General features: G+C 38.1%; 4 protein-coding genes and 1 long non-coding RNA gene across 7 annotated transcripts in view; 2 read left to right on the top strand and 3 right to left on the bottom strand.

Moving 5' to 3' along the window:
• LOC133541749 (homeobox protein Nkx-2.5-like) overlaps positions 1–781 on the top strand; it is a 5,704-nt gene extending 4,923 nt beyond the window's left edge. For both annotated transcript variants that reach the window (XM_061885431.1, XM_061885354.1), the window contains one exon: positions 149–781. In XM_061885431.1, coding sequence (XP_061741415.1) covers positions 149–699 — 551 coding nt within the window. In that variant the 3' untranslated portion in view covers positions 700–781. The remainder of the gene's footprint in view (positions 1–148) is intronic.
• Positions 782–6,283: 5,502 nt separating this feature from the next.
• LOC133561560 (uncharacterized) lies at positions 6,284–20,386 on the bottom strand. The gene is made up of 3 exons (XR_009808717.1): positions 19,544–20,386; positions 6,444–6,530; positions 6,284–6,350 (listed from the first exon to the last, which is right to left on the bottom strand). It is a non-coding gene; the product is annotated as an uncharacterized LOC133561560 (long non-coding RNA).
• A 1,406-nt stretch (positions 20,387–21,792) lies between these two features.
• LOC133561549 (mitoferrin-2-like) lies at positions 21,793–42,810 on the bottom strand. The gene is made up of 4 exons (XM_061914910.1): positions 42,346–42,810; positions 33,111–33,339; positions 32,982–33,038; positions 21,793–29,257 (listed from the first exon to the last, which is right to left on the bottom strand). The coding sequence occupies exons 1-4, from the start codon at positions 42,688–42,690 to the stop codon at positions 28,707–28,709; spliced, it is 1,182 nt and encodes a 393-aa protein (XP_061770894.1). The 5' UTR covers positions 42,691–42,810; the 3' UTR covers positions 21,793–28,706.
• Positions 42,811–45,256: 2,446 nt separating this feature from the next.
• LOC133561534 (ectonucleoside triphosphate diphosphohydrolase 7-like) lies at positions 45,257–63,617 on the top strand. The gene is made up of 13 exons (XM_061914876.1): positions 45,257–45,456; positions 47,917–48,012; positions 48,072–48,227; positions 49,848–50,053; positions 52,007–52,157; positions 52,221–52,324; positions 52,394–52,605; positions 58,064–58,215; positions 58,275–58,479; positions 58,544–58,663; positions 58,730–58,815; positions 58,892–59,053; positions 60,398–63,617. Exons 2-13 carry the CDS (start codon positions 48,005–48,007, stop codon positions 60,612–60,614), a joined length of 1,779 nt encoding a protein of 592 aa, XP_061770860.1. The 5' UTR covers positions 45,257–45,456; positions 47,917–48,004; the 3' UTR covers positions 60,615–63,617.
• Positions 63,618–63,970: 353 nt separating this feature from the next.
• The window catches only part of LOC133561541 (CREB3 regulatory factor-like), a 55,302-nt gene continuing 52,360 nt past the window's right edge, over positions 63,971–66,912 (bottom strand). For both annotated transcript variants that reach the window (XM_061914889.1, XM_061914898.1), the window contains exon 9: positions 63,971–66,912. This exon is cut by the window's right edge and continues 5,693 nt beyond it. The gene's annotated coding sequence lies outside the window, so the exon portion shown is untranslated.

Below are 66,912 nucleotides of genomic sequence, written 5' to 3'. Positions count from 1 at the left end.
TTAAAGATGCAAAACTCATAATAATGAGAATATTAGGTGGCAAATGTAGAATATTATATTATATTTTTTAAAGTTAAAGTTACTAAAATTATTTGGGTGAATAAAACGATTGACCCTGACTATAAATACGGTTGTTTCCCCCCCGCAGGCCTGTGCGTGCTGGCGGCGGGAGACTCTGCGCCTCCGCGGGCCGCGCAGACGCCGCGCAGTCGGCGGCGGCCCCGCGTGCTCTTCGCGCAGGCGCAGGTGTCGGAGCTTGAGCGCCGCTTCAAGCAGCAGCGCTACCTGTCCGCGCCCGAGAGGGAACACCTGGCCTCGGTGCTGCAGCTGACGTCCAACCAGGTGAAGATCTGGTTCCAGAACCGCCGCTACAAGTGCAAGCGGCAGCGGCAGGACAGAGGCCTGCAGGAGGCGGCGGGGCCGCGCACCAGCCAGCCGAGGCGCGTGGCCGTGCCGGTGCTGGTCCGGGACGGGAAGCCGTGCGTCGGCGGCGCGGCGGTGGCGGCGGCGCCTTACGCGGGCTACGGCTACGGCGGCTACCCGGCCTACACCTACGCTAGCCCCGCCTACCAGAACAACTACACCTGCGCGTACGGCGGCCTTCCCGCGCTGGGCCCCGCCGCCTCCGCGGACTCCCAGCAGGCCCAGACCCACCAAGGCGGCCCGGTGACGTCATGCCAGGGGATCCGGGCCTGGTGACGTCATCGTTTGGAAACTTTTACCATGCCTGGTTTTGCTTTTGCTTTGGCTTTTATATTCCAATAAAACAAAGTTTGCTTGACTTTGTGGACGTCTTTGTCCCCCTTCGGACGCGCCGCAGGGGGGACGACATAGTCTGCGACACAATGGCGCTTATTGGGGGGGTGTCACACCTTTTGTGGCCCCCCGGGCCACACGTGAGGCATGCCGCTGATTGACCTCCTAATATTCCCACGTGAGCGCGCTTAGTGCCAGTGCGCGCACTTTTGTTCCCCCTCGGCAAGCTTTTTGTTCCCCCCAGAAAGGAGCCGCGTGAGGCGGGCAGGGGGGGAGGGCAGTCGGGGTGGAGGTGGTGGGAATAGGGGGGGTGGCTTTTATTGCTACAAATTGCACCATTCGGCATGAGGGGTGGGGGCGTGTGGAGGGGGGTGTGGGGGGGTTTTGGGGGGGTCCCCTCTGGTCTTTTATGTTTTTATTTAAGAAAGGAAGGGGGGGTGTTGTTCTCACAGGTAACATTTATTTATCATTCAGTGTCCATGAATTAAGTGCCTTAATTACACATTATTACAATTATTTTTTAATAACTCACCAGTTCTTAAAAATATTATTATATATATACATATATATATAAGGATATTTTTATATAGGGATTTTTCTAAACCCCAATTTTTTTTTAATGAATTGTTTTTTTTGATTAAATATATGATACATTTGCATTTTCCCCCCGAGAGAATTGTGTAATGTATATCTTTGAAGGATGTGTTTTTACGGCATTTTAATCATTTCAAATCAAATTAATTTAAATAAAACACAACGAAAATAAACCGACATTGTTAAAAAAAAAAAAAAAAGTATTGTGTATTTTTTACGGCAAAAACTGGCATCTGTAAAAATATATTTTTTTAAATTATCACTTTTATAGCAAGTAAATAACACAAAACTTTATGCAATTGAGCTGCCAGGATGTTGTTCTTTTTTTTGTTTTGTTTTTACCGTAATACCTATACCGATTTTTTTTTCACGGTGCATTTGTTCTCTCAGGCAACATTTATTTATTATTCAGTGTCCCTCTTAATTGACCATGAATTAACTGCCTTAATTACACATTATTACAAGTATTTCTTAATAACTCATCATTGCAACAGTTGTTAAAAATATTCTTATAGGGATTTTTCTACATCAAATTTTTTTTAATGAATTTTTTTTTTTTAATTAAATATATGATACATTTTTTTTTTAATTCCCAGAGAGAATTGTGTAATGTATATCTTTGAAGGACGTGTTTTTACGGCATTTCAATAATTTCAACTCAAATTAATTGAAATAAAACACAACGAAAATAAACAGACACTGTAAAAAAAATTAAATAAAAAGTATTGTGTATTTTTTACGGCAAAAACTGGCAGCTGAAATAATATTTGTAAAAAAATATCACTTTTATAGGAAGTAAATAACACAAAACTTTATGCAATCGAACTGCCAGTTTGTTTTTGTTTTTTACCGTAATACCTACTGATTATTTTTTTGGGTACATTTTTTTCAACCCAACTTTAGTGTTGAATTATGATAACTTAACATTGGGTTTTTCCCAACCAAACTATTGGGCTGAATTATTTAACCCAAAAGTTGACTTATTCTAACTCAATGTCTAATGATTGTGAAAAATGCTAATGAGATTAATCCAAAATAAAAAAAATTCCCTTCAAGAAAAAAGTAACTTTAAAAACCTTAACTGCCTTAATTACACATTATTACAAGTATTTCTTAATAACTCACCATTGCAACAGTTATTAAATATATCCTTTAATTAATCACTTGTAGGTATTTTTCTACATCTATTTTTTTTAAATTAAATATATGATACATTTACATTTTTTCCCCACAGAGAATTGAGTAATGTATATCTTTGAAGGGTGTGTTTTTACGGCATTTTAATCATTTCTCCTCAAATTAATTGAAATAAAACACAACGAAAATAAACCGACACTGTTAAAAAAAAGAAAAAAATTGTATTTTTTGGGGCAAAAACTGGCAGGTATAAAAACATTTTTAAAAAATTTTCACTTTTATAGGAAGTAAATAAGACAACTTTATGCAATCGAGCTGCCAGGTTTTTTGTTTTTTTTTACCGTAATACCTACTGATTATTGTTTTGGGTACATTTTTTTCAACCCAACTTTAGTGTTAAATTATGATGACTTAAAGTTGGGTTTTTCCCAACCAAACTATTGGGCTGAATTATTTAACCCAAAAGTTGAGTTATTCTAACTCAATGTCTGATGATTGTGAAAAATGCTAATGAGATTAAATCAAAATAAAAAAAAACATTAACTGCCTTAATTATACATTAATACATCCATCCATCCATCCATTTTCTACCGCTTATTCCCTTTCGGGGTCACGGGGGGCGCTGGCGCCTATCCCAGCTACAATCGGGCGGAAGGCAGGGTACACCCTGGACAAGTCGCCACCTCATCGCAGTACATTAATACAATTATTTCTTAATAACTCACCATTGGAACAGTTATTAAATATGTACTTTAATTAATCACTTATAGGTATTTTTCTACATCTATTTTTTTAATTAATTGTTGTTGTTTTTTAAATTAAATATATGATACATTTACATTTTTTCCCACATTGAATAATGTAATGTAAATCTTTGAAGGATGTGTTTTTACGGCATTTTCATAATTTCATATTAATTTAAATAAAACACAACGAAAATTAACCGACGCTGTTAAAAAAAAAAGGAATTTTGTATTTTTTACGGCAAAAACTGGCAGCTGTAAAAATATATTTTTTTAATTATCACTTTTATAGGAAGTAAATGACACAAAAATTTATGCAATCAAGCTGCCAGGTTGTTGTTTTATTTATTTATTTATTTTACCGTAATACCTACTGATTATTGTTTTGGGTGTATTTTTTTAGTGTTGAATTAATTAACCAAACAGTTGAGTTATGATAACTTAACCTTGGGTTTTTCCGAACCAAACTATTGGGCTGAATTATTTAACCCAAAAGTTGAGTTATTCTAACTCAATGTCTGATGATTGTGAAAAAATGCTAATGAGATTAATGCAAAATCTAAAAATCCCTTAAAGAAAAAAGTAACTTTAAAAACATTAACTGCCTTAATTACACATTATTACAAGTATTTCTTAATAACTCATCATTGCAGCAGTTGTTAAAAATATCCTTTAATTAATCACTTATAGGGATATTTTTACACCTATCTTTTTAATGAATTGTTGTTTTTTAATTAAAAATATGATACATTAAAAAAAAAATCCAGAGAGAATTGTGTAATGTATATCTTTGAAGGATGTATTTTTACGGCATTTTAATCATTTCAACTCATAGTAATTGAAATAAAACACAACGAAAATAAACAGACACTGTAAAAAAAAAAAAAAAAAAAAAAGGTTGTGCATATTTTACGGCAAAAACTGGCAGCTGTAATAATATATATTTTTAAATATCACTTTTATAGGAAGTAAATAACACAAAACTTGTTCTTGGGCTGCAACTGAGTATTCTTCTTCCTCCAAACACGTCGAGTTGAGTTGATACCAAAATGGATACATGGATGATACAGCAGAGGATTGGGAGAATGTCATGTGGTCAGATGAAACCAAAATAGAACTTTTTGGCATAAACTCAACTCCTCGTGTTTGGAGGAAGAAGAATACTGAGTTGCATCCCAAGAACACCACACCCACTGTGAAGCATGGTGGTGGAAACATCATGCTTTGGAGCTGTTTTTCTGCTAAGGGGACAGGACGATTGATCCGTGTTAAGGAAAGAATGAATGGGGCCATGTATCGTGAGATTTTGAGCCAAAACCTCCTTCCATCAGTGAGAGCTTTGAATGGTTGACCAAATACTTATTTTCCACCATCATTTACAAATAAATTCTTTAAAATTCCTACAATGTGAATTCCTGGATTTTTTTTTCACATTCTGTCTCTCACAGTTGAAGTGTACCTATGATGAAAATTACAGACCTCTGTCATCATTTTAAGTGGGAGAACTTGCACAATCGCTGGCTGATTAAATACTTTTTTGCCCCACTGTTATATACATATATATATATATATATATACATATATATATATATCTTTTTTAAATTAGGCCGTGTGATGAGGTGGCGACTTGTCCAGGGTGTACCCCGACTTCCGCCCGATTGTAGCTGAGATAGGCGCCAGCGCCCTCCGCGACCCCGAAAGGGAATAAGCGGTAGAAAATGGATGGATGGATATATATATGTATATATATATATAATATATATATATATTTTTTTTAATTGGGCCCTGTGATGAGGTGGCGACTTGTCCAGGGTGTACCCCGCCTTCCGCCCGATTGTAGCTGAGATAGGCGCCAGCGCCCCCCGCGACCCCAAAAAGGGAATAAGGGGTAGAAAATGGATGGATGGATGGATTTTTTAATTAAATAAAAACAAGTGTTTTTATGTGATTATTTAATAAAAAAAATATATTATTGATAATTATATGTGTATATACTGTATATATATATATATATATATATATATATATATATACACACACACACATAATAATAATATATATTTTTTAATTAAAAAATATATATTATTATGTATATATATATATATATACACACACACACACATATAATAATAATATATATTTTTTAATTAAAAAATATATATTATTATGTATATATATATATATATACACACACACACACATATAATAATAATATATATTTTTTAATTCAATAATTAAATAAAAACACGTGTTTTTATTTAATTATTATTATATATATATATATATATATATATATATATATATATATATATACACACATATTATAATATATATTTTTTAATTCAATAATTAAATAAAAACACGTGTTTTTATTTAATTAAGAAATATATATTATTGATTATTATATGTGTTATATATATATATATTTTTTAAATTAAATAATTAAATGAAAACACGTGTTTTTATTTAATTATTTAATAATTTAAATTAAAATAAAAATATATATATATATATATGCACACACATATAATTATCAATAATATATATTTTTTAATTAAATAATTCAATAAAAACACAAGTTTTTTTTTCAAATGTAAGAAAATTGGCAAAATTAAAAAAAAATTGTTTTACAGTAATAAAAAACTGTCAGCTTCAGCGCCAACATTTTTTTTATGGTTTTACTGTAACTTTTAAAAAAAATTACAGTTTGCGACTGAGCTTTTTTTCTTTTTATCTCACATGCTACATATTTTTATTTCTAGAACATGACTAAGTCATCAATTATTATTATTACTATTATGTCAACACGCCAGTTATCCAAAAGGTTTTTTTTTAATTTATTTTAACATCAGATGATAAAACAGTGTCATTATTTAAAAAAAAGAAGGCCATAATTAAAAATAGATGCGAGCGGCTAATTGGGTGTTAGCCGTTGAAGTGAGGTTAATTATTAACAACACGGGAGTGATAATTAGCATTAATTATGCATCACTTCTCCTTTTGTTGCTTTCTAATTGGACAACAAACACCCCCCCCCCCCCTCCCTCCCCCTCATCCCCTGCATACCTGTTGTCAGTCTGGCGCCCTTTTTGCTCAGATGGACACCTCGGCCCATGTGACCTGTGGGGGGGGGGACAAGACAGGACGAGTTAAATGGAGGATTAGGGAGGAGCCCATAAGGACGGGGCCCTCAGGTGAGGCCCCCAAACACACCTGATAACGGCCGACATGTTGACGAAGACGTAAACGTTGCGTGTTTACTGGGAATGTCTTTCAGACCCCAAAACCGTTGTGTGAATACTGAAAAAATAAAATAAAAAGAGAATACAATGATTTGCAAATCCTTTTCAACTTATATGACGGAGAAAGCGACGATTTCCCCATTAATTTGAGCGAGGATGAAAGATTCGTGGATGAGGAAAGTTAGAGTGAAGGACTAGATTCAGATTCAGATGTTATTAGACACATTTACAAGGATAATTCTGGAAAATCCCATATCTGCTTATTGTGTTACTAGTGTTTTAGTGAGATTATATAGTTGTACCTGGAAGTCGGAGGGGTGTGGCCACGGGTGTGTACGGTGGAGGCAAGAGAGTCGCAGCTGCCTCTTTGACAGGTGCACGAGGATCGACGCAAGCTCCGCTCATGTTTTTTTTTTGATTGATTGATACTTGTATTAGTAGATTGCACAGTACAGTGCAGCCACGGGGCGGTATAGCTCGGTTGGTGGAGCGGCCGTGCCTGCAACTTGAGGGTCGCCGGTTCGAAACCCGCTTCCGCCATCCTTGTCACTGCCGTTGTGTCCTTGGGCAAGACACTTTGCCCAGCTGCTCCCAGTGCCACCCACACTGGTTTAAATGTAACTTAGATATTGGGTTTCACTACGTAAAGCGCTTTGAGTCACTAGAGAAAAAGCGCTGTATAAATATAATTCACTTCACTACAGTACATATTCCGTACAATTGACCACTAAATGGTAACACCCGAATAAGTTTTTCAACGTGTTTAAGTCGGGGTCCACGTTAATCAATTCTTGTCTACGGTAAGAGCCGACTTATTACCACCATTTTCTCACTGAAACCTGCCGGTTGACATGTGGTCGGAAACCATGTTCGCTTGACCATTCTGTTCCATAGTAAAGATTCATTTTCGTGAATGTAAACAAGGAAACACCGGCTGTGTTTGTGTTGCTAAAGGCAATACACCGCTTCCCACCAACAGCTTTCTTCTTTGACGTCTCCATTATTAATTGAACAAATTGCAAAAGATTCAGCAACACAGATGTCCAGAATACTGTGTAATTATGCGATTAAAGCAGAAGACTTATGCCTGGGATCGGGCTGGAACAAAATGTCCGCTACAATCCGAGACGTCATCATACCGACGTTTTCAACAGGATACTTCGCGCGAAATTTAAAATTGCAATTTAGTAAACTAAAACGGCCGTATTGGCATGTGTTACAATGTTAATATTTCATCATTGATATATAAACTCGTAGTCGGTAGTAATGGCTTTCTGTAGGCCTTTAGCGTTGGAACTGGAAATTTTTCTTATTTTTTGCAAATATTAGCTCATTTGGAATCTGATGCCGGCGACATGTTTCAAAAAAGCTGGCACAAGTGGCCGAAAGACTGAGAAAGTCGAGGCATGCTCATCAAACATAAATGACCAAATTTGCTCCTATTTCTGCATGCTAAATTTAACTACGTAGCTACATGCTAACATTTCACTCACATTTTACCAGAAAAATCAAGCTAAATTAGCTGAATAAAAACAGAAATAATCAAACTCGTTCCTATGTCTAAATGCTACCATTAGCAAAATTAGCTCCATAGCTAAATGTTAACATTTCGCTCACATTTTTCCAGGAAAATCAAGCTAGGTTAGCTGAATAAAAACTGAAATGATCAATCTTGCTCCTACGTCTGCATGCTAACATTAGCTACATGCTAACATTTTGCTCAAATTTCACCCCAAAAAAATCACCCTAGGTTAGCTGAATAAAAACTGAAATTATCAATCTTGCTCGTACGTCTGCATGCTAACATTAGCTACATGCTAACATTTTGCTCAAATTTTACCCCCCAAAAAATCAAGCTTGGTTAGCTGAATAAAAACTGAAATGATCAATCTTGCTCCTACGTCTGCATGCTAACATTAGCTACATGCTAACATTTTGCTCACATTTCACCCAATAAAAATCAAGCTAGGTTAGCTGAATAAAAACTGAAATGATCAATCTTGCTCCTACGTCTGCATGCTAACATTAGCTACATGCTAACATTTTGCTCACATTTTACCCCCCAAAAAATCAAGCTAGGTTAGCTGAATAAAAACAGAATTGATCAAACTCGCTCCTATGTCTGCATGCTAACATTAGCTAAATTAGCTACATGCTAACACTCCGCTCACATTTTACCAGAAACATCATGCTAACATTAGCTCTGTAGCTAACTAGGTTTTACACAAGGATGTGTAGCGCAGCCTGTCCCCTCCCAGTCACTATTTCCTGTGTGTGTTTGGGTAATTATCAGACACCATCAGTGTATCGTCTCCATGGAGTGGATGGTGGCTATTATGGGATGGCGAGCGCCACATTTAGCAGCTCCTGCTCATCGTCCTCAGACTTCCTGACAGCGGCTAACAGACTCCAGCGGCGACGGGAATGTTTGCTTTAGCTCCTCTCCGCCGTTTCCCGTGGTCTCGCCGGGAGTGCGGCAGTGGAGACGCGTCCATCAGCCTTCTGTAAATATTTGCACGCACGTCGGCGGCCTTCCCGCCAGCGCCGCCGCCGCTTTCTGGGGCAGAAGTACGGCGTTCCTGGGAAGATAGCGGCGTCCAAACAAAGATCAATTTGTCCGCATGTTTTGGCTGAGAGCGCCGTGGTTTATCGGCGGCAGCTGTCACGCCGGGAAATCATCAGCGGCCGATAAATAAAAGACGCCAGAGGAGGGCTGTTCGAAAAAAAAATGGTGCGGAAATATTCTTGTGCTTTTAATCGATTGTGTTTTTACTCATTACCTGTTTTTTTTTTACATATTAATAAAATGTTTTTATAAATTTTTTAGATATCAATAGAATATTGTGTTTTTACTTATGTTTTTTATATATATATATCAATAAAATTCAGTTTTTACACAAAATGGTTTTTACATATTAATACAATGTTTTTACTCATTATATTATGTTTTTTACATATTAATAAAATAGTTTTTACTGATTATATTATGTTTTTTACATATTAATAAAATATAGTTTTTACTTATTATATTATGTTTTACATATTAATCACATTGTGTTTTTACACATTTTATTATGTTATACATATTAATAAAATATTGTGTTTTTACACATTATATTGTCTTTTACATATGGATAAAATTGTGTTTTTACTTATGTTTTTATATATTAATAAAATTGTGTTTTTACACAAAATGTTTTTTACATAATAAAATTTTGTTTTTGCTCATTATATTATGTTTTTTTACATAGTAATAAAATATAGTTTTTGCTTATTATATTATGTTTTACTTATATTTTATATTTTTATATTTTTTTACATATTAATAAAATGTTTTTATACATTTTTTAGATATCAATAGAATATTGTGTTTTTACTTATGTTTTTTATATATGAATAACATTGTGTTTTTACACAAAATGTTTTTTACATATTAATAAAATGTTGTTTTTACTTATTATATTATGTTTTACATAATATTCACATTGTGTTTTTACACATTTTATTATGTTATACATATTAATAAAATATTGTGTTTTTACACATTATATTGTTTTTTCCATATGGATAAAATTGTGTTTCTACACATTATATTATGTTTTTTACATAAACCATTGTGTTTTTGCACATTATATAATGTTTTTTACATAATAAAACATTGTGGTTTTACATTTTATTATGCTTTTACATAATAGATTATGTTTTTACACATTATACTATGTTTTTTACATAATAAAATAATGTGTTTCTACACATTATATTAGGTTTTTACATATTAATAAAATATTGTGTTTTTACTCTTTTTTTTTTTTTACATATTAATCAAATGTTTTTATAAATTTTTTGGATATCAGTAGAATATTGTGTTTTTACTTATGTTTTTTATATATTAATAAAATTGTGTTTTTACACAAAATGTATTTACATTTTATTAAAATGTTGTTTTTACTCATTATATTATGTTTTTTACATATTAATAAAATATAGTTTTTACTTATTATATTATGTTTTACATAATAATCACATTGTGTTTTTAGACATTTGATGTTATACATAATAAAATATTTTGTTTTTACACATTATATTATGTTTTTTACATATGGATAAAATTGTGTTTCTACACATTATATTATGTTTTTTACATAATAAAACATTGTGTTTTTACACATTATATAATGTTTTTTACATAATAAAACATTGTGTTTTTACACATTTTATTATGCTTTTACATAATAGATTATGTTTTTACACATCATACTATGTTTTTACACAATACAATAATGTGTTTGTACACATTATATTAGGTTTTTACATATTAATAAAATATTGTGTTTTTACTCATTATATTATGTTTTTACATATTAATAAAATATTGTTTTTACACATTATGTTTTATATATCAACAGAATATTGTGTTTTTACTCATTATATTATGTTTTTACAGATTAATAAAATATTGTTTTTACACATTATATTGTTTTTTCCATATGGATAAAATTGTGTTTCTACACATTATATTATGTTTTTTACATAAACCATTGTGTTTTTGCACATTATATAATGTTTTTTACATAATAAAACATTGTGGTTTTACATTTTATTATGCTTTTACATAATAGATTATGTTTTTACACATTATACTATGTTTTTTACATAATAAAATAATGTGTTTCTACACATTATATTAGGTTTTTACATATTAATAAAATATTGTGTTTTTACTCTTTTTTTTTTTTTACATATTAATCAAATGTTTTTATAAATTTTTTGGATATCAGTAGAATATTGTGTTTTTACTTATGTTTTTTATATATTAATAAAATTGTGTTTTTACACAAAATGTATTTACATTTTATTAAAATGTTGTTTTTACTCATTATATTATGTTTTTTACATATTAATAAAATATAGTTTTTACTTATTATATTATGTTTTACATAATAATCACATTGTGTTTTTAGACATTTGATGTTATACATAATAAAATATTTTGTTTTTACACATTATATTATGTTTTTTACATATGGATAAAATTGTGTTTCTACACATTATATTATGTTTTTTACATAATAAAACATTGTGTTTTTACACATTATATAATGTTTTTTACATAATAAAACATTGTGTTTTTACACATTTTATTATGCTTTTACATAATAGATTATGTTTTTACACATCATACTATGTTTTTACACAATACAATAATGTGTTTGTACACATTATATTAGGTTTTTACATATTAATAAAATATTGTGTTTTTACTCATTATATTATGTTTTTACATATTAATAAAATATTGTTTTTACACATTATGTTTTATATATCAACAGAATATTGTGTTTTTACTCATTATATTATGTTTTTACAGATTAATAAAATATTGTTTTTACACATTATGTTTTATATATTAATAGAATATTGTATTTTTATTCATATTATTTTTTACATATTAATACAATTGTGTTTTTACATGTTTTTTACGTATTAGAATATACATTTTTTACACATTATATAATGTTTTTTACATATTAATAGAATATTGTGTGTTTACTCATATTGTGTTTAAATATGAATAAAATTGTTTTTGCACATAATGCAATGTTTTTTTTGCATAATAACAATATACCATGTTTTTACACATTGTATTATGCTTTTACATAATAGAATATTGTGTTTTTACACATTATATTATGTGTTTTTTACATATTAATAAGATGTGTTTTTACACATTATATTATGTTTTTACGTATTGATAAAGTATTGTGTTCTTACTCATACTATGTTTTTACACATTGATAAAATATTGTGTTTTTACACATTTGTTTACATATTAATAAAATTGTGTGTTTCTACACATATGATTTTATATATTAATGGAAGATTGTTTTTTACACATTATATTGTTTTATAAATATTAATAAAATATTGTGTTTACTTATGTTGTTTTTACATATTAATAAAATATTGTATTTTTACTCATTGAATCCTGTTTTTTACATATTAATAACAAATTTTGTTTTTACACAGTGTTGTTTTTTTTACACATTAATAGAATATTGTGTTTTTACTCATATTGTTTTTTAAATATTAATACAATTGTGTTTTTACACAATATATTATGTTTTTTACGTATTAAAATATTTAGTTTTTACACATTACATTATGTTTTTTACATATTAATAGAATATTGTGTTTTTACTCATATTGTGTTTACATATGAATAAAATAGTTTTTACACATTATACGATGTTTTTTTGCATAATAACAATATACCATGTTTTTACACATTACATAATAATAATATACTGTGTTTTTACACATTGTATTATGTTTTTACATAATAGATTATTGTATTTTTACACATTATATTATGTTTTTTTTTACATATTAAGATATTGTGTTTTTACACATTATATTATTTTTTACGTATTGATAATGTATTGTGTTCTTACTCCTAATATATTTTTTAAACATTAATAAAATATTGTGTTTTCACACATTTGTTTACATATTTATAAAATAGTGTGTTGCTACACACATTATGATTTTATATATTATTAGAAGATTGTGTTTTTACACATTATATTATGTTTTATAAATATTAATACAAATTCGTGTTTACTCATATTATTTTGTTACATATTAATAAAATACTGTATTTTTACTCATTGAATCCTGTTTTTTACATATTAATAAAATATTGTGTTTTTACACATTATTTTGTTTTTTTACACATTAATAGAATATTGTGTTTTTACAAATGATGGTATGTTTCTTACATATTAATAAACTTTAGTTTTTACTTATATTATATTTTAAATATTAATCACATGTGTTTTTACACATTTTTTTATTTTATACATATTAATAAAATATCGTGTTTTTACACATTACATTATGTTTTTACATAAAAACATATTGTGTTTATACTCATTACATTGTTTAACATAAATCCAATATTGTGTTTTTACTCATTGTGTTTTACATATTAATAAAATAGTGTTTTTACACATTATATTATGTTTTTACATAATACCATTTAGTGTTTTTACACATTATATTATGTATTTTACATAATACAATATTGTGTTTTTACATATTTTATTATATCTTTTACACAATAATAAAATATTCTGTTTTTACACATTATTTTTTGACATATCAATAAACTATTGTGTTTCGACAAGTTGTATTAGTAAATTATGTTTTTACACATTGTATCTCTACATTATTGTTTTTAAATATCAATAAACTATTTCGTTTTGACAAGCTGCATTAGTATACTAGGTTTTACATATTGTATTACTATGTTATTGTGTTTTAAATATAATTTTTACGGTGTTTGTGTTTTGACATGGAAATATTTCAATGTGGTTTTATAAAATATATTATACTATAGTATACATAATATAGTATGTTTTTACTCATATTATGTTTTTAAATATTAATAAAATGGTGTGTTTTTACACATTATTTTATGTATTTACATATTGTAACAATATATTATTGTTTTGACATCACATATTGTTATTGAAAACCGTTAAAAGATTATTTTTTACATATTATATTGTGTTTTACATATTGTAACAATGTATTAATTATTGTTTTTACATATATCATGTATTTACATATTGCAAAAATATATTATTGTTTTGACATAATATATTATTGTTTTTAAAATGTGTTAAAAGATTGTTTTACATGATAAATTGTTCATCATATCTGACCCACAAGGGATTAATTTTAGTGTGTATAAAAAAAAAATATATATATATATTTGTCATTCCGGGCAAAAAACAAAAAGTTAGCAGTAGAGTAAAAGGCTTAAAAAGATGAAAAGTGAGAGACAGGAGAAGAGTCCATATTTGACTCCGCCCCATTTCATTCAAGCCCCGCCTCCTTGCCAAGTTTTGAGAAGGTTTCTAAACTTCTGCAGCATTCCAGACTATTGTCGCCACGGCAACGCGCTCACACACGCCTCCTATTCATCAGCTGTCCATCAAAGCCGCGCTGCATTGGTGCCTTCAAATACACCCACATTGGTGCCTTCTAATACACCCACATTGGTGCCTTCAAATACACCCACAGTGGTGCCTTCAAATACACCCACATTGGTGCCTTCAAATACACCCACATTGGTGCCTTCAAATACACCCACATTGGTGCCTTCAAATACACCCACAGTGGTGCCTTCAAATACACCCACATTGGTGCCTTCAAATACACCCACATTGGTGCCTTCAAATACACCCACATTGGTGCCTTCAAATACACCCACATTGGTGCCTTCAAATACACCCACAGTGGTGCCTTCAAATACACCCACATTGGTGCCTTCAAATACACCCACATTGGTGCCTTCAAATACACCCACATTGGTGCCTTCAAATACACCCACAGTGGTGCCTGCAAATACACCCACATTGGTGCCTTCAAATACACCCACATTGGTGCCTTCAAATACACCCACATTGGTGCCTTCAAATACACCCACATTGGTGCCTTCAAATACACCCGCCTTCCTTCACTCTGCACATTGTTAATCTTCTCACGATAACTTCATCACTAGTGCTAACTTTTCATCACCAGTGCTAACATTTCCTCACTAATGCTAACATCTAATAACTAATGATAGCATTTAATAACTAATGCTAACATTTCATCACTAATACTAAATTTAATCACTTATGCTAACTTTCATAACTAATGCCAAAATCTAGGAACCAATGCTAACATTTCATCACCGATGCTAACTTTTCATTACTCATGCTAACATCTAATAACAAATGCTTAAATTTATCACGAATGCTAACTTTCAAAACTAATGCTAACTTTCATAACTAATGCTAACACCTAGTAACTAATGCCTACATTTAATTATAAATGCTAACATTGTATAACTTTTGCTAACATTTAATAACTAATGCTAACATTTCATTACTAATACTAAATTTCATCACTTATGCTAACTTTCATAACTAATGCCAAAATCTAGGAACAAATTCTAACATTTCATCACCGATGCTAACTTTTCATTACTCATGCTAACATCTAATAACAAATGCTTAAATTTATCACGAATGCTAACTTTAAAAACTAATGCTACCTTTCATAACTAATGCTAACACCTAGTAACTAATGCCTACATTTAATTATAAATGCTAACATTGTATAACTTTTGTATAACTTTTGCTAACATTTAATCCCTAACACTAACATTTCATTTCTAATGCTCACATTTCATCACTAATGCTAACATTTAATTTCTAATGCTCATATTTCATCACTAATGCTAACATTTCATTTCTAATGCTCACATTTCAACGCTAATGCTAACTTTTCATTTGTAATGCTCACATTTCATCACTAATGCGAACTTTTCATTACTCAAGCTAACATTTCGTCACTAATGCTAACATTTCATTACACATGCTAAAATGTCATCACTAATGATAATTTTCATAACTAATGCTAACATCTAATAACGAATGATTACATTTCCTCACTAATGCTAACTTTTATAACTAATGCTACCTTTCAAAACTATTGCTAACTTTCAAAACTAATGCTAACATCTAGTAACTTTTGCCTACATTTCATTATAAACGCTAGCATTTTATAACTTTTGCTAACATTTCATTACTAATGCTAACATTTAATCAGTAACACTAACATTTCATCTCTAATGCTCACATTTCAACACTAATGCTAACTTTTCATTTCTAATGCTCACATTTCAACACTAATGCTAACTTTTCATTTCTAATGCTCAAATTTCATCACTAATGCGAACTTTTCATTACTCAAGCTAACATTTCGTCACTAATGCTAACATTTCATTACACATGCTAAAATTTCATCACTAATTGTAATTTTCATAACTAATGCTAACATCTAATAACGAATGCTTACATTTCCTCACTAATGCTAACTTTTATAACTAATGCTAACTTTCAAAACTAATGCTAACTTTCAAAACTAATGCTAACATCTAGTAACTTTTGCCTACATTTCATTATAAACGCTAGCATTTTATAACTTTTGCTAACATTTCATTACTAATGCTAACATTTAATCACTAACACTAACATTTCATTTCTAATGCTCACATTTCAACACTAATGCTAACTTTTAATTTCTAATGCTCACATTTAATCACTAATGCGAACTTTTCATTACTCAAGCTAACATTTCGTCACTAATGCTAACATTTCATTACGCATGCTAAAATTTCATCACTAATGTTAATTTTCATAACTAATGCTAACATCTAATAACAAATGCTTACATTTCATCACTAATGCTAAATTTTATAACTAATGCTAACTTTCAAAACTATTGCTAACTTTCAAAACTAATGCTAACATCTAGTAAATTGTGCCTACATTTAATTAAAAACGCTAGCATTTTATAACTTTTGCTAACATTTCATCCATCCATCTATTTTCTACCGCTTATTCCCTTTTGGGGTCACGGGGGGCGCTGGTGCCTATCTCAGCTACAATCGTTACTAATGCTAACATTTCATCACTATTGCTCACATTCCAACACTCATGCTAACATTTCATCACTAATGCTAACTTTCACAACTAATGCCAACATCTAATAACGAATACTTACATTTCATCACTAATGCTAACATCCAATAACTAATGTTTAAATATCATTACTGATGCTAACATTTGATAATTGATGTGAACATTCTATAATTGATGCTAACATTCCATAACTATTGCTAACCTCTAATAACTAATGCTTACATGTCATAACTGATGCTAACATTATATATGCTTACACTCCATTACTAATGCTAACATTCCATTACTAATGCTATCATTTCAATAATAATGCTAACATTTCATAACTAATGCTAACATTCTATTACTAATGCTAACATTTCATAATTAATGCAAAAATTCCATAACTGATGCTAACATTGCATTACCACAGCTAACAGCTAATATTTATTGCTAACATCCCACCCCTACTGCTAACATTACAGAACTAATGCCAACATCTTATAACTAATGCTAACATCCATTACTAATACTAATATCCCATCACTGATGCTAACATTCCACAATCGATGTTAACATTACATAACTAACGCTAACATTCCCTACTTGATGCTAAAATTCCAAAATTGATGCTAACATATCATTACTAAATCTAACATTTCGTAACTGATGTTGACTTTCTGTAACTGTTGCTAACATTCCGTAATTGGTGCCAACATGTAACTGATGCTAACATTACGTAACTGATGCTAACATTCTGTAACTGATGCTAACATTCTGTAACTGATGCTAGCATTCTGTAACTGATGCAAACATTCCGTATCTGATGCTAACATTACATATCTGATGCTAACAATCTGTAACTGGTGCTAAAATTCTGTAATTGATGCTAAAATTCCTTAACTGATGCTAACAGTCCGTAACTGGTGCTAACAGTCCGTAACTGGTGCCAACAGTCCGTAACTGGTGCCAACAGTCCGTAACTGGTGCCAACAGTCCGTAACTGGTGCCAACAGTCCGTAACTGGTGCCAACAGTCCGTAACTGGTGCCAACAGTCCGTAACTGGTGCCAACAGTCCGTAACTGGTGCCAACAGTCCGTAACTGGTGCCAACAGTCCGTAACTGGTGCCAACAGTCCGTAACTGGTGCCAACAGTCCGTAACTGGTGCCAACAGTCCGTAACTGATGCTAACATTCCGTAACTGATGCCAACATTCCATAACTGGTACCAACATTCCGTAACTGGTGCAAACAATTTATAACTGGTGCTGACATTCCGCATCTGACTCTAACATTCCGTAACTGATGCTAACATTCCGTATCTGATGCCAACATTCCGTAACTATTCCTAGCGTTTCGTAAGTGGTGCTAACATTTTGTAAGTGGTGCTAACATTTTGTAAATGGTGCTAACATTCTGTAATTAGCCCTAACATTTTGTAACTAGTCCTAACATTCCGTAACTAGTCCTAACGTTTCGTAAGTGGTGCTAACATTTTGTAACTGGTGCCAACATTCTGTAACTGGTGTCAACATTCCATTACTAGCCCTAACATTTCGTAACTAGTCCTAACATTCCGTAACTGGCACTAACATTCCGTAACTGGTGCTAACATTCCATAACTGATGCTAACATTCCATAACTGATGCTAACATTCCATAACTGATGCTAAAATTCTGTAACTGGTGCTAACATTCCGTAACTGGTGCTAACATTCCGTAACTGATGCTAACATTCCGTAACTGAGGCCAACATTCCGTAACAGAGGCCAACATTCCGCATCTGATGCTAACATTCCGTAACTGATGCTAACATTCCGTAACTGATGCTTATATTTCGTAACTGGTGCTAACATTCTGTAACTAGTCCTAACGTTTCGTAACTAGTCCTAACATTCCGTAACTGGTGTAAAATTTCGTAACTGGTGCCAACATTCCGGAACTAACCCTAACATTTCGTAACTAGTCCTAACATTCCGTATCTGGCGCTAACATTCCGTAACTGATGCTAACATTCCGTAACTGAGGCCAACATTCCGTAACAGAGGCCAACATTCCGCATCTGATGCTAACATTCCGTAACTGATGCTAACATTCCGTAACTGATGCTAATATTTCGTAACTGGTGCTAACATTCTGTAACTAGTCCTAACGTTTCGTAACTAGTCCTAACATTCCGTAACTGGTGTAAAATTTCGTAACTGGTGCCAACATTCCGGAACTAACCCTAACATTTCGTAACTAGTCCTAACATTCCGTATCTGGCGCTAACATACCGTAACTAGTGCTAACATTCCAAAACTGATGCTAACATTCCGTAACTGAGGCCAACATTCTGCATCTGATGCTAACATTCTGTATCTGATGATAATATTCCGTATCTGATGCCAACATTCCGTAAATGACGCTAACATTCTGGAACTGACGCTAACATTCCGGAACTGGTGCTAACATTCCATAACTAGTCCTAACGTTTTGTAACTAGTCCTAACATTTTTAACTAGTCCTAACATTCCGTAACTGGTGCTAACATTCCATAAGTGATGCCGTCTACCTGCAGGAAGCCACCATGTCCCAACCAGGTCTCACTTGACCTCCTTGAAAGCCGAGCTGATTGTTTGGACAGGAAGTGGTTGAGAGGCCAGGTCAGGCCCTGAAAGGGAAGGCCGCGTGGCAGCAGCCGAGGTCAGCGCCAAGGTCTGCAACAGAAGACAAATGAGGACAGGCAAACGTCTCCCTTCCGTGTTTGGGCCGCCTGAGGACCGCCTCCCTCCTGTGATGGATGTCCCAGGTGGGACCACTTCCCAATCTTTCCATCAACACCCGCAGCTTTTACTTTCAATCATTGCCGGGGAAAAAAACCCCCAACCATTAATCTTCTTTGCCAGCACGGCGGCACGTGCCGGACGCCACCGTCTTTGTTGCTGGAAAACAATCAACTGGAAATTAGAGTTTCACCACTTTAGTCATCATTTTTGCGCTCAAGAAACTTCTATGACTTTAGCTCCAAGACTTCTGTTTGTTTGAAAGTGTCAATACTGCCACAAGTGGTGGGAAAGTGTATTACAACTGAGTCACTACCTGATCGGTCCACGCATGCGCACAGACTCAAAATTGTTTAGCAGCTTGAATATTTTGTATAAAAATAAAATGTTAGTAGTACGTAAAATAGAACAATAATATAAACATGAACAAGGGGTAGATACTTCAAAAAAAAGTGGAGTATTTTAACAATTCCACCCAGTCATTGTAATGAATGACACACTGACTTATTTAAAAAACAAAAACTGTATTTCCTTGAATTGCCACCGGGGCGCTAATTCATTTAAAACCTCTTCTCACTCCTGCGCTTACCAAAGGCATGCGGTAAAAGTAAGCATGCAAAAATTATTTTAAAACCTCGTCTCACTCCGGCACTTACCAAAGGCATGCAGTAAAAATTTGAGTGTGATGTAAGCTTGGACCTTAAATCCTACTGAATCGTTCTTAATCTTCTTCCCTTTATGCGATTTCAAATTACCGGTATTGAAATCAGCCTCCTCCATTTTCAAAATGATAACAGGGGAAGTGTCACTCATGGCCAACGCATAATCTTTTTATGCAAGACGTGGTCTGGTCTAGCATTCTAGTTTTAAACTAAATTAAAGTTGCAAGCAGCGATGGACGGGACCGACTTTTGCTGGTGTTTCCTGCCTTTACCCATTCAACATATCTTTACCTGCACATTACCTACCTTCCCTGCATCCTGGGGTCACACTGGTGCTTCTTTCTGTCACCCATACACGCTGGTGCTTCCTGCAATCACCCAGACAACATATCTTTACCTGCACATTACCTACCTTCTCTGTATCCTGGAGTCAAACTAGTGCCTCCTTCTTTCACCCAGTCAACATATCTTTACCCGCACATTACCTACCTTCTCTGCATTGTGTGGTCACGCTGGCGCTTCCTGCTTTTAAGCGGCCATCTTGATACGGCATCAGCGCAGGAGTTCTTTGAAGGCTCGTAAAATCAAAACCGGAGCAGTTATCAAAACTCTTTTCGCAACTTCTAATCAGAAGGGTTCGCAGTTTGAAGCCGACACAACAAACGCGCTCAGATGAGATAATGTTTGAAAAAAGGTGACAGGTTTTACAAAACTTTTTTTTTTTGAAGGGGTAAATGCCAACTTCCTGTTTATTTTTGCTGAAGGGTGTAAATAAATGAAATGTAGGTCTAAGTGAGACCTACATAGAAGTTTCAGGTCTTTACGACATTCCTACCGGAAGTTACAAGCAGTTTTGTCTGTGTTTTCTTCATAGGAGCAGTTTTGTCTGTTTTATTTAGGGGCAATTTTGAGTTTTTTGTTTTTTTTATTAGATCGCAATTTTTGCCAGTCCTGATGTGTGTCCAGTTTGGTGAGTTTTGAAGCATTTTAAAGGGGGTCAAATTACAGCTCAAAAATGCGGCGGAATAATAATAAAGAATAAAACCTTTGAAATACAATAGGGTCCTCTGTCCCAAAGGGACATTCGGTCCCTAATTATTTACTTGTGATGTGGCGCCACAAAGTACAACACTTAGATAGGACAACAGCACCCTCTGCTGGCCACATGGGAATACTACACCACAACCACCATGACTTCCATTCTGTACGCACAACTTCACCCTGAAATGAGGACAAATTAGACATTTAGAAAACATTAGGGAAACAACAAAGTTCACGTATATAATAACTAGTTTATGGTGATCATTTTGGAAGTCTAACAAACCATAACAGCTGTTATATTTGGTAGAAAAAAGAAAACAAGATGAGGCCCAGAATTGTCTCTTAGGGCACCAAGAGAAGACCCTGCTTCTGCGAGATGCCCCGAGTTTATTTACAAGCAAACAAAGTGTTCAAGCATGTTTGTCCTGGCTTTGTCTTACGTTGCAAACCTTAAAAACGTCTGTGAGCTCAGCAACGTTTCAACTTCCTGGAGCACAGCTCGAGAAAAGATCGACTTCAGACGAGCGACGGTGGCTCGCCAAAGCTCTCGAACCTTTTCATATTTTGTCACGTAACCACAAACAAATATATTTTGTTGGAACTTTATGTGAAAGACCGACATCAAGAGGTTTCCGATCATACATGAAACATGTTTTGCATATAAAAAAGTGAATTCAGCCGTGAAAGAACCTTTCCTACAAATCCAGGTGCAAGTCCTTCGGGGTACATCTCTACCAGCTTTGCCCATGACTGTAATGCCTTTCCAGTTTTTGTTGCCAAACATCTCATGCTCAGTCAGATCAGATCAGATCAGACGGAGTGTTTGCAAACAGCGGTTTTCAAATCTTGTCACAGATTCTCCATTGGGTTTTGGTCTGGACTTTTCGCTTTTGTTTTAAACCATTCCATTGTAGCCCCGGCTTTATATTTAGAGTCGTCGTCCTGCCTGAGGGTGAACCTCCACCCCAGTCTCAAGTCTTTGGCAGACCACTTTTTCAAATTTTCTTTTAATCAGACCATGGAATCTTTACCTGACATCAGGTGAGCCTTTGGAAGAAGACTGCAGATGACAGTCGAAACATGTCAGGTTAAGATTTCGTCTAACATACCGAAAATATGGTCTGAAAATTTGAAAAAGTATATGAATAAGATTGCATGAACACAGTAAACAGATAGGCCTCAGTATAAATACTGGGAAGATCAAGGTCATGAGGCTCAACACCAAATCCTATCACAATCGAGGAGCACCCCCTGGAGGATGTGGTCGAGTTTGTATACCTGGGAAGCAACATCCGCACAGATGGAGGAGTTGATAAAAATGTTGAGCTGCGAATCAGCAAAGCAAGACATGCCTTTGGAACTCTCCGACTTGTATGGCTCTCTTCCCAGCTCTCCAGAGACAACACAATCAGAATCTTCACTACAAATGTAAAATCTGTCTTTTATGGCTGTGAAACCTGGAAAACCACCAAATCAATCACCAATAAACGACAAGTGTTCATTAGCAACTGTCTCAGGTACATACTGAGGATTTGATGGCCCAACAAGATATCAAATGTAGACCTGTGGAGATGCATGAACCAAGAGCAAGTTCAAAAATGAAATTTAAAGACAAGAGGAAGCCAGGGAGACCAAAATTCTACTGGAGGCGGTCCACTCTTGATCAACTGACCAAAATGGTTATCTCGTGGCAAGAAGCGAAGACCATCGCTCAGTAGAGAATGAGGTGGAGATCCATGGTAGACGCCCTATGCTCCCAAGGGGACTAAAGAAGAAAAATATATAAATAAGGAGACATAATGAAACTTCTTGAGCAATCTTTGGCAGACTCCAACAGGTTTTCTTTTGTATTTGGCTTCATCGTTCTTCTTATCAACTTTGACCATCTTCCCAGTCCCGTTTTGGTCTTGTCTGACCAAGTCACCTTCTTCCACATGTTTGCTGTGTCCCTCCCAACATGGATTCTGGCAAACTTATTTTCTTTGAACAATGACTTTCCTCTTGCCAATCTTCTATAAGGGGCACGATTAACGGTTGTCTTGTGGACAAGTCCCCTGGCCTGAGCTGTGGATCTCTGCAGTTGGGCCTCTTGGCCACAGCTCTGATCAGTGGTCTCCTTGTAAGTTTGGATGGCCGACCTTGTCTTGGTAGGTTTACAGGCGTGCCGCATGGACAATGAATTGAACAGTGCTGCGTGGGACGATCGATGGTGTCTTTTTACAGCCTAAGCCTGCTTTTAAGTTAAAGTTAAAGTACCACTGATAGTCACACAAACACACTATCCTCATCCTCTTGTTCCAATTCTTATAGTCTTTGGTATGACTCGGCCACTAGGTTTGAACTCACGACCTAACAATTACAGAGCGGAAACTCTAACCATGAAGAAGTCTCCACAACTTTATCCCTTACTTGTCTGGTGTGTTGCTTGGACTTGATATTCTATGAACCAATCCCTGAGGCTGTTACAGAGCAACTGTATTTGTACTGAGATGAGATTACAGTTAGTCATTAGTAAAAATCACTGAATACATACCAATAATTATTTGGAACTCAACTCTAGTAAACTATTTTTAATCTTTTTCGGACATGTTGAACTGTGACAGAATATGTGCAGTATTTTGATGTGACTTTGTAAGCATGTTCGAAAAAAATACTACAGTTCTAGCTCAATTTAAGAGTACCCTGACTTAGGTTTAACTTGAGCTGCAAGATGTCTCTCGGCTTTTTGGTGCAAGCATGGTCTAACCCTTTGAGCCCTCGCAACCTGATCGACGGTATAGCTCGGTGGGTAGAGTGGCAGTGCCAGCAATTTGAGGGTTCCAGGTTCGATCCTCGCTTCCGCCACCCTAGTCGCTGCCGTTGTGTCCTCGGACAAACAGTTTTACCCACCTGCTCCCAGTTCCACCCACGCTGGTTTGAATGTAACTTAGATATTGGGTTTCACTATGTAAAGCGCTATATAAATATAATTCACTTCACTTCCCATTCTCGACTTCTGTAGGCAAATGGTTACACTCCAAGAAAAGGGGGGAATGAATACTTTTGCACACTGCACTTGCCAGTTTTTGTAAATAATGTTTGGAATCGCGTACAAATTTCTTGGAACTTCACAATTTCGGATGAAAAGAGCACATCTCCCTCCCTACATTCTCACCACATTCTACAGAAGCACTACAGGTGCTGTTCATATCATTAGAATATCATGAAAAAGTTGATTTATTTCAGTAATTATATTCAGAAGGTGAAACTTACATATTATATCAATTCATTACACACATAGTGATATATTTGAAATGTTTATTTCTTAAAATTTTGATGATTAGTACTGACAATTACTCAAAATCCCAAATTCAGTATCTCAGAAAATTAGAATATTAGTTACGACTAGTACCAAAAAATATTTTTAGAAATGTGGGCCAACTGAAAAGTACGAACATGGAAAGTTTCAGCATGTACGGCAATCAATACTTAGTTGCAGCTCCTTTTGCCTGAATTGCTGCAGCAATACAGCGTGGCATAAAGTTGACCAGTCTGTTGCACCCTCAGGTGTTATGAGAGCCCAGGTTGCTTTATTGGGGCCTTCAGCTCTTCAGCATTGTTGGGTCTGGCATCTCGCATCTTCCGCTTCACAATACCCCATAGCTTTTCTATGGGGTTAAGGTCAGGTGAGTTTGCAGGCCAATCAAAAACAGGGATACCATGGTCCTTAAACCAGGTACTGGTAGATTTGGCACTGTGTGCAGGTGCCAAGTCATGTTGGAAAATGAAATCTTCACCTCCATAAAATTGGTCTGCAGCAGGCAGCATAAAGTGTTCTAAAACTTCCTGGTAGACTGCTGCATTGACCCTAGACCTCAGGAAACACTGTGGACCAACACCAGCAGATGACATGGCACCCCAGACCATTACCGATTGTGGAAATTTGACACTGGACTTCAGGCAACGTGGATTCTGTGCCTCTCCTGTCTTCCTCCAGACTCTGGGACCTTGATTACCAAAGGAGATACAAAATTTACTTTCATCTGAAAACATAACTTTGGACCACTCAGCAGCAGTCCAGTCCTTTTTGTCTTGAGCCCAGGCGAGACGCTTTTAACGTTGTCTCTTATTCAAGAGTGGCTTTACACAAGGAATGCGACAGCTGAAGCCCATATCTTGCATAAGTCCGTGCGTGGTGGTTCTTGAAGCACTGACTCCAGCTGCAGTCCACTCTTTGTGGATCTCTCACATTTTTTTGTTTGACAATCCTCTCCAGGGCGCGGTTATCCCTCTTGCTTGTACACTTTTTTCTACCACATCTTTGTCTTCCCTTCACCTCTCTATTAATGTGCTTGGACACAGAGCTCTGGGAACATCCAACCTCTTTGGCAATGACCTTTTGTGTCTTGCCCTCCTTCTTTAAAGTATCAATGATCATCTTTTGGACAGTTGTCAAGTCAGCAGTCTTCCCCATGATTGTGTGTCATACAGAATCAAAACCAGAGACCACTTAAAGGCTTTTCCAGGTGTTTTGAGTTAGTTAGCTAATTAGAGTGTGGCACTAGGTGTCTCCAATATCTGACCTTTTCACCATATTCTAATTTTCTGAGATGTTGAATTTAGGGTTTTCATTGGTTGTCAGCTATAATCATCTCCTTTTTTGGCAAAAAACACTTGAAATGTATCAGTCTGTTTGGAATGAATGTATACATTCTACAAGTTTGACTTTTTAAATGGAATTAATGAAATAAATCAACTTTTTCATGATATTCTAATAATATGACCAGCACCTGTATAGAGAGCCTGCTGACCAACAGCATCTCTGTCTGGACTGGAGTCTGCAATGCCTCAGACTGGAAGTCTTTCCAGAGAGTGGTGAGGACGGCGCAAAATATTATCAGGACTCCTCTTCCTCCTACTCAGTGGCCTAGTGGTTAGAGTGTCCGCCCTGAGATCGGTAGGTCGTGAGATAGAACCCCGGCCGAGTCATACCAAAGACTATAAAAATGGGACCCATGACCTCCCTGCTTGGCACTCAGCATTAAGGGTCGGAATTGGGGGTTAAATCACCATAAATGATTCCCGGGCGCAGCACCGCTGCTGCTCACTGCTCCCCTCACCTCTCAGGGGGGTGATCAAGGGTGATGGGTCAAATGCAGAGAATAATTTCGCCACATCTAGTATGTGTGTGACAGTCATTGGTACTTTAACTTTACTTTAACTATCCAGGAGATCGCAAAAAGCTGCTGCCTGACCAGGGCTCAGAAAATCTGCAAAGACTCCTCCCACCCCCACCAAGGACTGTATTCACTGCTGGACTCTAGGAAGAGGTTCTGCAGCCTCCGAAGCAGAGTTCTGTAACAACTTCTTCCCTCAGGCCATAAGACTCTTGAACGCATCATAATTAAATTATCCCCTCAACTCCCCCCAAAATGGATTAACTTGCTGGAATAAAAAAGAAAATATAACATACATCCATAAACCTGGATAAAAGTGCAATATCTTTATCTGTACAGTAATCTATTTATTTATATCTGCACCTTATTGCTTTTTTTATCCTGCAGTACCAAGAGGTAATGCAACAAAATTTAGCTCTTAATTGTACTGTAAAGTTCAAATTTGAATGACAATAAAAAGGAAGTCTAAGTCTAATTGTTTACCACTTTTTGTTAGTCTTTCAAATCAAATGCCAACAAAATATATTTGTCCGTGGTCGTAATGTGACAAACAATTGACAAAAATACTAGCTAGTTGGAGCCTTTTAGTTTCATTTAAATATATAATTATTATTAACACTGCTTTACAGTTTCCAAAAAAATAAAGAGATTGAATAAGAAGTGAGAGTTGTGCGTGGGTATGTGTGGCGGCTACCTGAAGGCAAGGCGTGACGTCCCGCTCATCCAGAGGTCATTTCCTGTTTAGCGCTCGCTGCGAGCTTAAAGGGGAACATTATCACAATTTCAAAAGGGTTAAAAACAATAAAAATCAGTTCCCAGTGGCTTGTTGTATTTTTTGAAGTTTTTTTCAAAATTTTACCGGTCTCGGAATATCCCTAAATAAAGCTTTAAAGTGCCTTATTTTCGCTCTCTGCGAAGACACTGGCCATTTCCCTGTGACATCACACAGTGCTGCCAATGTAAACAAACAATGGGAATAGCATTAGCTCGGATTCAAACTCGGATTTCAGCGATTTAAGCGATTCAACGGATTATTGAAACAGATGGTTGGAGTATGAAAATATTGAAGAAGAAACTGAAGCTATTGAGCGAATAGCTATTGACGCTATTCATAGCCATAGCATGGCCGAATAGCTGCGTTAGCATCGCCGGTAAAATGTACGGACCAAACAATCAGGACTTTCGCATCTTTTGACACTGGAGCAACTTAAATCTGTCGATTGGTAAGTGTTTGTTTCGCATTAAATGTGGGTGGAAGGAAACGTAATATAGTTGCAAATGCATCTACAGGTTATCCATACATCTCTGTGCCATGTCTGCTTTAGCACCGCCGGTAAATAGCATGTTAGCATCGATTAGCTGGCAGTCTACATCAACAAAACTCACCTTTGTGATTTCGTTGACTATCGTTGCAAATGCATTTGCAGGTTATCCATACATCTCTGTGCCATGTCTGCTTTAGCATCGCTGGTAAAATGTGGAGACGCATTCAATGGGGGTGTGGCGGCAGACACTTTGGCATCTTCGGGCCAGTGGTGCAACTTGAATCCCTCCCTGTTAGTGTTGTTACACCCTCCGACAACACACCGTCGAGGCATGATGTCTCCAAAGTTCCAAAAAATAGTAAAAAAAATGGAAAATAACAGAGCTGAGACCTGGTGTTTGTAATATGTTGAAAATGAAAATGGCGGGTGTGTTACCTCGGCGACGTCACATTCTGACGTCATCGCCTCCAGCGCGATAAACAGAAAGGCGTTTAATTCGCCAAAATTCACCAATTTAGAGTTCGGAAATCGGTTAAAAAAATAGATGGTCTTTTTTCTGCACCATCAAGTTATATATTGACACTTAAATAGTTCTGCTGATAATGTTCCCCTTTAAAGACGAGATGGTTATAAAGATGGCAGCTAAATTCACAAGCTGGACACGTGATAGTTTCTATAGCGCTTATTATCCTCACTAGTGTAATCCGGAGCATGACCCGACCGTACTAAAAAGGCGCGTTGGTCACCACCTGCTGCGAGAGCGCTCCTACTTCTTCAGCGGAGCTTGAGAACTTTGAAATGGAGAGAAGACGCTTCCAGCTTCTGCTTTCATTTGTCGGCGTCCCCGCGCAGTCGCCTTTCGTGCTGCCGCTTGGTGATGGCGTACTTGAAGAACTCGTAGACGGACCAGCTGATTGCCGTGGACGGCATCTGGTAGATGACGCGGGCCTGGACGCCCTTGAAGAAAGCCCCCACGCCGCCCGTCCTGTATACCATCCGAAAGGCCTCGGCCAGGCCGGAGATACTGCGGCCGGCGGTGGTGGTGGTGGCGGCGCCACCCACCTGCACGGCGGCCACTTCCTGCGTGTTGAGCAGCGTCTTGCACACGTCGAGCGGCGTGGTGGCGGCGGCGGCCAGCGCGCCGGCCAGCGCCCCCGACACCACGTGGGAGGAGGGGTGGTAGTGTCTGTGCGGGTTGAGCGCCTCCTGCAGGTACTCGTAGGTCATGAAGTGGAGCGCCTGGAAGGGCACGTTCATGGTCAGCTGGGTGGTGTAGCTGCGGTAGAACGCCGCCGCCCCCTCCTGGCGCAGTGTGGCGCCCACGCAGTCCAGCACGCCGCGGTAAGGGGAGTTGAACATCTGAATGCGCTGCTTGACCACTGGGGGGGGGGGGGGGGGGGGGGGGGGGCAGAGGGACGATCAAGGGGAGGGCAAGAGGACAAAACGCAGAGGTCATTCTGGGAGGTCTTTGGAGGAAGAGACTCGAAAGTTCATTCAAAGCCATTTTTATGTGTATATATTAGGGGTGTAAGGTATGTGTATGTATGTATGTATGTATTGAACCGTTTCCGTATGGGGATTTCGGTTCGGAGGTGTACCGAACGAGTTTCCACACGGACATATTAAGTAGCGTAAACAAGTGGTCCCCAACCACCGGTTCGGTTGGTACTGGGCCGCAGAATAATTAAAAAATTTTTTTTTTTTTTTATTAAATCAACATAAAAAGACAAGATACACTTACAAAAAGTGCACCAACCCAAAAAAAAAACATTTTTTCATGACAAAGAAAAAAAAAATAATAATAATAATTTTTTATTATCTCTAGCAGGGGTGTCAAAAGTGTGCGGCCCACAGCTAATGTTTTAAAGGGGAACATTATCACAATTTCAAAAGGGTTAAAAACAATAAAAATCAGTTCCCAGTGGCTTCTTGTATTTTTTGAATTTTTTTTCCAAATTTCACCAGTCCCGGAATATCCCTAAATAAAGCTTTAAAGTGCCTTATTTTCGCTATCTTCGAAACCACTGTCCATTTCCCTGTGACATCATACAGGGCTGCCAATGCAAACAACATGGCGGTTACCACAGCAAATATAGCGACATTAGCTCGGATTCAGACTCGGATTTCAGCGGCTTAAGCGATTCAACAGATTACGCATGTATCGAAACAGATGGTCGGAGTATGGAGGCAGATAGCGAAAACGAAATTGAAGAAGAAATTGAAGCTATTGAGCGAATAGCTATTTACGCTATTCGGCCATAGCGTGGGTGTACCTAATGAAGTGGCCCATAGCATGGCTGCTTTATTAGCATCGCCGGTAAAATGTGCGGACCAAACGATCAGGACTTTCGCATCTTGTGACACTGGAGCAACTTAAATCCGCCGATTGGTAAGTGTTTGTTTCGCATTAAATATGGGTATCTCGTTTCAAATGTACATACAGCTAGCGTAAATAGCATGTTAGCATCGATTAGCTGGCAGTCATGCCGTGACCAAATATGTCTGATTAGCACATAAGTCAACAACGTCAACAAAACTCACCTTTGTGATTTCGTTGACTATCGTTGCAAATGCATCTGCAGGTTATCCATACATCTCTGTGCCATGTCTGTCTTAGCATCGCTGGTCAAATGTGAAGACACTCTGGTACATTCAATGGGGGTCTGGCGGCAGATTTCTTGCCTGTGGTGCAACTTGAATCCCTCCCTGTTAGTGTTGTTACACCCTCCGACAACACACCGACGAGGCATGATGTCTCCAAGGTTCCAAAAAATAGTCAAAAAAACGGAAGATAACAGAGCTGAGACCCGGTGTTTGTAATGTGAAAATGAAAATGGCGGGTGTGTTACCTCGGTGACGTCACGTTCTGACGTCATCGCTAAAAGACCGATAAACAGAAAGGTGTTTAATTTGCCAATATTCACCAATTTAGAGTTCGGAAATCGGTTAAAAAAATACATGGTCTTTTTTCTGCACCATCAAGGTATATATTGACGCTTGCATAAGTTTGGTGATAATGTTCCCCTTTAAAGGCCCACAGCACATTCTAAAAATACTATTAAAATAAACAAAAACATAACAAAAGTGAAATAAAAAAGCTTGAAGGTTAAATGTAATTTAGAAAAAGTTGCAATGTTGACTAATAAAACAAAGCTGTTTTTTTTTCCTTTCAAACTGTCATTGCTCAAAACATAATATTGAATCAAAATCAATGTTATTATGAATTATTGACCTATCCAAGGTTCCCATTACTTCACATCAAATATTCCACTAAGAAAAATATTTTTGTTGGAAGATTTTGCAAATTTGGTAAATAACCCCAAAAATTATATTTTGTTGTTTTCTTACTGTACCGAAAATTAACCGAACCGTGACCTCTAAATCGAGGTACGGACCGAACCGAAATTTTTGTGTACCGTTAAACTCATGGATGACTTAACCCTTGTGTAATGTTCATATTGTTGTTTCTCAGTCAGCGTTTGTGGGTGTGATGGACCCGTTGCATTTTGTGGCTTTTAATGCCTCACAATCAAACACTTTTATGTTAAAATACTGAACAGATGTTTACCTTATCCCAATAAACATCTGTTTAGTATTTTAACATAAAAGTGTTTGATTGTGAGTAGGGCTGGGCGATGTATCGATTTACTCGCTATATCGCGGGTTAGTCTCTGTGTGATCTAGAAAATGATAGGGGTGTAACGGTACACAAAAATGTCGGGAATCGGGGAAAATAATAAAACAGCTGTTTATTCATTTTGGGAGTGAACGGAGTTGGCAGAACGTTGGTTTGTAATCTTTTAATAAAGTTTGACTGACCTATCTGACTGTTTTGTTGACATTCCCTTTAGCGCAGCTCCATCTAAAGCAGGGGTGTCAAACTCAAATACAGAGCGGGCCAAAATTTTAAAAGGGAACAAAGCCGCGGGCCAAGGTTGAACAAATTAACCTTTTAATAGGGACCCAAACAAGTTTTGCATTAAATATTGAACAAGCAGGGCTTATATAACTTTAGTGACATGCAACATCCAGTTTCAAATAATAATAATTTAAAAAATATCAATGGCATATCAAATAAAATTTAAATACAAATTTTATGCCTTTTTTCTACTTGCAATCTTCTGAGGTAAATATCAATTTTTTTCCACAGGCTAATAATAAATTTGAAAGTAAAATAATGAATGAACCAAACACTCAAGCCTTGAAATAGCAAGAGAAATGCATGAATAAAACGTTAATTATTGGTCAGTTTGGTGGAAGTTTCCCGGAAGAGTTAGTGCTGCAAGGGATTCTGGGTATTTGCTCTGTTGTGTTACAGTGCGGATGTTCACCCGAAATGTGTTTGTCATTCTTGATTGGTGTGTGTTCACAGTGTGGCACATATTTGTAACGGTGCTAAAGTTGTTTATATGGCCACCCTCATCTTGACCTGTATAGCTGTTGACCAAGTATGGGCCTTGTTATCTAATCACCTGTCGCTCTGTTATAAGCAGCAGCCAGGAGGAGAGACGGGGTTGGAGCTGGAGCCAGAGCGTGAGCGAGAGAGAAAAATACAATTGCTGGAAAGCAACTGAGAGACTTATTGAAAAATAAAACAATAATGTAACCCTGAAAAGGGCTCTCATGTCGGTGCTTGGTGGTCTGAAGAACCTCCAGGAGGGCAAGCCCCACACTAACCAATAATAAATAAGTTACTACTTACCATTAACGCAACTTCTTGAACCTAAAAAAAGCATGAGAATGTTTTTTATTTTTAACGTTATTTTTAACACTGTGATTATTCATTACTTATCGTGTTAAGGAAAGTCAGCTCAGATTTATCTGAGAGCCAGATGCGGTCATCAAAAGACCCACATCTGGCTCTAGAGCCATAGGTTCCCTACCCCTGGCTTAACGGGCCTTAATTTGCCCAGGTCTGTTCTACAATCAGACTAGTGACAAAACATTTTCTTCACTGCAGTTTTTATCTTTATCAGGAACGTGCTGCATTGATAGTTTATTTATCATCCATTCCATATTTGCATACTAAAATATGTGGGTCACATAGCTCTACTTTGTCTCCCCCTAGTGTTTCATGGAGAAATGACATGTAGGGTTGTTTACCTTCAGCTGGGTTCATGACGGCGTCATGGAGCACGGTGGCCATGCAGCCCGCCACTCCTGCACAGGGAACACAGCAGACACGCTAAAGCACATCGCCGCCACAGCGGGTCACGTGACGCAAACACCGACCGTTGGCAAAGTGGCTGTTGGCGCCCGGGTGGACGGCGTCGCTGAGCGCGACCTTGATCTTCTCGTAGCAGGCGAAGTAGAGCGCGTGGGCGGGCCCCGCCCCCACCGCCAGCACGTTGACGCCTCGGATGGGCCGCCACACGCCCTCGGTGCGCACGATCTGCCGCAGGGCGTCCATCACGTTGCGATAGCGCGCGCCCGGCTCGGGGTGCAGGCTCTGCATGCGCGTCTGGCAAAAGATAAACATGATTGTTATTGTGTGAATACCCAAACATTCATTTTTAATGTAAAATGTAAATTTGTTTTTTTTACTGTAAATAAAAAAATAAATGCAATTTTACAGTAAAATTTTGGCACCTGAGCTGCCACTTTGTTTTTTGTTTTTTTGCCGCAAATCAGATTTTTTGGTGTATTACTGTAAATGCCAAAACGACACCACCGTTTATTAAAGTAAAAAAAAAAGTACCGCTTTTTTAATTTTGCGAAAAAGGCTGTAAAAAACACAGTAAATTTCACAATTTGACCATGAAATCGATTGCTACTTTTACATTGTGCAATCGGATGGATAACTTGCTTTGAAATATTTATTATTAGTATTGTTTATTTCTATTAAAAAATGGTTTGAATGCTTGATAATAATTGTTTGCATAAATAAACAATATTTAACCTCTTTACATGTTTTTTTTCATCTGTCTTTGCTATTTGGGCTTATTTGACCCTAATTAGAATCAAAACTAAGAATCATCTTTTGATATGATGTACTTAGTCCATAAGTACACAAATGTGTACTTCATATTTAGTGACATGCTAATTCTTATTTTTAAACCTTTTTTTCCAAATTCCAATGTATTTATACTCTTCTGACACCACCAGATGGCAGTATAAGTGTCCACATAAGTGGTCATAAGACCCCAGGTCAGTAGTGTACACAATTTTGGAAATAAGAGCTAAAAGGCGCTGTCCACGCATGTGGCCAACTAAGCCTTTAGAGGTGTTAAGTTAACAAAATTTGCGATTAAATGGAGTACATATATATTTTTTCCTCTCCCAAAATAGAAAGAATACATTTAGTAAGAAAAGTTACAGTACTTTATTGATGCATATTTCCAGGGCCGAATAAAATGAAGTGGTGGGCTAGATCTGGCCCCCGAACCCTGAGTTTGACACCTGTGATATACAGTATATCCATTCATACGACATACTACTTAAATTTGTTCTGATGTAAAAAAATAAATAAAATTTTAATTATTTTAAAAGCGTGGAGGCATTTATCTTGCCGTGGCGGTGCACCACAATCAGTTTCACGTGGGAGAAACCCTACAAATGTATCCTTGCGTCTTCCAAAGGTTACGTACTGTATGTGAAGTTCACAGGTCGTGGAACGGTGGACTTCAGCTCCAGAAGAAGTCAGAGTGTATACAAAGATTGCGCAATGCGCAAACGTTCTAATCGGGAAGTGTGAGCCTGGAAATTCCCGCCGCGAGCTTCTGGGAAGCCAAAACTCAGGAGGAATGTGTGCAGTCATCCTGAGTTTGCAGAGCGTTTGTCTGGGGCGCTGACGTGGTGGCAGGACGAGAGCGCGCGCACACACACACACACATCTATGTGTTGAAGTAAGCCATGACTTCTTCCATTGAGGACACAAGATCAACATGTGCAGAAGCATTAGCAAGACTTCAATGACTTGCTTCTTTAGACGCTACTGCAGTAGTATTGCGGGAAAATGTCAATTGTATCATCAACTTTGTTAGCTTACACCAGAACTGGGCAAATATTTTGACTCGAGGGGGCCAGATTGACAGAAATAATGTGTCTGGGGGTCCAATGTGTATGTGTGTATAAATTAAATATACCGTATTTCCTTGAATTGCCACCAGGGCGCGAATTAATTTAAAACCTCTTCTCACAAAGGCATGCGGTAAATTTAGGCCTGCACTTATAAATTTGAGTGTGATGTAAGGATACCATCATGAAAAGCACATTTAATTAAAAAAACGTTATTATGGGCTTACCTTTACTTATAAATGAAGTCCATGCGCAGTTCCTTCTGATCAAAAGCATCGATAACTTGTTTATAGAAGTCTTCCTTATCTTTCTTCAGTTTTAAAAGTCTCTCTGTCTCGATGAAGATCTTCCTTTATTACCTCCTGCTTCGATTGAAAGTCCAGTTTAGAAAACTGTTTTATTTTAGCTATGTAATCCTCCATGTTAAAAATGCAAGCGAGAGGAAAAAATAAACGATCGCTACTCACTCTTGCTGCTTGTTGTCACTTCTTCTGCAGCCGAGTTGTCGCAACCACCAGGAGGCGGGAGTCATTTAATGACTCATATTTGACACACGCAGCTACGGTATATTAATAAAACTTAGCTGCTTACTGTTCTTTTTAGCATATTGCATAGCTACTGAATAGCTCCTAATCTTCTTCTCTATATGCGATTTCAAATGATTGAAATCAGCCTCCTCCATTTTGAAAATGATGACAGGTGAAGTGTCACTCATGAAGTGACGAGTTAGACCCGGCGGAAATTTTAGGCATATGCTTATTATTTTGCGAAACGAGTTTGACCCGGCGGAAATTCTAGACATGCGCTAATAAATATAATATTTTGCGAAACGATTGTGACCCGACAATCTTGAGCCGGCGGTAATGCTAAGCATGCGCTAATTATTTTGCGAAACGAGTTTGACCCGGCAGTAATTCTAGGCAGGCGCATACTATATACCCGGCAATTCAAGGAAATACGGTACACATTTATCTGTAAAAATATGCTGTTCAAGTATGTGTGTTTGGGTTTAGGTCTGGGGGATATATCGATATACTGGATATATTGCAGGTTTGTCTTTGTGCGATATAAAAAGTGACTATATCGTGATATTCGAGTATACGTTCTCACGCAGTTGCTTTTAGCTGCGGGCATTACACTACAGCCTCTTCTCAATTTTTCCCGTCGCTCCTTCTCACAGACAAGCGCACTTTCTTACACACGTCACGTCATACGCCCCCGCATGAGAGGTAGCAGCATGGGTAACATTAGCTGTGATGCTAGCGGAGTGGTGCGAGTGGAAATAGGAGAGAAATAAGGTGCCAATCTGGTAACAAATGAAGGAAGAAATAATTCCAAAGAAAAACAGCATGGGGACCCATCATCTGGCGTTGGTGGTTGGACTTCAAACGGGAATATGTCGAACAAGTATGCGGCAGAAGCGTTGTTACAAAAAGTAGCACCTACTGCTAATTTGTAGCATCATTTGAAAAGTCCACATGTCAACATTTCCGTGCGGTGCCACACCCACAAAATGCCAGAGCAACCATTTCCAGATCATAAGAAAAAAATAGTCAACAACAGAAGGAGATAACGTCCGCAGGAACCTACCACATAGTGAAGGACATACACTATTTGATTTCCTATTATGCAGCTCATTTTTATTTGACAGTTATTGAAATATCTTGTGTGACATCATGCACAAAAGTGCACTTTACTTGTTTTTAACTACGGTAGTGGTGTTCTGCACAAAAAGTACACTTTAATTTAGTGTTGTTTTGGTATGTCATCTTCAGTGACATCATGCACAAAAGTGCACTTTGTGTTTTAAACTACTGTAGTGGGGTTCTATATAAAAAGTGCACTTTAATTTAGTGTTGTTTGTTATGTCATCTTAGTGACATCATGCACAAAAGTGCACTTTGTGTTTTAAACTACTGTAGTGGCGTTCTGAACAAAAAGGCACTTTAATTTAATGTTGTTTTGGTAAGTCATCTTAGTGACATCATGCACAAAAGTGCACTAATAGCTTGTTTTAAAATGTCTCTGACAGTTTGCACTTTCTGTTTTGAAATGACATGTTTGTGCCACTGCTTAATAACTGTTTAATAAATACACTTTTGCTAAATTTACTTAGTTATGGTTTCTCTCTCTGCATGAAAGCTTAAAATGAGCATATATTAATGCAGTGTGAACAAGAATGTTTTAATGTAGACACGTAGAATCATCATACTGCTGTGATTATATGCACCAATGTTCATTAGAGGCTAAGGCAAAATATCGAGATATACATTGCGTATCGTGATATGGCTTAAAAATATCGAGATATTAATAAAAGGCCATATCGCCCAGCGACTTGTGCAGGGTGTACCCCGCCTTCCACCCGATTGTAGCGGAGATAGGCGCCAGCGCCCCCCGCCACCCCAAAAGGGAATAAGCGGTAGTAAATGGATGGATGGCATATCGCCCAGCCCTAATTGGGTCCCTTTTTTTTCCAGGAACAATAATACAAAAGGTCACAATGTCCGATTAGAGTTTTAAAAACATTATGACAGTCCACCTCAAAAAAACTAAACGGAATTTTACAGTTGTTTTACTGACTCTGACATCCAAAATGTACATGAAAATAAAGAAAGTGGGATTAACAATATTAACTACGAACTTGTGTTGTCGCGATACCAATATGTTGTTACCAGTACCCAAATTTTAGATATTTTTCTAAATAAAGGGGACCACAAAAAGTTGTATTATTGGCTTTATTTTAACAAAAAAATCTTACGATACATTAAACATATGCTTCTTATTGCAAGTTTGTCCGTAAATAAAATACTGAACGTACAAGACAACTTGTCTTATATTAGTAAGTAAACAAAAAAAGGCTCCTAATTAGTCTGCTGACATATGCAGTAACACATAGTCTCATTTATCATTCTATTATTTTTTCTACATTATTAAGGACAAGTGGTAGAAAATGAATTGTTAATCTACTTGTTCATTTACAGTTACTGTTGTCTTTTACCAAGCTATATCTGCACTTCTGTTCATGTGTAATAATCCCTTTTTCTTGTTTGGATACTTTACATTAGTTTTGGATGATACCACAAACTTAGGTATCAATCTGATACCAAGTAGTTACAGGATCATACATTGGTCATATTCAAAGTCCTCATGTGTTCAGGGACATAGTTCCTGAGTTAATAAACCATCTTTTTTTTTTTTTTTAAACTTTATGATGCCAAAACATATCGATGTATCATAGTAGTATCGACGAAATATGCGCCTGTACTTGGTATCATTACAGTAGATGTTATGTGTCAATCCACCCATGGCCTTTGTTTACATTTCGACGCCGTGTAGTACAGAATATGATTAATTACTACCGCGGCACTATACTGATACTGGTATACTGTACGAGTGTTACAAAATTCCGGGAATATTCAAAGTTGGAAACTTTCCATGGGAATTAACAGAAATATATGGGAATAAACATTGAATGCAACATGTTAGATCTTGCAGCATGACTGTTTGCTAAAACAACCTGATTTAATGCAAACTCGGTTGAAAATCAACCCTGCACTGTGCATTCCTCCATCACATTTGCAGTGCATTCTTCCACCACATGCCCAGATAATTCCCAGCATGCCACACACTACAGCAGGGCTATTGTCCAAACTTATTACCATAAAGAACACCATTTTTAAACGAGTCATCCACAAAAAAATCAGTCAGTTATTGACCGACAAATGAACTTAAAGCATGTCCGCTATGAGGAAAGAATGGAGAGAATTCTCTCAAACATTGTTCGGCTCGGAAACTTCAGTAACTCAACTCTTTCCATTCTCCAGCTAAAAATATCTTACTTGACTTCCTTGTACGTAACTGGAACAACGGCTTCCTCTTTTGACACAACTCTTTTTGGAAAGGGATTAAGAATAAATACATCGGTTGAGTGTTAGAAGGAAGCCATGATTGTTTACAATCACACCTACAATATGGTTAAGAGTCACAAAACTTTAGCAAACTTAAAAACTAAAATAGACTAAAAGGAATTTGCAGCAAAAACGAATAGGACAAGTTTGGGATGGATGACATCACCAGTCAGGAAATGTATTTTAACATAAATTAAAAAAACAGAACGTCACAAAGTAAAATGCTGACGGCGTTATTTAATATTTGCTATGATAAAGGGTTCAACTTCGCTCAAGTTTGTAGTTACTAAACGGAACTTCAGACTATTCAAAACTGCATTCACAACCCAGCAGTGGTTAGTGCTGTGTAGTAACACAGCTAAACTCGGTCATAAAAGAATCAAAAGAGTGACAATAAAACAGTAAAAGTTTACAAGAGACGTGCCCGACAATGGATGCATGCTAACCTACTTAGCGAGCTAGAAAATGCGAGTTAACTTAGCTATCAGCTGTCAAACCCATATACATCTTATAAGAAGACGCAGCATTGGCTGCTGTGACGCGAGAAATTCGTCCGCCATCTTGAAGTGGTGATGAGGAGCCGGCGAGCGGCCTAAACTGACAGGTAGAAAACAAAGATGCCGTTCAGCATTTTCCTGCTCAAATTTTGTGAAAAGAATATTACCACAGAGTTGACAAGGCGCAAAAATCTTCAATAGTACTGAAATCATAGCCGCTAGCACACTTGTCAATCAAATTAATTACATTTAAAAATGTCATACTTGAATAACAAAGTTGAAATAAATGATTGTGACACCTAAAACTAATTTCAACAGCCGCCACTGATTATGATGCATTCTCATTTTAGGCAAAGTATAAGACAATACTTTCTTACAGTAAAAAAAAAAAATAATAATAAAAGTTTTTCATTTTAGCACTTTCGGTGCAGTTTCTTAAAATTTTGATTCGCCGAAAGTTTTATCGATCACAAATATCGCATTTGTTTTCTTTGGTGTTATTTTTTTAAATGAATTAAGTAACATTTTATGACAACATTTTCCCAAAGCACAATACGTAACATGAGATAAAACAGGATAATGCATACATTTATCATTTGTTTTCAAAACGGTTACAACAAAGTGGGGACCCCATTAATTTATTGTTGGACCCCATTTTTATGACTCGATGGGGTGCCAGGGACCCCATTTAGTAGATTCCTAGCGCCGACACGGTTACACATTGAGATTTTAACAAATGTAAAGTGCGTTACAAATGTAACTTATTATTATTAATAATTATTAATTTCACCTCAAAATTTTGTGTAGTAAATAGAAAAAAGTATTGCTGTTTTATGGTTAAAAAAAAATGCAGATCAGTTGCCGGAACTTTACTGTAAAATGAACATTTGTTTGTTTTACTGTAAATTAAAAAAACCTGCAATTTTTTAGAGTAAAATTTTGGCCTCTAAGCTGCCATTTAGGAGAGTGAAGAGAACGGTCTTAAAAGCCACAAACAAGTAACACACCGAAAAACTAAAAACAAAGTGGCCGCTCAGTTGCCAGAATGTTACAGTAAAATGTACATTTGTTTTACTACTGTAAATAAAAAATCCTGCAATTTTACAGTAAAAATTTTGCACCTGAGCTGCCACTTTGTTTTTGTACCACAAATCAACAGATTCTACGGTGTGTTACTGTAAATGCCAAAACGGCACCAGAGTTTATTACAGTAAATGATATTGATATTGTGTTTTTTGAAAAAGGTTAAATGGTAAATGGGTTGTACTTGTATAGCGCTTTTCTACCTTCTAGGTACTCAAAGCGCTTTGACACTACTTCCACATTTACCCATTCACACACACATTCACACACTGATGGAGGGAGCTGCCATGCAAGGCGCTAACCAGCACTCATCAGGAGCAAGGGTGAAGTGTCTTGCTCAAGACAAAACAGACGTGACGAGGTTGGTACTAGGTTGGGATTGAACCAGGGACCCTCGGGTTGCGCACGGCCACTCTCCCACTACGCCCCCGCCTCCCCAAAGTAAAAAGAAAATCACTGCTTTTTTAAATTTATTTAGCACTTTCCGGTAGTTTCTTAAATTTTGATTCGCCGAAAGTCTTATCGATCACAAATACCGCATTTGTTTTCTTTAGTGTTATTTTTTTTAATGAATTAAGAAACAGACAACCTGAGTAAGACACTTCACCGTTGCTCCTGATGAGTGCTGGTTAGCGCCTTGCATGGCAGCTCCCTCCATCAGTGTGTGAATGTGTGTGTGAATGGGTAAATGTGGAAGTAGTGTCAAAGCACTTCGAGTACCTTGAAGGTAGAAAAACGCTATACAAGTACAACCCGTTTACCATTTAACCTTTTTCAAAAAACACAATATCAGAATCAGAAATACTTTAATAATACCTGAGGGGAAATTAAAATGTTGAAAATGGATTGGTTCGCAGCCGAGTGTGAAGCGGCCGGAATGAGAATCAGCACCTCCAAATCCGAGTCCATGGTTCTCTCCCGGAAAAGGGTGGAAGAGACCCTGCCCCAAGTGGAGGAGTTCAAATACCTAGGAGTCTTGTTCACGAGTGAGGGAAGAGTGGATCGTGAGATCGACAGGCGGATCGGTGCGGCGTCTTCAGTAATGCGGACGTTGTACCGATCTGTTGTGGTGAAGAAGGAGCTGAGCCGGAAGGCAAAGCTCTCAATTTACCGGTCATCCTCACCTATGGTCATGAGCTTTGGGTCATGACCAAAAGGATAAGATCACGGGTACAAGCGGCCGAAATGAGTTTCCTCCGCCGTGTGGCGGGTCTCTCCCTTAGAGATAGGGTGAGAAGCTCTGTCATCCGGGAGGAACTCAAAGTAAAGCCGCTGCTCCTCCACATTGAGAGGAGCCAGATGAGGTGGTTCGGGCATCTGGTCAGGATGCCACCCGAACGCCTCCCTAGGGAGGTGTTTAGGGCACGTCCAACCGGTAGGAGGCCACGGGGAAGACCCAGGACACGTTGGGAAGACTATGTCTCCCGGCTGGCCTGGGAACGCCTCGGGATCCCCCGGGAAGAGCTAGACGAAGTGGCTGGGGAGAGGGAAGTCTGGGCTTCCCTGCTTAGGCTGCTGCCCCCGCGACCCGACCTCGGATAAGCGGAAGAAGATGGATGGATGGATGGAAAATTAAAATATGTAACGTGAGATATAACGGGATAATGCATACAATTATCATTTGTTTTCAAAACGGTTTCAACAAAGTGGGGACCCCATAAATGTACCGTGGGGCCCCATTTAGTAGACTCCTAGTCAGCTGACACTGTTTACACATTGAGTAACTAGATCACCTCATGTATAAATGTGCAATATAGGTGCCAAAAACATAATAAAATATATAATTTGACTTATAACTAATGATGAATGAGCAATAGCAGCTGACTGACCTCTGACAGCAAGGTTAGCGAGCCTGCTAGCTTGTAGCACACTCGAGCTCAGGCTTCAGTCGCGGCCTAAGCAGCTTTACGCAATTTGGATTAATTAAAGCCTGGAAAAATGTCTGAAAGTGTGCAGTAATACCTTGACACAGTCGACGGGGTACATGACGCAGTGCTCCATGATGCCCGCCACGGCTCCCGCCAGCATGTGAGTCCCGGTGGTGGCCCCCTGAGGCAGCCCTTCATAGTCCACTTCCGCCTGGGTAGAAGACGACGAGCTGCCCGGTGTCGCCCGGTGCAACGCCAGGGCGAAGCTCTGCTCGCTGGACACTCTTGACGGCAACACCCCGACGAAGCCTCCGCCGGTGCCCAGAAGTCTGCCGCCCAGCCATCGGATCTCCGCCCCAGTGGCAACGCCTGCGACCCGGCTGTCGACCCCAGGCGCTTCCAGGGACCTCCGCCGGGACACGAAGCCGTCCGCTTCCATTTAGGAGGGCGAAGAGAGCGGTGTTAGAAGCCACAAACAAGGACCCCAAGCCCGCGGAGTCTTCTCGGCACCACTGCCGGTCAGACCCTCACTTGGCGGGTCTTTCATGTGTGGATGGGAACATCCGGGGACTTTACCTACCTGGGCGGGGACGTCGGCAGATATCTCGCATCTGATTGGATGGCATGCCTGGTAGTTACTTACAGCCCTTCCCATTGGTTAGTACGTCTGAACAGAGAGGCGGGCAGATTAGATAAACACCTTAAGCAGTGGTTCTCAAATATGGGTACGCGTACCCTAGGGGGTACTTGAAAGTATGCCAAGGGGTACGTGAGATTAAAAAAAAATATTCTAAAAATATCAACAATTTAAAGGCCTACTGAAATAATTATTATTAGTATTTATTTATATTTTAAAAAATGGTTTGAGTGTTTGATAATATATTTTTGCATATTTAGACAATATTTAACCTCTAAAGCAGGGGTAGGGAACCTGTGGCTCTTTTGATGACTGCATCTGGCTCTCAGATAAATCTTAGCTGACGTTGCTTAACACGATAAGTAATGAATAATTCTGCTGGTAATCACGATGTTAAAAATAACGTTCAAAATATAAAACATTCTCATGTATTTCAATCCATCCAATTGTTTTCTACCGCACCTGTTCAAGAAATAACAATGTTATTAAAAATAATTTAGAGATGTATTATACTCTCAAAATGTTGGTTTTACTTTAAAAAATGCACGCATTAGGGAGTGTTAAAAAATATGATATGGCTCTCACGGAAATACATTTTAAAATATTTGGCTTTCATGGCTCTCTCTGCCAAAAGGGTTCCAGACCCCTGCTCTAAAGGCGTTAGTGGCCACATGCGTGGACAGCACCTTTTAGCTCTTTTTTCCAAAATTGTGTACACTGCTGAATTGGGGTCTTATGGCCACTTATGTGGACACTTATGCTGCTGTATGGTGGTGTCAGAAGAGTATAACATACAATGGAATATGGAGGAAAAAAAAGTGTAAAAATAAAAATTAGCATGTCCCTACACATGACGTACACGTTTGTGTATTTATGGACTAAGTACATCGTATCAAAAGATGATTTTTAGTTTTTATTATAATTAAGGGCCGATAAGCCCAAATAGCAAAGAGAAATAAATAAAAAAGCATGTAAACAAACAGCTTGGCCCTTAAGAGGTTAAGTTAAAGGCCTACTGAAACCCAGTACTACCCACCACACAGTCTGATAGTTTATATATCAATGATGGAATATTAACATTGCAACACATGCCAATACCGCCTTTTTAGTTTACTGAATTACAATTTTAAATTACCAGCGGAGTTTCTTGTTGAAAACGTCGCGGAATGATGACGCGTGTGCGTGACGTCTCGGGTTGGAGGGGACATATTAGTGCGGCACCACTTGCGGCTAAAAGTCGTCTCTTTTCGTCGCGCAATTACACAGTATTCTGGACATCTGTGTTGCTGAATCTTTTGCAATTTGTTCAATTAATAATGGAGAAGTCAAAGTAGAAATATGGAGGTGGGAAGTTTTAGCCTTTAGCCACACAAACACACGGTGTTTCCTTGTTTAAAATTCCCGGAGGTGAAGCTTTACTATGGATCAGAGCGGTCAAGCGAACATGGTTCCCGACCACTTGTCAACCGGCAGGTTTCGGTGAGAAAATTGTGGTAAAAAGTCGCCTCTTACCGGAGATCAGCTATGCAGCTGCCGTGACTTCCCTCAGAGACTGGCGTCAAGACACCCGTGGACACACCCCTCCGACTATCAGGTACTATTAAACTCACTAAAACACTAGCAACACAATAGAAAGATAAGGGATTTCCCAGAATTATCCTAGTAAATGTGTCTAAAAACATCTGACTCCGTCCCAATGCAATCGCGTTTATTTATTTTTTTTCTAGTCTATCGCTATCAATATCCTCAGACACGACTCTTTCATCCTTGCTCACATTAATGTGGAAATTGTCGTTTTCACGGCCCGAATAGCTGTTTTTGTTGGAGGCTCTCATTAAAATCAATGTGAATATGTGAGGAGCCATCAACGGGTGACGTCATCGTCTGCGACTTCCGGTAAAGGCAGGGCTTTTCTGTTAGCGACCAAAAGTTGCGAACTTTATCGTCGATAGCAAAAATATGGCAATATCGCAAAATGATCAAGTATGACACATAGAATAGACCTGCTATCCCCGTTTGAATAAGAACATCTGGAGGCTCCCATTAAAATCAATGTGAATATGTTAGGCGCCATCAACGGGTGACGTCATCGTTTGCAACTTCCGGTAAAGGCAGGGCTTTTCTGTTAGCGACCAAAAGTTGCGAACTTTATCGTCGATATTCTCTACTAGATCCTTTCAGCAAAAATATGGCAATATTGCAAAATGATCAAGTATGACACATAAAATGGATCTGCTATCGCCGTTTGAATAAGAACATCTCATTTCAGTAGGCCTTTAAAAGATTCGACGCTCTTTCCAAATTTGCACTACGGCGGCCCAATTTCCTACTGTACCTGAACGCAGCACTGCCAATTCCGCCACGTACTCGATGACGCAATGACGTCGCACCGACCGGAAGAGGAACGTTTGCGGTTATCTATGGACGCCTTTCATCGCCTTTTTTTTGTATTTTTTCGTAAACTTCTCGCTCCAGCCGGCCAATAATTCACTTTTACGGTGTATTTTCTTTTCAAAGGGACAACACACGTCACAGTTTGTCGTCATGACAGAGGACCGGCTCCTTTAGGTAGGTTTAAAGAGCAACAATACAACACCATATGTGTACATTGGACGCTAGTAGACATCTTTTAAAACGCTTTTTCTTCATACAACTATAAGATACGCTACGTTGTTATAATGATAACTAGAACTTATAATTGTTATCACTATTAGTACTGTCTATTAGTATATACTGCATTATTATTATTACAGCATTATTACTATACGAGTGTGACTTCCTGTCACGTGACCCTGTTATAAAGACCCATGAGGTCAAAGGTTAAAAAGTTGGATTAATTATTTTTGTAATTTATTTATGTAGAAGAAGTGTTGGATCAAACACAAGCAATACTTAAAAATTTCAACCACAGTGTGCAATTTAGATGTTCTTATTTAAACGTGGATATCAGGTCAATTCTATGTGTCAAACTTGATCATTTTGCGATATTGCCATATTTTTGCTGAAAGGATTTAGTAGAGAACATCCACGATAAAGTTTGCAACTTTTAGTCGCTAATAAAAAAGCCTTGCCTGTACCGGAAGTGGCAGACGATGTGCGCGTGACGTCATGGGTTGTGGAGCTCCTCACATCTGAACATTGTTTACAATCATGGCCACCAGCAGCGAGAGCGATTCGGACCGAGAAAGCGACGATTCCCCCATTAATTTGAGCGAGGATGAAAGATTCGTTGATGAGGAAAGTGAGAGTGAACGACTAGAGGAAAAAAAAAAAACGACACATTTAGACACATTTACTAGGATAATTCTGGAAAATCCCTTATAAACGGGTAGTACTTGTATAGCGCTTCTTCTACCTTCAAGGTACTCAAAGCGCTTTGATACTACTTCCACATTCACCCATTCACACACACATTCACACACTGATGGAGGGAGCTGCCATGCAAGGCGCTAACCAGCACCCATCAGGAGCAAGTGGGAAGCGTCTTGCTCAAGGACACAACGGACGTGACGAGGTTTGTGCTAGGTGGGGATTGAACCAGGGACCCTCGGGTTGCGCACGGCCACTCTCCCAACTGCACCACGCCGTCCCCGTTATCTGCTTATTGTGTTACTAGTGTTTTAGTGAGATTATGTGGTCGTACCTGAAATTCGGAGGGGTGTGGCCACGGGTGTGGTGACCGCCAGTGTCTTCGAGGGAAGCCACGTTTCTCGGCGAGGCAAGGCAGCCGGGCTGAGATTTATTTTTTTTCCCCCTCCTCCACGGTGTAAGCATCCGACGGTCTGGGGCGGCCGGTGGAACGACGCAAGCTCTCCGCTCATGTCTACGGTAAGAGCCGACTTATTACCACCATTTTCTCACCGAAACCTGCCGGCTGACATGTGGTCGTGAACCATGTTCGCTTGACCTATGTATTATAAATAAATGATAAATGAGTTGTACTTGTATAGCGCTTTTCTACCTTCAAGGTACTCAAAGCGCTTTGACACTACTTCCACATTCACCCATTCACACACACATTCACACACTGATGGAGGGAGCTGCCATGCAAGGCGCTAACCAGCACCCATCAGGAGTAAGTGCGAAGCGTCTTGCTCAAGGACACAACGGACGTGACGAGGTTTGTGCTAGCTGGGGATTGAACCAGGGACCCTCGGGTTGCGCACGGCCACTCTCCCAACAGCACCACGCCGTCCCCGTAACTGCTTATTGTGTTACTAGTGTTTTAGTGAGATTATATGGTCGTACCTGAAAGTCGGAGGGGTGTGGCCACGGGTGTGGTGACCGCCAGTGTCTCCAAGGGAAGCCACGTTTCTCGGCGAGGCAAGGCAGCCGGGCTGAGATTTTTTTTTTTCCCCCTCCACGGTGTAAGCATCCAACGGTCTGGGGCGGCCGGTGGAACGACGCAAGCTCTCCGCTCATGTCTACGGTAAGAGCCGACTTATTACCACCATTTTCTCACCGAAACCTGCCGGCTGACATGTGGTCGGGAACCATGTTCGCTTGACCTATGTGTTAGAAATAAATGATAAATGAGTTGTACTTGTATGGCGCTTTTCTACCTTCAAGGTACTCAAAGCGCTTTTTTGACACTACTTCCACATTTACCCATTCACAAACACATTCACACACTGATGGAGGGAGCTGCCATGCAAGGCGCTAACCAGCACCCATCAGGAGCGAGTGCGAAGCGTCTTGCTCAAGGACACAACGGACGTGCCGAGGTTGGTACTAGGTGGGGATTGAACAAGGGACCCTCGGGTTGCGCACGGCCACTCTACCACTACGCCACGCCGTCCCCATGTGTTCCATGGTAAAGCTTCACCGTCAGCTTTCGGGGATGTAAACAAGGAAACACCGGCTGTGGTTGTGTTGCTAAAGGCGGCCGCAATACACCGCTTCCCACCTACAGCTTTCTTCTTTGATGTCTCCATTATTAATTGAACAAATTGCAAAAGATTCAGCAACACAGATGTGCAAAATACTGTGTAATTATGCGACGTGTTCTTCTCATGGTTGGGGACTCAGGTACACGTCTCCAGGTGTGGGCGGGACCTAAGTAAAAGGCGAGCAGCGCCATGAGGTGACAGCGTGTGCTTTGCGCCTCTGTGGACACATGGCAAGGTAACAGCACTCACCCTGGTGTGGTCCAATATGTCGTCTAACGTGTGTCGGCGGTCCAGGATCACTTTGTGGTGTCTGCCGGCGTCCTGGTACTGCAGCGTGGCCCCCAGGCAGAAGCTGCTCCTCATCCTGGCCACGTCTGCCCTGCTGCTCCTGGGGTCCTACCAGAAGCATCTGTGGGGCCTCCAGAGGCCACACGGGGCCCGAGTCAGCAAGTAGGTGGACCGCGTTCCTGTTCTCTTCGATGTGTTGATGTGTGTCTCTGAAGTGTTTCACGAGGCTGCAGATTGCCGAGTTTTGTGTTGTTGTTTTTATTGAGCTTTTTTTTTTTTAGTTCACTTATTTAGTATTTCTTTTCATCACTGTTTTTAAATATTTTTAGATTTTAATTCAATTGATTTTTGAATTTTCTTTTTTATTTGTATCTATTTTAGTTTTAATGTAAATAATTTCAATTTGTTTAATTTTTTTAGTTGTACCTATTTTTATCTTTAAAAAAATGTATTTTAGTTTTTAATTATTGTATTTTAATTAATACATTTAAAAATATTTTCATATTTGTTAAAATTTGAATCTATTTTTTAAATTGTATTTATTTTTTATATTCATTATTTTTTTAATGTAATTCATTTTATTTTATCCTGTGATGAGCTGGCGACTTGTCCAGGGTCTACACCGTCTTCCGCCCGATTGTAGCTGAGATAGGCACCCCAAAAAAGGGAATAAGCGGTAGAAAATGGATGGAAGGATTTTAATTAATTATTTTTTTTAAATTGTCTATATTTTTAAGTTTTTTATATATTTCTCTCATGTAATTACTTTTAAATATTTTATGTTTCAATTTGATCTATTTATTTAATGTATTTGTTTAATTTTGTCATCTAATTAATTTTAATTGTCATTTTTAATTTTTTATATCTATTCAAGTAATTTACTGACATTTTTAACATATTATATTTTAATAAATACATTTTTCAAATTCATATGTATTAATGTTGTAATTGGATATATATATATATATTTTTTATTTTTTATTAATATATTTCTTTCATGTAATTACTTTTAAATATTTTGTGTTTCAAATTGATGTATTTTTTCAATGTATTTGTTTTATTTTGTCTTCTAATTAATTTTAATTGTCATTTTAAATTTTGTTTTCTATTTAAGTAATTTACTTCAATTTTTAACATATTATATTTGAATAAATACATTCTTTTCATTTCATATGTATTCATTTTGTAATGTAATTCATTTTAATACATTTTTTCAATTGCATTTCTTTTTGTATATTTATTATATTTTGATTAATTCATTTTAATTATTTACATTTTTTAATTGTATTTAATTTTTTTATGTAATTTAATTATTTTATATTTTAATTTGAACAATTTGCTTGTTTTATTTTGTCATCAAATACATTTTTTAATTGGATTAATTTAATCTATTTTAGTATTTTATTTTAGTTTTTAATATAAATAATTTTAATACATTTTTATTTTCAAATTTATTTTTCATTTATTTATTTTAGCTTTTGAATGTAGTTAATTTTAATACCTTTCATTTAAATATATATATATATATATTTATTTGTATTTGATATGTTTTTCAATGTAGTTAACTTTAATCAATTTTATTTTTAAATGTGTATTTTTATCAATTTATTTTGAATATATATTCCTCATTGTAGGATAAATAAAGTCGACGCTCATGTTGGTAGATTTGAAGGGTGACTTTTGTGTGTTGGAACGATTGCTCCCAGGCAGGGGGCGGGGCTTAACACGTGTCAGTGATTGGTTATCAAGCAGCTGCTGTTTCTCCCACCGTGCTGCCTTCAGGTACCTGTCCAGCGTGGAGTCCATGGAGGCCACGGACGTCCTGGACTCCGCCCTCAACTACGGCGTGGTGGTGGACTGCGGCAGCAGCGGCTCCCGCGTCTTCGTCTACTATTGGCCGCCGCACAACGGCAACGCCCACACGCTGCTGGACATCCGCCAGATGAGGGACCTCGACCGAAAACCCGTCGTCAAGAAGATCAAACCAGGCGAGTGCATCACCATGGCAACCGACTACAACACCGTGCAACACGTTTATGTCGACAACACAACACGGTCCACCGTGTTTTTTCCCCCCCCGTCTTCGTCGACATAAACTTTGAGAATAAAAAGGGCTCCTTTTTTCCCTGACATGTTTTAGTATTGGCCCTGCGATGAGGTGGCGACTTGTCAAGGGTGTACCCCGCCTTCCGCCCGATTGTAGCTGAGATAGGCCCCAGCGCCCCCCGCGACCCCGAAAGGGAATAAGCGGTAGAAAATGGATGGATGGATGTTTTAGTATTGTACAAATGATTGATCATAGTATGTTCATGCCGACAACCGCTTATGTCGACGTGTTGTAGTGTTTTGAAAATAATTGATCCTATATTCTTGTGTACCTGTAGTTTTCATTATGTCCACAACAGCTTATGTCGACATGTTTTAGTATCGTACAAATGATTGATCATAATACATTTATGCCAACAACCGATTATGTCGACATTGTGTAGTATTTTAAAAATAATTGTTCCTATATTCTCGTGTACCTGTAGTTTTCATTTTGTCCACAACAGCTTATGTCGACATGTGTGAGTATTTTCTAGAAAAATAATCATATATTCTTTTGCACTGATAGTTTGTTGACAACCGCTTATGTCGACATGTGTTAGTATTTTAGAAGATATATATATATATATATTTTTTTTTTTGGGGGGGGGAATACTAACACATGTCGACATAAGTGGTTGTCAACAAACTGTCAGTGCAAAAGAATATATATATATATATATATATATAATATATATATATATATAAGAATATATATATATATATATATATATAATATATATATATATATATAAATATATATATTCTTTTGCACTGACAGTTTGTTGACAACCACTTATGTCGACATGTGTTAGTGTTTTCTAAAGAATCAATCATATCTTCTTTAGTACTGATAGTTTGTTGACAACCACTTATGTCGACATGTGTTAGTGTTTTCTAAAAAATCATTCATATCTTTTGTACTGATAGTTTGTTGACAACCACTTATGTTGACATGTGTTAGTATTTTATAAGAAAAAAAAGATATATTCTTTTGCACTGACAGATTGCTGACAACCGCTTACGTCGACATGTGTTAGTATTTTACAAGAAAAAAAAAAAATATTTTTTTGCCCTGATACTTTGTTGACTGCCGCTTATGTCGACATGTGTTAGTATTTTTCTAAAAAATCAATCATATCTTCTTTTGCACCGATAGTTTGTTGACAACCACTTATGTCGACATGTGTTAGTGTTTTCTAAACAATCAATCATATCTTCTTTTGTACTGATAGTTTGTAGACAACCGCTTATGTCAACATGTGTTAGTATTTTTCTAAAAAAATCAATCATATCTTCTTTTGCATTCATAGTTTGCTGAAAACCGCTTATGTCGACATGTGTTAGTATTTTCACAAAAAAAAATCAATCATATCTATTTTTGCACTAATAGTTTGTTGACAACCACTTATGTCGACATGTGTTAGTATTTTCTAAAAAAATCAATCATATCTTCTTTTGCACTGATAGTTTGTTGATAACCACTTATGTCGACGTGTGTGAGTATTTTCACCCAAAAAATCAACTATATCTTCTTTTGCACTAATAGTTTGTTGACAACCGCTTATGCCGACATGTGTTAGTATTTTCAAAAAATATCAATCATATCTTCTTTTGCACCGATTGTTTGTTGACAACCGCTTATGTCGACATGTGTTAGTATTTTCTAAAAATATCAATCATATCTTCTTTTGCACCGATTGTTTGTTGACAACCGCTTATGCCGACATGTGTTAGTATAAAAAAAAAAAATCAATCCTATCTTCTTTTGCACTGATAGTTTGTTGACAACCGCTTATGTTGACATGTGTTAGTATTAGATTAAAAAATCCCTCCTATCTCCTCTTGGCCCGCAGGAATCTCCACGCTGGCGCCGGCGCCCACGCAGGCCAGCGACTATCTGCATCCTCTGCTGAGCTTCGCCGCCGCCCACGTGCCACGGAGCAAGCACAAGGAGACGCCGCTCTACATCCTGTGCACGGCGGGCATGAGGCTGCTCCCCGACAGGTGAGTGGCGGCCATCTTTCTTGGCGTGGGACGTCGCCCACCTGGAATCTGCTTCCCCCGCAGCCGGCAGGCGGCCATCTTGGAGGACCTGGTCACCGACGTGCCGCTGGACTTTGACTTCCTGTTCTCCCGCTCGCACGCCGAGGTCATCTCGGGGAAGCAGGAAGGTGAGGGAAGGCAGTTTGTGTGTTTGTGCCGCCGCCGCCGCAGTGCCGCCTAACGTGGGTGTGTCTCAGGCGTCTACGCTTGGATCGGCATCAACTTCGTGCTGGGACGCTTTGACCACGCCGAGGAGGGCGAGGACGCCACGGTGGAGGTGACCACCGGCTCGCAGCACCAGCGGCCAATCAGCCGGCGCCGCACGGTGGGCATCATGGACATGGGCGGGGCCTCGTTACAGATCGCCTACGAGGTGCCCAGCGCCCTCAGCTTCAACTCCCCGCAGGAGGTCAGACTGACAGCAGCACACCTACACAACCATAACTAGCTGACACACTACTAACTACTTATGTAACTAGTTCGTCTCTTTAATAACTAGCTGACACACTACTAACTACTTATGTAACTAGTTAGTCTCTTTAATAACTAGCTGACACACTACTAACTACTTATGTAACTAGTTAGTCTCTTTAATAACTAGCTGACACACTACTAACTACTTATGTAACTAGTTAGTCTCTTTAATAACTAGCTGACACACTACTAACTACTTATGTAACTAGTTAGTCTCTTTAATAACTAGCTGACACACTACTAACTACTTATTTAACTAGTTAGTCTCTTTAATAACTAGCTGACACACTACTAACTACTTATTTAACTAGTTAGTCTCTTTAATAACTAGCTGACACACTACTAACTACTTGTGTAACTACTTAACCTACTTCTGTCTCTTTGATAACTATCTGACACACTACTAACTACTTATGTAACTAGTTAGTCTCTTTAATAACTAGCTGACACACTACTAACTACTTATGTAACTAGTTAGTCTTTTTAATAACTAGCTGACACACTACTAACTACTTATTTAACTAGTTAGTCTCTTTAATAACTAGCTGACACACTACTAACTACTTGTGTAACTACTTAACCTACTTCTGTCTCTTTGATAACTATCTGACACACTACTAACTACTTATGTAACTAGTTAGTCTCTTTAATAACTAGCGGACACACTACTAACTACTTACGTAACTAGTTAACCTACTTATGTCTCTTTAATAACTAGCTGACACACTACTAACTACTTACGTAACTAGTTAACCTACTTATGTCTCTTTAATAACTAGCTGACACACTACTAACTACTTAAGTAACTAGTTAACCTGCTTCTGTCTCTTTAATAACTAGCTGACACACAACTAACTACTTACGCAACTAGTTAACCTACTTCTGTCTCTTTAATAACTAGCTGACACACTACTAACTACTTAAGTAACTAGTTAACCTGCTTCTGTCTCTTTAATAACTAGCTGACACACTACTAACTACTTATGTAACTAGTTAGTCTCTTTAATAACTAGCTGACACACTACTAACCACTTATGTAACTAGTTAGTCTCTTTAATAACTAGCTGACACACTACTAACTACTTATGTAACTAGTTAGTCTCTTTAATAACTAGCTGACACACTACTAACTACTTATGTAACTAGTTAGTCTCTTTAATAACTAGCTGACACACTACTAACTACTTATGTAACTAGTTAGTCTCTTTAATAACTAGCTGACACACTACTAACTACTTATGTAACTAGTTAGTCTCTTTAATAACTAGCTGACACACTACTAACTACTTATTTAACTAGTTAGTCTCTTTAATAACTAGCTGACACACTACTAACTACTTATTTAACTAGTTAGTCTATTTAATAACTAGCTGACACACTACTAACTACTTGTGTAACTACTTAACCTACTTCTGTCTCTTTGATAACTATCTGACACACTACTAACTACTTATGTAACTAGTTAGTCTCTTTAATAACTAGTTGACACACTACTAACTACTTATGTAACTAGTTAGTCTTTTTAATAACTAGCTGACACACTACTAACTACTTATTTAACTAGTTAGTCTCTTTAATAACTAGCTGACACACTACTAACTACTTGTGTAACTACTTAACCTACTTCTGTCTCTTTGATAACTATCTGACACACTACTAACTACTTATGTAACTAGTTAGTCTCTTTAATAACTAGCGGACACACTACTAACTACTTACGTAACTAGTTAACCTACTTATGTCTCTTTAATAACTAGCTGACACACTACTAACTACTTACGTAACTAGTTAACCTACTTATGTCTCTTTAATAACTAGCTGACACACTACTAACTACTTAAGTAACTAGTTAACCTGCTTCTGTCTCTTTAATAACTAGCTGACACACAACTAACTACTTACGCAACTAGTTAACCTACTTCTGTCTCTTTAATAACTAGCTGACACACTACTAACTACTTAAGTAACTAGTTAACCTGCTTCTGTCTCTTTAATAACTAGCTGACACACTACTAACTACTTATGTAACTAGTTAGTCTCTTTAATAACTAGCTGACACACTACTAACCACTTATGTAACTAGTTAGTCTCTTTAATAACTAGCTGACACACTACTAACTACTTATTTAACTAGTTAGTCTCTTTAATAACTAGCTGACACACTACTAACTACTTATTTAACTAGTTAGTCTCTTTAATAACTAGCTGACACACTACTAACTACTTGTGTAACTACTTAACCTACTTCTGTCTCTTTGATAACTATCTGACACACTACTAACTACTTATGTAACTAGTTAGTCTCTTTAATAACTAGCTGACACACTACTAACTACTTATTTAACTAGTTAGTCTCTTTAATAACTAGCTGACACACTACTAACTACTTGTGTAACTACTTAACCTACTTCTGTCTCTTTGATAACTATCTGACACACTACTAACTACTTATGTAACTAGTTAGTCTCTTTAATAACTAGCGGACACACTACTATCTACTTACGTAACTAGTTAACCTACTTATGTCTCTTTAATAACTAGCTGACACACTACTAACTACTTACGTAACTAGTTAACCTACTTATGTCTCTTTAATAACTAGCTGACACACTACTAACTACTTAAGTAACTAGTTAACCTGCTTCTGTCTCTTTAATAACTAGCTGACACACATCTAACTACTTACGCAACTAGTTAACCTACTTCTGTCTCTTTAATAACTAGCTGACACACTACTAACTACTTAAGTAACTAGTTAACCTGCTTCTGTCTCTTTAATAACTAGCTGACACACTACTAACTACTTATGTAACTAGTTAGTCTCTTTAATAACTAGCTGACACACTACTAACCACTTATGTAACTAGTTAGTCTCTTTAATAACTAGCTGACACACTACTAACTACTTATTTAACTAGTTAGTCTCTTTAATAACTAGCTGACACACTGCTAACTACTTATTTAACTAGTTAGTCTCTTTAATGACTAGCTGACACACTACTAACTACTTGTGTAACTACTTAACCTACTTCTGTCCCTTTGATAACTATCTGACACACTACTAATTACTTATGTAACTAGTTAGTCTCTTTAATAACTAGCGGACACACTACTAACTACTTACGTAACTAGTTAACCTAATTATGTCTCTTTAATAACTAGCTGACACACTACTAACTACTTACGCAACTAGTTAACCTACTTATGTCTCTTTAATAACTAGCTGACACACTACTAACTACTTAAGTAACTAGTTAACCTGCTTCTGTCTCTTTAATAACTAGCTGACAAACTACTAACTACTTATGTAACTAGTTAACCTACTTCTGTCTCTTTAATAACTAGCTGACACACCACTAACTACTTAAGTAACTAGTTAACCTGCTTCTGTCTCTTTAATAACTAGCTGACACACTACTAACTACTTATGTAACTAGTTAGTCTCTTTAATAACTAGCTGACACACTACTAACTACTTATGTAACTAGTTAACCTACTTCTGTCTCTTTAATAACTAGCTGACACACAACTAACTACTTACGTAACTAGTTAACCTACTTCTGTCTCTTTAATAACTAGCTGACACACTACTAACTACTTATGTAACTAGTTTGTCTCTTTAATAACTAGCTGACACACTACTAACAACTTATGTAACTAGTTAGTTTCTTTAATAACTAGCTGACACACTACTAACTACTTATGTAACTAGTTAGTTCATTTAATAACTAGCTGACACACTACTAACTACTTATGTAACTAGTTAGTCTCTTTAATAACCAGCTGAGACACTACTAACTACTTATGTAACTAGTTAGTCTCTTTAATAACTAGCTGACACACTACTAACTACTTATGTAAGTAGTTAGTCTCTTTAATAACTAGCTGACACACTACTAACTACTTATGTAACTAGTTAGTCTCTTTAATAACTAGCTGACACACTATTAACTACTTATGTAACTAGTTAACCTACTTCTGTCTCTTTAATAACTAGCTGACACACTACTAACTACTTACATAACTAGTTAACCTACTTCTGTCTCTTTAATAACTAGCTGACACACAACTAACTACTTATGTAACTAGTTAACCTACCTCTGTCTCTTTAATAACTAGCTGACACACTACTAACTACTTATGTAACTAGTTAGCCTACTTCTGTCTCTTTAATAACTAGCTGACACACTACTAACTACTTATGTAACTAGTTAGTCTCTTTAATAACTAGCTGACACACTATTAACTACTTATGTAACTAGTTAACCACTTCTGTCTCTTTAATAACTAGCTGACACACTACTAACTACTTACATAACTAGTTAACTTACTTCTGTCTCTTTAATAACTAGCTGACACACAACTAACTACTTACGTAACTAGTTAACCTACCTCTGTCTCTTTAATAACTAGCTGACACACTACTAACTACTTATGTAACTAGTTAGCCTACTTCTGTCTCTTTAATAACTAGCTGACACACTACTAACTACTTATGTAACTAGTTAGTTTCTTTAATAACTAGCTGACACACTACTAACTACTTATGTAACTAGTTAGTCTCTTTAATAACTAGCTGACACACTATTAACTACTTATGTAACTAGTTAACCACGTCTGTCTCTTTAATAACTAGCTGACACACTACTAACTACTTATGTAACTAGTTAACCTGCTTCTGTCTCTTTAATAACTAGCTGACACACTACTAACTACTCATATAACTAGTTCACCCACTTCTGTCTATCCATTAATAACTAGCTGACACATTACAAACTACTTATACAACTATTTAACTTACTTCTGTCTCTTTAATAACTAGCTGAAACACTACTAACTACTTATATAACTAGTTAACCTACTTCTTTTCCTCCATTAATAACTAACTAACTAGGTTAATTACTCACTATTTAACTAGCAAACAAATGAAATGGGATGCATGACTTCACCAATCCTCTTGTAACTACTTGTATAACTAGTTCACTTACTTCTGTCTCTTCATTAATAACTAGTTAACACACTCACAACTACTTATATAACTAGTTAACCTACTTCTTTCTCTCCATTAATAACTACCTGACACATTACAAACTACTGATATAACTATTTAACCTACTTCTGTCTCTTTAATAACTAGCTGACACATTACAAACTACTTATGTAACTAGTTCGCCTACTTCTGTCTCTCCATTAATAACTAACTAACTAGGTTAATTACTCACTATTTAACTATCAAACAAATGGAATGGGATGCATGACTTCAGGCACACAACAAGCTTGTTTAGTGAGCCGGCTAACCAGGAGTCTAGAGGACTATCTCCCGGGTGTGGTCACTAGTATAGCCGGCTAGTTGCTAGTTAGCCACTAACCGACCCGTGCTGCTGTGTTGGAAGGAGGAGGCGGGTAAGAGCGTGCTGGCGGAGTTCAACCTGGGCTGCGACGTGGAGCACACCCAGCACGTGTACCGGGTCTACGTCACCACCTTCCTGGGCTTCGGAGGCAACATGGCCCGCCAGCGCTACGAGGACCACCTGATCAACACCAGGTGCGCTAACTTACCTGAGGAAAGGGGGCGTGTCCTAATAACGGCGCCCTCCCTCTTAGGTTTCTAAGCACTCAGACGGGCGCGACGGAGGACGCCCCCTACCTGGACCCCTGCCTGCCCTCGGCCTTGTCGGAGCGGGTGGTCCGGGACAACCGCACGCTGCACCTGCGGGGTCAGGGCGACTGGGCCCGCTGTCTGGGCGCCGTCAGACCCTTCCTGGGCCTACACAACGCCACCATGTCGGCGGCGGGGGGCGTGTACCAGGTAGGTGTCCCGCCCGGGAAAGGGGAGGCGACATCAGCGCGGTGACATCACTTCCTGTCGGCAGGCGCCCATCAACTTCAGCAACAGCGAGTTCTACGGCTTCTCCGAGTTCTATTACTGCATGGAGGACGTGCTGCGCATGGGCGGACATTACGACAGCGCCAGATACTCCCGCGCCGCCACCGTAACGCCACGCACGCCCGAGCCACGCCCCCTTTTTTTTTTTTTTGACGTCCGTTTGTGCCGGCAGGACTTCTGCGCCACCAAGTGGTCGACGCTGAAACGACGTCTGGACGACAAGCTCTTCTCCCAGCAGGCGGACATCAACAGACTCAAGTAGGACCCCCGCTCCTCCTCCTGTGGGCGTGGCCAACCGGGTGTTGTTGTCAAACCGGGTGTTGTTGTCACGCAGGTCTCAGTGCTTCAAGTCGGCCTGGATGTACCAGGTGCTGCACGCCGGATTCCGCTTCCCCGCCGACTACCGCAGTCTGAGGACTGCCCAGCTGGTCTACGACAAGGAGGTGCAGTGGACTCTGGGCGCCATCTTGTTCAAGACCCGCTTCCTGCCTCTCAGGTACCGCACTGCGTCCTGGAACGCCCCCAAAAGTCCTCCAACACACACATGATTAGTGTTCACCACTACTGCTCACTCAGCAGGAATACTGCTGATAAGTGCGTACTTACACTTAGTCTTCAGAGTATATAAGTGTGTAATTACACTTGGTCTAGAGAGTATATAAGTGTGTACTTACACTTGGTCTTCAGAATATATAAGTGTGTACTTACACTTGGTCTTCAGAATATTTAAGTGCGTACTTACACTTAGTTTTCAGAATATTTAAGTGTGTACTCACACTTGGTATTCAGAGTATATAAGTGTGTACTTACACTTGGTCTTCAGAATATATAGGTGTGTACTTACACTTGGTCTTCAGAATATTTAAGTGCATACTTACACTTAGTCTTCAGAATATTTAAGTGTGTACTCACACTTGGTATTCAGAGTATATAAGTGTGTACTTACACTTGGTATTCCGAGTATATAAGTGTGTACTTACACTTGGTCTTCAGAATATTTAAGTGTGTACTTACACTTAGTCATCAGAGTTTATAAGTGTGTACTTACACTTAGTCTTCGGAATATTTAAGTGTGTACTTACACTTAGTCTTCAGAGTATGTCAGTGTGGACTTAGTCTTCAGACAATATAAGTGTGTACTTACACTTAGTCTTCAGACAATATAAGTGTGTACTTACACTTAGTCTTCAGAGTTTATAAGTATGTACTTACACTTAGTCTTCAGAGTTTGTACTTACACTTAGTCTTCAGACAATATAAGTGTGTACTTACACTTAGTCTTCAGAGTTTATAAGTATGTACTTACACTTAGTCTTCAGAATATTTAAGTGTGTACTTACACTTAGTCTTTAGAGTATGTCAGTGTGTACTTAGTCTTCAGAGAAATAAGTGTGTACTTAGTCTTTAGAGTATATAAGTGTGTACTTACACTTATTCTTCAGAGTATATAAGTGTGTACTTACAGTCTTCAGAGTATATACGTGTGTACTTACACTTAGTCTTTAGAGTATGTCAGTGTGTACTTAGTCTTCAGAGAAATAAGTGTGTACTTAGTCTTTAGAGTATATAAGTGTGTACTTACACTTATTCTTCAGAATATATAAGTGTGTATTTACAGTCTTCAGGGTATTTAATTGTTTACTTACACTTAGTCTTCAGAGTATATCAGTGTACACTTACAGTCTTCAGACTATATAAGTGTGTGCTTACAATTGGTCTTTGGAATAAAAAATGCTTGTGGAAGCGGACTTATTGAGTAAACCCACAAGCATGAGGAGGTTGCCTACAGCCACATGTTGATGTTGACAAATAAAGATGTCAGAATGTTTGGTCCTTCCAGAGATCTCCAGCAGGAGGCGCTGCGCCAGAACCATCCCAGCTGGCTGCGCTCCTCCTTCCTGTACAACCACCACCTCTTGTCCCTCTGCATCCTGGTGGTGCTGCTCGCCATCCTGCTCTACATCCTGCGCCTGCGACGCATACACCAGCGTGAGCAGCGGCAGATCGACGCCCTCGACCTCCTCTGGGCCGAGGAGGGCGAGACGCTCCTGCCTTGAGGACGCCAACGCAAGGACTTTGACGACACCGATTGTGACGTCATCTACTAGTGATGGTGACACTGATGACGTCATCTACTAGTGATGGTGACACTGATGACGTCATCTACTAGTGATGGTGACACTGATGACGTCATCTACTAGTGATGGTGACACTGATGACGTCATCTACTAGTGATGGTGACACTGATGACGTCATCTACTAGTGATGGTGACACTGATGACGTCATCTATTAGTGACGGTGACACTGATGACGTCATCTAATAGTGACGGTGACACTGATGACATCATCTATTAGTGACGGTGACACTGATGACATCTATTAGTGATGGTGACACTGATGACGTCATCTATTAGTGACGGTGACACTGATGATGTCATCTATTAGTGACGGTGACACTGATGACATCATCTACTAGTGACGGTGACACTGATGACATCATCTACTAGTGACGGTGACACTGATGACGTCATCTAATAGTGATGGTGACACTGATGACGTCATCTAATAGTGACGGTGACACTGATGACATCATCTACTAGTGATGGTGACACTGATGACATCTATTAGTGACGGTGACACTCATGACATCATCTAATAGGAATGGTGACACCGATGACATCATCTACTAGTGATGGTGACACTGATGACGTCATCTACTAGTGATGGTGACACTGATGACGTCATCTACTAGTGATGGTGACACTGATGACGTCATCTACTAGTGATGGTGACACTGATGACGTCATCTACTAGTGATGGTGACACTGATGACGTCATCTACTAGTGATGGTGACACTGATGACGTCATCTACTAGTGATGGTGACACTGATGACGTCATCTATTAGTGACGGTGACACTGATGACGTCATCTAATAGTGACGGTGACACTGATGACATCATCTATTAGTGACGGTGACACTGATGACATCTATTAGTGATGGTGACACTGATGACGTCATCTATTAGTGACGGTGACACTGATGATGTCATCTATTAGTGACGGTGACACTGATGACATCATCTACTAGTGACGGTGACACTGATGACATCATCTACTAGTGACGGTGACACTGATGACGTCATCTAATAGTGACGGTGACACTGATGACATCATCTACTAGTGATGGTGACACTGATGACATCTATTAGTGACGGTGACACTCATGACATCATCTAATAGGAATGGTGACACCGATGACATCATCTACTAGTGATGGTGACACAGATGACATCTAATAGTGACAGTGACACCGATGACGTCATCTACTAGTGATGGTGACACTGATGACATCTATTAGTGACGGTGACACTCATGACATCATCTAATAGGAATGGTGACACCGATGACATCATCCACTAGTGATGGTGACACAGATGACATCTAATAGTGACAGTGACACCGATGACGTCATCTACTAGTGATGGTGACACAGATGACGTCATCTACTAGTGATGGTGGCACCGATGGCATCTAATAGTGACGGTGACACCGATGACGTCATCTACTACTGATGGTGACACTGATGACGTAATCTATTAGTGATGGTGACACTGATGACATCATCTATTAGTGACGGTGACACTGATGACACCATCTAATAGTGATGGTGACACTGATGACGTAATCTATTAGTGATGGTGACAACGATGACGTCATCTACTAGTGATGGTGACACAGATGACGTCATCTACTAGTGATGGTGGCACCGATGACGTCATCTACTAGTGATGGTGGCACTGATGACGTCATTCACTAGTGATGGTGACACAGATGACGTCATCGGTTTCACCATCACCAGTGGATGACGTCATCGACTAGTGACGGTAACACCGATGACCTCATCGACCAGTGATGGTGACACCGATGACGTCATCTACAAGTGAAGGTGACACCGATGACATCATCTACTAGTGATGGTGACAACGATGACGTCATCTACTAGTGATGGTGACACAGATGACGTCATCTACAAGTGAAGGTGGCACCGATGACGTCATCTACTAGTGATGGTGACACCGATGACGTCATCTACTAGTGATGGTGACACTGATTACATCATCTGTTAGTGATGATGGCATCATGTGCTAGTGACCTGATCTGCTTGTGACAGTGACCTCATCTGCTAGTGATGATGACCTCATCATCATCCTGCTAGTGATGGTGACCTCATCTGCAAGTGACGATTACATCATCTGCTAGTGACAACATCATGACCTAATCTGCTAGTGTCAGTGACCTCAATTGCTAGGGATGATGACCTCATCTGCTAGTGATGATGACATCATCTGCGAGTGACGGTGACCTCATCTGCTAGTGATGATGATATCATCCTGTTAGTGATATTGACATCATCCTGCTAGTGATGATGACATCATCTGCTAGTTATGATGACATCATCTGCGAGTGACTGTGACCTCATCTGCTAGTGATGATGATATCATCCTGTTAGTGATATTGACATCATCCTGCTAGTGAGGACATCATCTGCTAGTGGCGATGACCTCATCTGCTAATGACGGTGACCTCATCTGCTAGTGCTGATGACATCATCTGATTGTGACATCATCTGCTAGTGATGATGACATCATCCTGCTGCCGTACTTGAATGACCAAACTCAACATTTGTGTTCACTACTGAAGTAAAAAAAACAAAAAAAAAAACGCTCCAAAGACATTCAGTGGACAACTTTGAATACTGTGAAGTCCAGCAGGACACCCAAGATGGCGGCAACTGGTCTGGCCCCGCCTCCTCCCCGTCAGTCAAGTAGACTTCCTCACCAAACTTTCCGCTGTCGTAAAGGGGACCAAAATCTCGCATCGGGACCACTTTTTAGCGAACCGAACACTGCATAAAGGGGCGGAGCTAGCCACCGTGCGGTGTGTGTGTCGATTGGTGGACAGAACGATCACTTCCTGTCATAACAGTTTCTTTCCTGCCGTCCTTTGATGTGAGCAAAGTGCAATACAGATTTCACAATAAAAGTTGTTTCTTACGAGCCCCTTTTAGGATTTGTTGTTTCAGAACTGCTGCAAAGTCAGAGGTGGAAGCTTCAGTCAACTTTTGCATTTGAATTTAGGGACATTTGATGTTTTTTTGGCTGTTCTTTTTACAAAAACAAACGGGAGAGAAGCCTCAAATATTATTTTCTTAGGAAAAACAGGTATATTATTTTAATTTGCCACTTCCTGGTGGCCATCATGACATGTAATGGTGCTTCTTTGCAGCAAGATTGTTTTATAAACATTTCCAAAGTTAGATGTTTACATTTTCCCTACTTGTGGGGATCCTATATACACAAAAACCAGCAGGTGGCGCCTGCACGTGGACCGTGTTGGAAAAACAACACTGTTTCATTTTAAAAATATATTTTTAATACAACAGCTGCATATAAATATTAAAATATACATTATACAGGTTTACAATAAACACACACACACACACACACAAAAATATCAGGCTTCTATTTTTACGGCACTTCTGTAATTGTTGTTGTTCCGGGTCTAAGTTAAGTGTTAGCAGGTCCAAAGGAAAGTAGTGGGATTACAAAGGAAAGTAGTGGGATTACAAAAACGAGTGGGGGTGTTCTGTACACGTCACCTGTGGAATGTTGGAGTCTCTTCGCTTTCGCCATATTTTGTGTTCATCTTTCATCCTCACACAAGCTGACTGGTTTTTGTTGAAGGCCAAACACACTTTGCCAGAAATGCTTCATAATCATCTTGTCAGCAATATTCATCATTTTTATAGCAAACATCTCTTAGGCTGCGTCTCCATTGCTGCACGTGTGCACTTACACTTAGTCTTTAGTGTGTATAATGTGCACTTACACTTAGTCTTTAGTGTGTATAAGTGTGCACTTACACTTGGTCTCAATTGAGCATAAGTGTGCACTTACACTTAGTCTTAAGTGGGCATAAGTGTGCACTTACACTTAGTCTTTAGTGTGTATAAGTGTGCACTTACACTTACTCTTCAGTGTGTATAAGTGTGCACTTACACTTACTCTTCAGTGTGTATAAGTGTGCACTTACACTTGGTCTCAATTGAGCATAAGTGTGCACTTACACTTAGTCTTTAGTGTGTATAAGTGTGCACTTACACTTACTCTTTAGTGTGTATAAGTGTGCACTTACACTTACTCTTTAGTGTGTATAAGTGTGCACTTACACTTGGTCTCAATTGAGCATAAGTGTGCACTTACACTTAGTCTTAAGTGGGCATAAGTGTGCACTTACACTTAGTCTTTAGTGTGTATAAGTGTGCACTTACACTTACTCTTCAGTGTGTATAAGTGTGCACTTACACTTACTCTTCAGTGTGTATAAGTGTGCACTTACACTTGGTCTCAATTGAGCATAAGTGTGCACTTACACTTAGTCTTTAGTGTGTATAAGTGCACTTACACTTAGTCTTTAGTGTGTATAAGTGTGCACTTACACTTGGTCTCAATTGAGCATAGGTGTGCACTTACACTTAGTCTTTAGTGTGTATAAGTGTGCACTTACACTTGGTCTCAATTGAGCATAGGTTTGCACTTACACTTAGTCTTTAGTGTGTATAAGTGTGCACTTACACTTAGTCTTTAATGTGTATAAGTGTGCACTTACACTTGGTCTCAATTGAGCATAAGTGTGCACCTACACTTAGTCTTAAGTGGGCATAAGTGTGCACTTACACTTAGTCTTTAGTGTGTATAAGTGTACACTTATACTTGGTCTCAATTGAGCGTAAGTGTGCACCCACACTTAGTCGTTAGTGGACATAAGTGTTCACTTACACTTAGTCTTAAGACTGCGTAAGTGTGCACTTCCACTTAATCTTTAGTGTGTATAAGTGTGCACTTACTTAGTCTTAAGAATGCATAAACTAGTCTTTAGTGTGTATAAGTGTGCACTTCCACTTAGTCTTATAAGTGAGTAAGTGCACACTTACACTTGGTCTATAGTGTGTATAAGTGTGCACTTACACTTAATCTTTAGTGTGTATAAGTGTGCACTTAGTCTTAAGAATGCATAAACAAGTCTTTAGGGTGTATAAGTGTGCACCTACTTAGTCTTAAGTGTGCATAAATGTGCGTAAAAGAGAGTAAGTGTGCACTTACACTTTCGGTCTTTAGTGTGCATAAGTGTTCACTTACACTTAGTCTTATGAGTGCATAAGTGTGCACTTAGTCTTTAGTGTGCTTCAGTGTATACTTACACTTAGTCTTCAGAGGTTATAAGTGTGCATCTACACTTAGTTGTAAGTGCCTAAGTGTGCACTTATACGTTGTTTTTAGAGTGCACGTACACTTAGAGTGCATAAGTGTGGACTTACACGTAGTCTTTAGAGTGCATAAGTGCACTTACGGCTAGTATTTAGAGTGCATAAGTGTGCACTTACACTTTGCCTCCAGTGTAAAAGTGTGTACTTAGACCTGGTCTTAAGACTGTATACATTTGCATTTACACTGTGCTTTTAGTATATAAGTTTGCACTTAAACTTGGTCTTTAGAGTGCATACGTGTGTACTTACACTTAGTCCTTAGAGTGCATAAGTGTGCACTTACACTTTTTCTTTAGAGTGCATAAGTGTGACCTTACACTTAGTCTTTAGAGTGCAAAAGTGTGACCTTACACTTAGTCTTTAGAGTGCAAAAGTGTGACCTTACACTTAGTCTTTAGAGTGCAAAAGTGTGCACCTACACTTCGTCTTTAGAGTGCATAAGTGTGCACTTACACTTAGTCTTTAGAGTGCAAAAGTGTGACCTTACACTTAGTCTTTAGAGTGCAAAAGTGTGCACCTACACTTCGTCTTTAGAGTGCACAAATGCGCACTTACACTTCGTCTTTAGAGTGCACGAGTGTGCACTTACACTTCGTCTTTAGAGTGCACGAGTGTGCACTTACACTTCGTCTTTAGAGTGCACAAGTGTGCACTTACACTTCGTCTTTAGAGTGCAAAAGTGTGCACTTACACTTAGTCTTTAGAGTGCAAAAGTGTGCACTTACACTTAGTCTTTAGAGTGCAAAAGTGTGCACTTACACTTAGTCTTTAGAGTGCAAAAGTGTGCACTTACACTTAGTCTTTAGAGTGCATAAATGTGCACTTACACTTAGTCTTTAGAGTGCGGAAGTGTGCACTTACACTTCGTCTTTATAGTGCGGAAGTGTGCACTTACACTTCGTCTTTAGAGTGCAAAAGTGTGACCTTACACTTAGTCTTTAGAATGCATACGTGTGCACTTACACTTCGTCTTTAGAGTGCATAAGTGTGCACTTACACTTAGTCTTTAGAGTGCAAAAGTGTGC

Source organism: Nerophis ophidion, linkage group LG01, assembly GCF_033978795.1.
Source record: "Nerophis ophidion isolate RoL-2023_Sa linkage group LG01, RoL_Noph_v1.0, whole genome shotgun sequence".
NCBI lineage: Eukaryota > Metazoa > Chordata > Actinopteri > Syngnathiformes > Syngnathidae > Nerophis > Nerophis ophidion.
This window is presented reverse-complemented; position numbering and strand designations above follow the sequence as displayed.

What these genes read in the sequence shown, in the direction of transcription:
- LOC133561534 (XM_061914876.1), top strand. An exon ending in GACCACCTGATCAACACCAG is followed by an intron (nt 58,216 to 58,274) that starts GTGCGCTAACTT and finishes CCTCCCTCTTAG; the next exon opens with GTTTCTAAGCACTCAGACGG. An exon ending in GCGGACATCAACAGACTCAA is followed by an intron (nt 58,816 to 58,891) that starts GTAGGACCCCCG and finishes GTTGTCACGCAG; the next exon opens with GTCTCAGTGCTTCAAGTCGG.
- LOC133561549 (XM_061914910.1), bottom strand. Translation starts at nt 42,690, where the DNA reads ATGGAAGCGGACGGCTTCGTGTCCCGGCGGAGGTCCCTGGAAGCGCCT. An exon ending in CAACAGCCACTTTGCCAACG is followed by an intron (nt 33,039 to 33,110) that starts GTCGGTGTTTGC and finishes TTCCCTGTGCAG; the next exon opens with GAGTGGCGGGCTGCATGGCC. An exon ending in CGTCATGAACCCAGCTGAAG is followed by an intron (nt 29,258 to 32,981) that starts GTAAACAACCCT and finishes CCCCCCCCCCAG; the next exon opens with TGGTCAAGCAGCGCATTCAG.